This window comes from Bos taurus, chromosome 26 (assembly GCF_002263795.3).
Source record: "Bos taurus isolate L1 Dominette 01449 registration number 42190680 breed Hereford chromosome 26, ARS-UCD2.0, whole genome shotgun sequence".
In the NCBI taxonomy this organism is placed as follows: Eukaryota; Metazoa; Chordata; class Mammalia; order Artiodactyla; family Bovidae; genus Bos; species Bos taurus.
The window spans coordinates 6,749,554-6,821,642 of record NC_037353.1 but is presented as its reverse complement, the minus strand read 5'-3'; the positions used below and the strand labels follow the sequence as shown (position 1 = coordinate 6,821,642).

General features: G+C 37.6%; 2 long non-coding RNA genes and 1 other non-coding gene across 3 annotated transcripts; 1 reads left to right on the top strand and 2 right to left on the bottom strand.

The window, feature by feature from the left end:
• Positions 1-13,603: 13,603 nt before the first annotated feature.
• LOC132343933 (uncharacterized) lies at positions 13,604-43,074 on the bottom strand. The gene is made up of 3 exons (XR_009492951.1): positions 42,986-43,074; positions 42,761-42,817; positions 13,604-14,226 (listed from the first exon to the last, which is right to left on the bottom strand). It is a non-coding gene; the product is annotated as an uncharacterized lncRNA (long non-coding RNA).
• A 121-nt stretch (positions 43,075-43,195) lies between these two features.
• Positions 43,196-57,137, top strand: LOC132343932 (uncharacterized). The gene is made up of 3 exons (XR_009492950.1): positions 43,196-43,571; positions 53,152-53,272; positions 56,938-57,137. It is a non-coding gene; the product is annotated as an uncharacterized lncRNA (long non-coding RNA).
• A 3,056-nt stretch (positions 57,138-60,193) lies between these two features.
• On the bottom strand, positions 60,194-60,300 carry LOC112444544 (U6 spliceosomal RNA). Its single transcript, XR_003032900.1, has one exon. It is a non-coding gene; the product is annotated as a U6 spliceosomal RNA (small nuclear RNA).
• Positions 60,301-72,089: the final 11,789 nt, after the last annotated feature.

Sequence of the window (72,089 nt, the reverse complement as noted above, 5' to 3'; positions counted from 1 at the left end):
TCATGTTCTCAACCACGCTGGTTTTCAGCCTTAGCTGTTATTCAGATCACTTGGGATGCTTGAGAAACAGCTGACGCCCAGTGTCTCATCAATGGAGATTCCACTATAATAGATATGGAGTGAAGCCCAGCCACTGGGAGGTTTTAAATCTCCCCAGGTGATTCCATATGTTGCTAAGTTCCAGAATGACTTTTCCAGGATCTTTCTTCAGAGCTGACTTGCATCAGCTATATTCGACCTCACGTTCATGAACGTGATGAAATCACATTTAGTGATGAAATGCACAATGCGAGTACATAGTAGGAGGGCATTGTCAACTTAGTAAACCTGTTGAGTGTGTATTAAGAAGTTACTACATTTACTTTTAGCATAGACTGGACTTGGTGCTTGCAGAGTAGACATAGATGTGTGTTGCCACAGAGTACAGAACATGTCAGAACATATCTGACATGACAACTGTTATCCAGTTATGCAAACAGATTAAAAGAAATAAATAAGCATATCCAGAGAGAGTTATATTTATTTCTGATTCTAAATCTAAGTAATATTAGGAAGTGAAAACCACCAATGAATGCATAATGAAAATAAAAGCTTGTCTCTATCTGACAATAAGCAGTGACTTAAAATCAAAACTTTAATTTGGAATAATGATGCAAGGAATAGTGAAACCATACTAATCCAGATTTTACTGATTCAGGCTCTTTAATTCTGAAATGGCCTAGCTAATTCTTTCTGCATTCAGAGTGACTTCTTCTCTCTCTCTTTTTTAAAAAATAAATCTGTGAATTTCTTAAAGCAGGAAGAATTTGATTTAAAAGCATTGTTTTCAAATGGTTTTAATCAAATGACAATTCTGGGCTTGCTATTCTTTTAGATTATTTACTGGACCAGTATCATTAGCAATAGAAACCAAGTTGAAAGAAAAAAAAATTTAAAGGCAGCCATAATATCCCAAAAGATATAGTATTTCCAAACCTGAAGTTTAACTTTCTATTTTTGTATCTATAGGTAAGCAATTTATCAACAATTCCTCTAGGCAAACATTTTCTTTCTGATACTGATACATTATTACATAGATGGCCTTTCATGGATTAATTTTTTGTTGACATGCTTCATTTTATTTATTAAATTATACCTTAGTTTATAAGGGGGGCTTCCCAGGTGACTCAGCGGTAAAGAATCTGCCTGCTAAGATCGCCTGGAGAAGTCCGAAATGTCAGTTCAGTTCAGTCGCTCACTCGTACCCGAGTCTTTGTGACCCCATGGACTGCAGCACGCCAGGCCTCCCTGTCCATCACCAACTTCTGGAGTTTACTCAAACTCATGTCCACTGAGTCAGTGATGCTATCCAACCATCTCATCCTCTGCCATCCCCTTCTCCTTCCACCTTCAATCTTTCCCAGCATCATGTTCTTTTCAATGAGTCAGTTCTTCACATCAGGGGGCCAAACTATTGGAGTTTCAGCTTCAGCATCAGTCCTTCCAATGAACATTCAGGACTGATTTCATTTAGGATGGACTGGTTGGATCCCCTTGCTGTCCAAGGGACTCTCAAAAGTCTTCTCCAACACCACAGCTCAAAAGCATCGATTCTTCGGCTCTCAGCTTTCTTTATAGTCCAATTCTCAATCCATACATGACTACTGGAAAAACCATATCCTTGACTAGATGGACCTTTGTTGGAAAAGTAAGGTCTCTGCATTTTAATATGCTGTCTACGTTGGTCGTAACCTTCCTTCCAAGGAGTAAGTGTCTTTTAATTTCATGGTTGCAGTCACCATCTGCAGTTATTTTGGAGCCCCCCAAAATAAAGTCAGCCACTATTTCCACTGTTTCCCCATCTATTTCCCATGAAGTGATGGGACCGGATGCCATGATCTTAGTTTTCTGAATGTTGAGCTTTAAGCCAACTTTTTCACTCTCCTCTTGCACTTTCATCAAGAGTCTCTTTAGTTCTTCTTCACTTTCTGCCATAAAGGTTGTGTCATCTGCATATCTGAGGTTATGGATATTTCTCCCAGCAATCTTGATTCCAACTTGTGCTTCATCCAGCCCAGCTTTTCTCATGATGTACTCTGTATATAAGTTAAATAAGCACAGTGACAATATACAGCCCTGACATACTCCTTTTTCTATTTGGAACCAGTCTGTTGTTCCATGTCCAGTTCTAATCGTTGCTTCCTGGGAAAGTTATGACCAACCTAGATAGCATATTGAAAAGCAGAGACATTACTTTGCCAACAAAGGTCCATCTATTCAAGGCTATGGTTTTTCAGTAGTCATGTATGGATATGAGAGTTGGACTGTGAAGAGAGCTGAGCGCAGAAGAAATGATGCTTTTGAACTGTGGTATTGGAGAAGACTCTTGAGAGTCCCTTGGACTGCAAGGAGATACAACTAGTCCATTCTAAAGAGCACCCAGTCCTGGGTATTCTTTGGAAGGAATGATGCTGAAGCTAAAACTCCAATACTTTGGCCACCTTGTACGAAGAGTTGACTCATTGGAAAAGACTCTGATGCTGGGAAGGATTGGGGGCAGGAGGAGAAGGGGACGACAGAGGATGAGATGGCTGGATGGCATCACCCCAACTTGATGGGCATGAGTTTGAGTAAACTCCAGGAGTTGGTGATGGACAGGGAGGCCTGGTGTGCTGCAATTCATGGGGTCACAAAGAGTCGGACACAACTGAGCGACTGAACTGAACTGAACTGACCTGCATACAGATTCTCAGGAAGCAGATCAGGTGGTCTGGTATTCCCATCTCTTTCAGAATTTTCCAGTTTATTGTGATCCACAGAGTCAAAGGCTTTGGCAGAGTCAATAATGCAGAAATAGATTTTTTTCTGGACCTCTCTTCCTTTTTCCATGATCCAGCAAATGCTGGCAATTTGATCTCTGGTTCCTCTGCCTTTCCTTAAATCAGCTTGAACATCTGGAAGTTCACTTTCATGCATTGCTGAAGTCTGGCTTGGAGAATTTTGAGCATTACTTTACTAGCCTGTGAGAAGAGTGCAATTGTGCAATAGTTTGAGCATTCTTTGGCATTGCCTTTCTTTGGGATTAGAAGGAAAACTGACCTTTTCCAGTCCTGTGGCCACTGCTGAGTTTTCCAAATTGCTGGCATATTGAGTGCAGCACTTTCACAGCATCATGTTTCAGGATTTGAAATAGCTCAACTGGAGTGCATCACCTCCACTAGCTTTGTTCGTAGTGATGTTTCCTAAGGCCCACTTGACTTCACGTTCCAGGATGTCTGTCTGGCTGTAGGTGAGTGATCACACCATCGTGATTATCTTGGTTGTGAAGATCTTTTTTGTACAATTCTTCTGTGTATTCTTGCCACCTCTTAACATCTTCTGCTTCTGTTAGGTCCATACATGTTCTGTCCTTTATTGAGCCCATCTTTGCATGAAATGTTCCCTTGGTATCTCTAATTTTCTCGAAGAGATCTCTAGTCAACCCACTCCAATATTCTTGCCTGGAGAATCCCATGAACAGAGGAGGCTGGTGTGTTATTGTCCACGGGGTTGCAACAGAGTTGGATACACCTGAGGGAATTAACAAGAACAAAGTTTATAAGGGCAACTACTCTTGAAAAATCAAGATTAAGACACATTTTTTAAAACAATGCCCCATAAGCCAACCTCTCCCAGTTCCCGAAAATGTGTGTGTGTGCTTAGTTGTGTCTGACTCTTTGCAACTCCATGGACTGTAGGCCCTTCTGTCCATGGGGATTCTCCAGGAAATAATACTGGAGTGGGTTGCCATGCCCTCCCTCCAGGGGTTCTTCCCAACCCAGGGACTGAACCCAGGTCTCCCACATATGCACTGGATTCTTTACAATTTGAGCTACCAGAGAAGCCCATGAATACTGGGGTGGCTAACCTATCCATTTTCCATAGGACCCTCCTGACCAAGGAATTGAACCAGGGTCTCCTGCATTGCAGGCAGATTCTTTACCAGCTGAGCTACCAGGGAAGCCCCCAAATTAGTGACACTTTGCTGTATTAAAAAATCTGCTTATTTTTCAACTTTTGTGCTTATTTTCTTATTTCTTCTTTCAGCCTATATCTTTTTAAATGTTTTTACAATAAAAACACATCCATGTATCATTTCTGAATTATTTTCTTCTACCTCCTTTTAATTCAGAAATGATAAATGTGTTTTTATTGTAAAAACATTTTTTAAAATATAGGCTGAAAATCTTCTTTATGATTTTATTTCCCAATCCTTCCACTTGCCTAGTTATAATTATTAAATGCTTCAGATTTACCCTTCTTGTATAAATGGGACAGTTCTATATTAATTGGCTTTAAATTCTTTTTAACCCACTAAATATGTCTTGGAGAGTTTTCAAAATGAAATATATGGATGCTTGTCACATTCTTCTACAAAGATTTTATACTATAGCACACATATTCCTGGGGTCTTAATTATTTCCTTCTTGATTGACAATATGTTCCCAATTTTGTATTGTTCCAAGAAAAAGAAATGCTGAACATTCTTATACATTCATTTCTGCATATATATAAAATTTCCATAAAAAACCACTTTCTTTTATAGCTGATAGGTACTGCTAATTGCCTTCTAATAGTTTCTGCCATATTATATTCCTACCATCAGTGTTTGTTAGGGGATTCAATTCCTCACATCTTTACTAGCAGTTCAGTTCAGTTAGGTTCAGTTGCTCAGTTGTGTCTGACTCTTTGCGACCCCATGCACTGCAGCACACCAGGCCTCCCTGTCCATCACCAACTCCGAGTTTACTCAAACTCATGTCCATTGAGTCGGTGATGCATCCAACCATCTCATCCTCTGTTGTCCCCTTCTTCTCTTGCCTTCAATCTTTCCTAACATCAGGGTCTTTTCAAATGAGTCAGTTTTTCGCATCAGGTGGCCAAAGTATTGCAGTTACAGCCTCAGCATCAGTCCTTCCAATGAACGTTCAGGACTGATTCCCTTTAGGATGGACTGGTTGGATCACCTTGCTGTCCAAGGGACTCTCAAGAGTCTTCTCCAACACCACAGTTCAAAAGCATCAATTCTTCAGCACTCAGCTCTCTTTATTGTCCAACTCTCACATCCATACATGACCACTGGAAAAACCATAGCCTTGACTAGACGGACCTTTGTTGGCAAAGTAATGTCTCTGCTTTTTAATATGCTGTCTAGATTGCTCATAACTTTCCTTCCAAGGAGTATCTTTTAATTTCATGGTTGCAGTCACCATCTGCAGTGACTTTGGAGCCCCAAAAAATAAAGTCAGCCACTGTTTCCACTGTTTCTCCATCTATTTGCCATGAAGTGATGGGACCAGATGCCATGATCTTAGTTTTCTGAATGTTGAGCTTTAAGCCAACTAGCAGTAGATAATGCCAATCTTTAGTTTTTAACAACCAAATGGGTGAAAATAATTCACTTATTGCTTTAGGTTGCTGTTCACTATTTACTAATGAGATTCATTTTATTTAGAGTATTTATTGTCCGTTCATATTTCTTTCCTAACTTTATTGCAGAATTGAACTCTTGAATCTCCTTTATGGCTCTTGGTCCCCACACCAGCATTGTAATTAGGACCAATCTCCTGGGCAGAATGTTCATATTACCACAAGGAGCCAATACACAGAGGTTTCTAAAGCACCACATCATCCCATGGTTTTCCCTTGATCTCACGACCCTGCTAATGATATGAGTGTTCCTTCACCTGGGCTGCCTGCTCAAAATACTCAGGTACTTATGTGATATGTCAACTCCACAGTCTTTGGGTGACTCATGGTATCTGGGAAGGAAAACACGAAATCTGCATTTCAAATAAATTGCACAGAAAAATCTGAAGAACAGTAAATTCCTAAGGAATTAACTAGACATGTTTTGGGCTTTATTTTTCTTTAAATGTAAAGTGGGAAATAGGTTGGATTAAAGAGGGCACAATCTCTTAAATTTCCTTGGGAAAAAATGACACAGATATTAATTCAGTGACATTTGTAAGATCTCTCAAAGTAGAAAAAAAAATGTTAGAAACTTAAAAATTTACATCTACTTAAAATTATAATAGCTTGCGTCCTGTGAGAACTGATCAAGTAATTTCTATTCCTATAATTAATAGAAACATTCTAATCACAAAGTCAATCTTTTTTTTTTTTTTTTTTTTAAGTTGTCTCTGTGGCATGCTAATTGCTAGCAGGATTTTCACCTATGGGAAAGAGGTCCTGGGAACGAAGGGGAAGGGGCATTGAGATCTGAATTCAAGCCTGTGATGGAATGACATGCTGTGCCCCAGACAGACAGGAGAAGAAGGCGGGGGGACATCTGCCAAGCAGAGATGTCACTGAGGAACAAGAGCCAGAGGGAGAGGACAGGGGAGAGACAGTGAAGCAGGAGGAACCAAAAATCCATCTTTACAAAAGAAACCTGGGAGTAGAGGGAAGGAAGTATAAGGAAAGCATATTAGGAACACATAGAATTTTTTTAAATTAATGGTTAATTTACAAGTATATAATTATAATTTTCAACCCTTCATTTTGACTGATGTATATGTGACTTTGAGCAACATTTTGGTAACTCATGAAGTTTATTTGCATATCTGTTTCACTTTTTCACTGAGAGTTTCGTACAAACCACTGTTGATTATTCTTTTCACTTGATTAACTATTCTAGAAATTAAACTCAGAAAATTTAAAAAGTAGGAGCAAGATTTTGAAACAAGAATGGCTTCTGATTAGTGATTTACTGTTAGTGTTATCATAATCTAATCTTCATTTCTTAGCCCTTTTACTTTGAAATGGATTTTCCTATGACCACAGATATATGATAAATGCTTTAATATATTAGAAAAATACATGCTGATTGTATTGAATAAAGTGCCAAGTCACCAAATTTAAGGCATTATATGAACTGTAAGGAGGTTTTGATTGCTATAATCAGTATTTTTGAAATAATTGACATTGATGTCTTAATAAACAATATAACGATTAGTGTATCCATCTCACCTTTAAGCCTTTCTTATCTCCCTTCCACAGTAGGAAGCAATATCTCTTTATATGATATAGAATGTTAGAAGCAGATTATAGAATTTTGCCATAAAAGCTAAAGGAGAAAAAAAAAGATTATACTATTTCCTGTTTGTTTTATGAAAATCAAAATGAAACACTCATATTGAAAGAGTCTTCTGGATCAAGCTACACATATGCGTATAAACTCAAGCAAGTTCACTGATTCTCATTTCATGCATTTACCACTTCACAGGTAAAAGGACGTCTCCAAAACATGTATTGATTCTGTTGCCATCTTTTGAATTTCAATGATGTAAGTATGTTTAGTGATAACCTGGAGCTTCTAATTATAGGCTCCAATCTTGACTGTTATTTGGCCTTAATTATTAAGTTTATAAAATAAATACTGCTAAATTGCCTTCAAATGCTTCTAAGTTAAAAGCACTTTAATGGATGCTGCATATTCCTGGATTTAAAGCCTAAACCAGAACTAGCTATTCTAAAAATTGTTAATTCCCACTATAATTTTTACTTTATTAAAATATCACTCTAATTCCTATATTGCTCTGAAAGATAATTCTTTTGAACTAAAATCAAAGAGAGTGTTTATGGATAACCCTTTTCTATATAGTAAAGAAAAGATAATATGAAGCATAACTGTAATGAATTCTTTTTGTTCCACCCTATTTTGCTAAATTATCTGAAGACTTAAAAAAAAAAGCAACACCTTGGAGTATAATGCTTTATAGTGTTGTGTTAGTTTCTGCTGTAAACCAATATGAATCGTACATATATATATATATATATATATATATTATCCCTCTTAAGCTTCCCTCCAACTCAAAACATCCCTCTGATAAATTAAAGAATAAAAATCAGAACTTAGAGGACCATGCAAGGGTGATGAAGTTCTAGGAGAGTCTTATGTGGTGTAGCAGAAAGAGCATGGGTTTTGAAAGTATTACAGACCTAGGGTTAAATTTTGACTCTACTTATGATACATTGTCCATTTAGTAGCTATAAAAAAAGAGAAGAACCTATCTTGCATGATTATTTTTCAGAGTACATAAGAATGTAATAATATATGTGAAAACATGATCCTTGCAAATGGCTAATGTTATTAAGGCTTTATTACTGCCAGATACTGTACTAAGGGTTTTTAATGGATTTAGCTCTTCCAAACTAATCCACAGTATAAATATGATGATTATTATGCTTTTTTAGGTAACTACTCCAAGATCAGACAACTAGTCAGTTGTAGACAGAAGCAGCTCAGTAGAGAATCTACACTCTGGACTTTAACCAGCCTTTCTCATCTGTTAGTCAAGTGAATGAGCATTTCAAGACTGTAGACTGGAATCTGAATCAAGCTTTATCATAGACTAAATTTGGGCCTTAGGCAAAGCACTTTAATTCTCTCAATCTAATTTTCCTCCTACTCACAACAGGAATGGTAGTACCTACCACATAGGAATGCTACCAAATTTAGGCAGCCTGAACACTAACTCTGCATATGAAGTACTTATTATAGTTCTAGAGCAAAATAAGCTATAATATGTGATTTTCAAAATGTTAATCTAAAAAGAAGTATTAATCCCTTTCCTTGTAGTTCTGTGTAAGGTTTTTTATTTTTATTTATTTATTTTTGTAGAATCAATTACAAAATGTTGCTAATGCTCCAAGCTGACTGATACTCACAAATTTCCTCTATTTTAAAATATTCACCCTGACTCTCTGTACTTTCCCTCCAATTTTTTTTTTTGGCGGGGAGGGGGGGAAGGCTGAAAGACTAGTACAGTGAAAATCCTTCCCCTAGATTAGTAACAGTAAACCTTTTTACCATTTCATTTCTCTCTTTCCTATGTATGTATTGCTGAAGCATTTTGAAATAAATTGCAGACATTATGCCGTTTCCACACCCCCAACCTGAATACTCCACAGTTATTTCAGAAAGAGGATATGCTTCTGTTGTTGTTATTTAGTCACTCAATCTACCTGACTATTTGCGACCCCTTGGTCTGTAGCCCACCGGGCTCTTCTATCCATGGGATTATCTAGGCAAGAATACTGGAGTGGGTTTCCATTTCTTCTTCTTGGAGTTCTTCCTGACCCAGGGATTGAACCCACATCTCCTGTACTGCAGGAGGTTTCTTTACCACTGAGTCACCTGGGAAGCCTCAAATATGCTTCTACATAACCAAATTAACATTATCAAACCCAATAAATGTAACCTAGGTAGATAATATTATCTAATACGCAGTATTTGAATACAGTCAGATTGCGTCACTCGCCCCCACAATGCCCTTTATCACTTTTATTCCTAAATATAATTTAAAACATCACACGTTTGATTTGGCTATCATTATCTCTTTGATGGAGAAATTGACCCATCTTTGTTTTTTCATTGACACTTGAAGGAAAAGTTTAAGACAAGACCAGGCCAGTTGCCACGTGTACCACAGTTTGTATTAACATGATCATTTACTCTGATCAAACATTTTTGGCAAGTTCACCACTATCACATCTGAGCCCCCAAAGATCAGTTTGTTCCATTACTCACGATGTGAAGTTGAATTATTTGATGAAGGTGGTATCCACCAGATCTTTGCATTGTAAAATCACCCTTTTTCTTTTACGATCAATATACAAATAGCCTGAGGGGTGATAGTTTGAGACCATGTGAGCATTCTATTTCAGCAACTTCTCAGACAGTAGGTTTTCTATCCACTGATGAGATCTTCACCAGAGGCATTAGTAGGAATTCATGTGTTTAAAAATATCTATTTTTTTCTAGCTCTATTGAAATAATCTAGAAGCCATGACATTAGTGTACAGATCTTGATTTCTAAATATAAATTATACAGATCTTGATTTCTAAATATAAATTATCTCTTGGGGGGAAAAAAAAACAAACACTGATTGGGGGAGAAAACTCTTTTAAGAAATTTCTAATTTCGAGTCTGGGACAGGCAAAAAACAAAGTAAATCCCCCAAACCTAGGAGATGCTCCAAAGCTAGTGGGGACATGTAAGAAATACACCAAAATCAGACTTAAGGGGCTCTCACTGGCCAAATTTGAGCATCAGAACAAAAAAATTACCACATTATTCAATAATGGCACAATGTGTATAAAAATATATTATGATTCTAAGAAGATACATAACTCTAAATTCATTTAGAATTTAGAGGAAGTGAATTTAGAATTATGTGAAAGTGAAGTTGCTCAGTTGTGTCCGACTCTTTGCGACCTGTGGACTGTAGCCCACCAACCTCCTCTGTCCATGGGATTCTCCAGGCAAGAATACTGGAGTGGGTTGCCATTTCCTTCTCCAGGGGATCTTCCCGACCCAGGGATCGAACCCAAGTCTCCCACATTGCAGGCAGAAGCTTTAACCTCTGCACCACCAGGAAAGCCCCAATTTAATTATAGGGAGCTTAATTAGCTACTGTTTTTTTTTTTTTTTTTTTTTAATTTGACCTGATGATTTAATAGTGTTCTATAGGTCACAGATTGGAGAACAGCTTCTGGTTTGTCTTATTTTTACCTTTACTCTGAAGGAAAGAAAGTAAGAAGAAAGTTTCATTGTTAATATTTGGTCCTAACACTTCCAAACTGATTTACTGAGCAGGAATGTGTTCCAAATTCTAAAGCAAGGTAGTTGAACAGCTTTTCTATACCTGGAACCAATCTTCTGAGTTGACTGTGGAAACTTTGAGGATGCTGGATTTTAAAATATATTACAAGTTGGGAGAAAAGGTAAAATAACAAAGCCTGTATACTTCAAAAAATATGACAGCTGGAAACAGAATTCCATTCAGAGGGGTTTTATTGAAAAGAATTTAATGAAGGGGCTAGTTATCAACATGTGAGCAGAACTGAGGAATAACTAGAAATTCTGAGAACTATCCCTAGTAGGAAGGAATGGCAAGAAATCATCATGACCCCTTGGCTTGATGGAGAGTCAGAGCAGAGAGAACCAGAGTCATGGGGTAGGGGATGCTGAGAAGAAAAACAGAGACATGGAGAGGGGAAGGGGAAGAAATATCCACAGAGAAATATAAAGTTTGGGAAACTAATTAAAGGTGAGTGTATGTGTGAGAGAGAAAACAACGGTAAATAAGAAAGGTTCTGCTTGCAAAGCATTTGCTATCTACGGGAGGTGAAGAGCTGATATAGAGGAACAATCCAACAAGATAAGTGCTGGAATGGAGGGGTATGAACAGGATGGTCAAGATGGTTTTCACACTGTCTGAGGATAAGGGAATAGAAAAATACAAGGTGTCCATAAAGTCCACGTGCATAGATTATTTTATGAGATATTAGAATGCATTAATAAATCATGTACTATATATCCACCTGTCTTTTCAGACTTAGTAGGTACCCTATTGATTCCAACCAAACACAACATAGAAATTGTCTTGGGACAATATAAGAGATGATAATGAATGTTGTTAAAACCATTGCAGTATGTCATGCCACTAAAATTGATTGGTTGTCTAAAATCTAGAATGTCTACATCTAGGTAAGTGGTGTTTGGGGTTTCCATTACGACCTTAACTTCTACATAATGCAAATATTTCCATTTCTTAGAATAAATGCATGAAGTACTAAGATAACTTCACTTAAATTTCACTCCATGGGTATACGTGGGCCACAAATCAAGCTTATTTTACCTTCAATTTCTCTCATAAGTAATTTTGGCAACCAAGGGTTATAGCCCCATGTCTTGCTCCCAGATGAATTAACTATCATGTGATCCCCACCTAGGCTATGATGCTATATTTTTTAGATACTTCCTCTCCCATAGGGCCCAGAAGCTTTTGCTGACTGTGACTTCTTCTGAGTATTTTGACATCTACTGAGCAAACCAGGCTGTCTCCTCTAGTTCTAGTTGTAGTTGTCCACTGAGCAGTTAAGCCCCTCAAATAAACACCACCAAAATTGTTGACAAGTTCCCAAGGTGCCTCAGCCACGGGCACTCTGAGTACCGTTCAGGAGAATGTGAACAAAGTCCCTGCAATTTTTAAAATTTTGGTTCTAGCCCCTCTTTGAGAATTGAGTTCTGAGAGGCACTTCTAACATTCTATGATAAAAAAGCCATCTTCTCTCATTTAAATTTAATTTTTTTTGTCTGTAATGAATGTCCTAATTAATACCAAGAATTAGACAAAATATTCTTTTGTGACTCTATTTTGGAATCAGAAAAATAAAAATTTGAATATCATGACTCAATATCCATTCCCACTATTTACAGATATTTAATAGGGGTATTTGAGGAAAAGTATATGTAATAACATAATGAATTGTTCAGTTCAGTTCAGTTGCTCAGTCGTGTCTGACTCTTTGCGACCCCATGAACCACAGCATGCCAGGCCTCCCTGTCCATCACCAACTCCCACAGTTCTCCCAAACCCATGTCTATCGAGTTGGTGATGCCATCCAACCATCTCATCTTCTGTCGTCCCCTTCTCCTCCTGCCCTCAATCTTTCCCAGCATCAAGGTCCTTTCAAATGAGTCAGTTCTTCGCATCAGGTGGCCACAGTATTGGAGCTTCAGCTTCAACATCAGTCCTTCCAATGAACACCAAGTACTGATTAGTGATTATAAATTACTTTCATACTATTTCCCCCCTGCTTCCCAAAAATAGTTCTATAAAGGAGGGAAAAATCTCATCCACTTGGAAAGATGTGACATGGTCTCTTAGAGATATGGTGTTCTTGCTAGGGTTTTGGATTAACTGAGATGGGGGCTAAGAAAGGGATCTGGACACGGGAAACCAAAAAATATATGAGGAAGAAAAACAAGTGTTGGCCTTCTTGAGGGATCTCCAAAATGATTGCGTTAGACTGGATTTTCAGGGCTGAGTACAAGAGTGTTTCAAATATAAATTTGGTTACTATCAGCATGATAGTGATGATGAACACAGATCAACATAGGTTTCTTATGAACAAGATACTATAGAACAGTGCTTGAATTAATAGACATTTTCACATTGAATTCTCACAAAACTGTCCTAAGAAGGTACTGCTATTAGCTTCATTTTACAGATGAGCAAATTGAATTCCAAAAATATTAAGCAACTTGCTTAAGTCTTCCAACAGGTAAATGGTAGAACCAGGATTCAATCATAATCATTTCAAGTCCAGAGCTTGTGCTTTTAAGAGTTAAGCTACACTGTCTGCCACATCCTACTGTAGAGATCACAAATTTGTATTTAACACAGCAGCTGAGGGGATCCGGTAACAAGCTTCAGAGGGTACATTGACTGCAGTGTCTAAGGGGAGTGGATTCAAGTGAAAATTACCCAACAGGTAAAGGATCTATTAGGAGGCCTTGCTAATGCTAGGAGGAACATGCCTGAGCTGGAAGACATAGTGAATTTTAGAGAAGGTTCACAGAGACAAGTATTGTCTTCAAGTTGGTTAGCTGACTATGTCATAGGACTTGTGCAGATGGGTGTTAAAGCCTGTGAAGTGCTAGAACGTACTTATACCCACCCATATTCCATAAATTGGAGAGTGAAGGTAGGGAAGCTGGAGAAGGTGGGGAGAAGAAAGGAATGGAGAGAGATTCCAAAAGCTTAGAAAATAAAGTTCTTGTCCTTCACAGGGTTTAGGGTTTTATTGAAGAGCTTGTCCTTCACAGGGTTTAGGGTTTTATTGAAGAGCTTAATGGAGACAGATTGGAACTTATGAAAAGACTGGAGAACAATTGAAGATCACTGGCAATTGTGTGAAGCGAATTCCAGTGACGCAGACCTTGGTGGAAGGAGAAAACAAAGGGCCAGGTGAAGGGTGGGAGGCCTCAGAGTCATGGAGTGAGGACACTGAAACCCTTAACGTGTAATCTCAGAGTGCACTAGGAGAGGTCCCTGAGATGGATTACCAAGCTCTGGAGCCTCGAAGCTTCCACCCTCCCAGGCTCTAGTATGTGCTCTTCTCTGCTTTGCTTTTTGACAGTATATTATTTACAAGCACCAATCCATTTTATCACTGTTTGAAGAAATCTCTGGGTGAGATCAGTTTGTTGTTAAAGACTGACTCAGCTGTTTGGTGTTTCTAGGAGTTACTTCAGTATTTTTCAATTGCTCGCAGTGTTTACAGCCTTCTGTGTGTTGAGCCTGGTTGGAATCACTTGCAAAGCTTGGTTAAGATGTAGATTTCTGGTCCTTAGACTTAGAACACTCTGCCTTGGGCTGGCTGTGTGACCTTGTTCTGCACCAGATTCCTCCCTAGTTAACAGGAATAATAATATATAGTAGATGAGAATGAGTATAGAACACAGAGAAAAAAAAGAAGGTATAATCTGTTTGTAGGACATACATTAAGTTAACCTTAAAATGCATTCCAATATACATGTGCATAAAAATACTGTTTGATTCCACTTATATGAAGTACCTAGAATAGTCAAATTCATAGAGTCAGAGAATGTATTGGTAGATGCTGGAGGCCAAGCGGTGATGGGGATATGGAGAGGGGGAGTGGGGAGTTAGTGATTAATGGGGACAGAGTTTCAGTTTAGGAAAGTGAAAAATTCAAGAGACGGGTGATGGTGAGAGTTGTGCAACAATGTGACCATACTTAGTGCCACTGAAATGTACAGTTAAATATGGTTAAATTAGTATGTTTGATATTAAGTGACTTTTACCACAATAAAAAACAAAAAAAAAATCCCTCCACCCATAGAACTGAAACTACAAAAAAAAAAAAAGAGAGAGAGAGAGAGATAAATAATACCTCCCTTTACAGGATTTGGGGATAGGATAAAATGAAACTACACCTACAGGTTTAGTACAAGGCGTGGGATATAGGCTTCCCACGTGGCACGAGTGATAAGGAACTTGCCTGCCAATTTGGATGATGTAAGAAACCAGGATTTGATTCCTGGGTCAGAAGATCCCCTGGAGGAAGGGATAGCAACCCACTTCAGCATTCTTGCCTGGAGAATCCCATGGACAGGGAAGCCTGGCGGGCTACAGTCCATAGAATCACAAGAGTCGGACACAGCTAAAGCGGCTTAGCATGGCACATAGTTCAGATCGCTAATTATTATAATTAATTCCTAATGTGTCCAGTTTATTTTAAATAACATACTTCGTATTTTAAAATTTCTAGTGGGACTTCTGGAAAAAAGAAGAAAGAGAACTGCTACTGCAATACTCCTTTCCACAGATCACCTTCAGGGCTCCTGGGCCCCAGGTTTTCTCACTTGAAACTTGTTCAGAGTCTCCTCTCCAGCCTACATGCTCTCTTTGAGCTGTCTTGGTGTCCTATCAATTCTACAGTCTCCAGCTTGATGCATGTTCTGGAGCCATGGTGGTATTCTCAAGAGGACATTATGCCACATGACCATTTAGTTTATTTGAAATAACATTTATACAACTGACCTGGCTTTAATGGCTTCAATGATATGTCACAGAGAATTAGAAATACTTCTCAGATTTACAATAACTAAGTCTGTCAAACGTGTTTTGCTAAAATATTGCATCAATGATTCGTGAGAAGAAAACAACTTCTAAGCTGTTCTTTGATGCCTCTCGTGACGGATTTCTGCAGCAGAGGTTGGCAAACATTTTCTGTACAGGGACCAGTAATGAATATTCTGGCTTTGCAGGCCACACTATCTCTGTTGCAGCCATACTGTTCTGCTGTCTTTTGCAAAAGCAGTTGTTGGTAGTATGTAAATTATAATATCTGTATTTCAATAAAACTTTACTCATGGACATTGAAATTTGAATTTCATGGAATTTTCATGTCATAGTCTTCTTTTTCATCTTTTTGGATGGTCTAAAAATATGAAAAGAATTCTTAAGTTGTAGGCTGAACAAAAATAGGAAGTGAGTTGGATTTGGCCCACAGATCATAGTTTGCCAATTCCTGTCCTAATCTTATGTTTTTGTTGCTTTGATTTTTGTAATAGGAGAGAAATTGACTTAATGGCCACAAATGACACAGTCTATCCACAATGTGATTTTAAAAACAAAGCAGTTTGTATACTTTTGTCCATAGCGGCATTATTCATATTAGTCAAAATATGGAAGCAACTCTAATATCTGTAAACAGTTGAATTTGGTCTGTGCATACAATAGAGTACTATTTAGCCTTAGAAAGAAAAGAAACTCTGATACATGAGTGAACAACAACATGGATGAACCTTGAGAACAAAAAGACATGTACTGTATGATTCTACCTGTAAAAGCTACCTAAAGTACTTAAGTTCATAGAAATGAAAAACAGAACAGTGGATGTCAGGAGTTGGGGGAAGGGGAATGTGGAGTTGTTTAATGGGTACAGAGTTTCAGTTTAGAAGATGAAAAGAGTCCTCGAAATTGATTGCACAGCAATATGAATGTACCTAACACTACTGACTGTGAAGAAGGCTGAGCGCCGAAGAATTGATGCTTTTGAAGTGTGATGTTGGAGAAGACTTGAGAGTCCCTTGGACTGCAAGGAGATCCAACCAGTCCATTCTGAAGGAGATCAGCCCTGGGATTTCTTTGGAAGGAATGATGCTAAAGCTGAAATTCCAGTACTTTGGCCACCTCATGTGAAGAGTTGACTCACTGGAAAAGACTCTGATGCTGGGAGGGATTGGGGGCAGGAGGAGAAAGGGATGACAGAGGATGAGATGGCTGGATGGCATCACTGACTCGATGGACAGGAGTCTGGGTGAACTCTGGGAGTTGGTGATGGACAGGGAGGCCTGGCGTGCTGCGATTCATGGGGTCGCAAAGAGTCAGACACGACTGAATGACTGAACTGAACTGAACTGAACTGAACACTACTGAAAAACACTATCCATTTGAAAAATGGTTAAGATGGCAAATTTTGTGTTATATGTGTATATAAATATATAATTAAGAATAAAAAAATGAGGCAACTCAAGATTTTACAAATAAATTCTGAGATGCAAACTGAATATCAGTATGCACAGTTTGCAATGAATATCTCTGGCTCATGTGCTGTTTTTATGGTTCTTCTCACCATTTCCTTTTAGCCACATTGATGTAAGTAACAACTATGCTGTTCAGTTCAAAAACACTTTTTAAAATCACCACTATGTGCCAAAGAATCACTTGGAAAGTATGAATACAACGTGATTAAAACAGTCCCCAACGGTTGTAACTGACTTATGGGTCCTAAGTTATCATTCCCTTCTAGTGGTATTGTGAATTCATACCTTTGCATGGCTTTATGGCAGGGGCAGTAGAGTTTCTTTGAGTTTTGAGCCTGTCCATGTGATTCATTCTAACCAATGGGATGTGGGTATTAGTGGGCTTGAAAGGTGCTTGCACTTCTGCCATTTCCATAAAAACATTTCAGAATGAGATATATGGAACTGACTTGACTGGACCAGAAGCCAAGAGCCCTGTCCAGCCCAACCCAGCCCAAATTTGTCAAACCCTACTCCATCCACAGAGCTGTGAAAATGACAATCAATGATTTGTTCTTTCAAGCAAGACAAAATTATTGTGGCTAGAGCAAAGGATATATTGTCTTTGAGAAGCCTACAGGCTTACATAGGTGCACAGACATGATTCGTTCCTCTTCTAAACTTATCTCCACAAAGCAGTGGATGTCAAATCTGGGGTGTATAAGAATAATTTGAAGAATGTGATACAACTCTGGATTCTCAGAGACCACTGGCAGAGATTTTGGCCTGGTAGGCATGGTGTAGTGCCCAGAAATACACAGTTTTTGGAAGCAACTCAAACAATTCTGATGCAGGTGAACCCAGGATTGTAATAGCTTCACCATAGTGTACAGTATTAGTGATGGCAAAAGATTCTTGCTTGCAAAAGCTCACAGGGTGGAGAGAGAATTGATAGCAGAAAAACAAAACTAATATCTGCATATTCAAAAAGTCAATATACTCACTATGCCAGCAGTCACCTCCTCAGAAAGATTTGAGGTAACTCTACAGGGCACACCAAAATAGCACCACAACTGAACTGGCTTTGCCTTCTTCCAGCCTGAAATTCACCCAGTGGAGTCATTCCTACAGGTCAGTCAGAAACCTAATACGTCTTCATTTCTTCTGTCACCATCACAGTACCAGGCTCTCATCAAATCTGAGCTGATTTTTCAGAACCCTCCTAAACCAACGTTTCTCCCACTAGGCTTCCGCCTTCCTATGTAGCCTGCCTTTCTGTCACCAATTTTCTCATATCACTCCTCAGCTCCTCTATCTACAGTTATTATTCACCAACACTTTGATGTGATATCCAATATTACTCATAGGTTTTAAAGATTTTTTTTTAAGTGACAAAACAATTGTATGGTTAAGTTCATCACCTGGCTATCACTCAAGAAGCTAGCAGCCTTTCCCATCTCAAGATTGATCACTTCAATAACACCTTTTGTGATAACATCTCATCCTTGACAACTCATCACCTTTACTATATTTAGCTTGTGTTCAATTTAGTGGTTACCCAAATACCATCTTTAGAATGCCCTTTAATTATTTCTTTAAATACCCGTTTGTTGTGTTTCCAAAATGGAAAAGCACTTTTATATTTGTTTAATATCTACCCTTAGAACTGGGATACTATTGATCCCATAGTACTTGGTGAACCAAACTGAACTGTGGCACTGAACTGTTACATTATACATTTTGAAATGTATAATGATGGTAATAATAACAGCAAGTCAAAATAAGAGCATTTGAAATTTGATTGAAGACTTTTTATGCCCCGGGTAATATGCTATTTGACTACACTTTCTGCTTAATTTACTCTTTACAACAACCCAGAAGGAAAGTGCTCATAGTGCTATCCTTTGTCAGATGACAGAAGTGAAGGATGAGATTTGTCTAAGGTAACAGTGCTTCCTGGTGAGGATTTTACCTAAGACAGAGCAATGGGCTATTTCTTTACCCTGCCTGCATTTAAACTGAGGTTAGAAGGACTGATACTGAAGCTGAAACTCCAGTACTTTGGCCACCTCATGAGAAGAGTTGACTCAATGGAAAAGACCCTGATGCTGGGAGGGGTTGGGGGCAGGAGGAGAAGGGGACGACAGAGGATGAGATGGCTGGATGGCATCAATGACTCGATGGACATGAGTGTGAGTGAACTCCGGGAGTTGGTGATGGACAGGGAGGCCTGGCGTGCTGTGATTCATGGGGTCACAAAGAATCGGACTTGTCTGAGAGACTCCAGCAACAAGAGGGCTTCCCTGATAGCTCAGTTGGTAAAGAATCTGCCTGCAATGCAGGAGACCTGGGTTTGATTCCTGGGTTAGGAAGATCCCCTGGAGAAGGACATGGCAACTCACTCCAGTTTGTTATTTTGATTTTCTTTACATCATTAAAATGACGCTGGGTTAAGGGTGTGCAATGAGATTTGCTAAAGTTAAAGCTTTCCCAATTTACATTAATAAAAGGCATATTTTAGCTACTTAAAACCCATTTCACCGATTAGTAAAAAAAAAATAGGAATTGTAATATCACCTAATGCATAAAGTTGTTCTGACCATTAAAGAGGAAAATTCAGATAAAGGGTATAATTCAGAGGCTGGACAGAGAAATCAATTAAGGAATGTTTGCTAATACAGTGATGGTGATAGTGATGAGTTTCTGCAGAGACCCTCTTTCTGAATGAGCAAACACTTCTCCTAGGCTGTAGTCCTTTCTCTCAGAGAAAAAAAAGATATGGTAAAGGATCGTCATTCATATTTACTTTACCTGTATGTTTTTGTTTTAAAGAAACAAACAGTTTTAGACATGGTGACTCTCTAGAATGATTTGCAAAATAAAACAGCATTTTCAGCACTTTACGGACTCAACTTTCTGAAAGTAAAAATCTTGGATAACTTTTTAAATTGAGATAGATATACATATTCATGACATTATGCAAAGGAAATCCTTTCAGACGTGGAGACCTAGGACTCAGCTGAAATATCTGTACAGTAATTTGAAGGAAATCATAAACTGAAAAGCATACTGAGCATTCTACTCATCTCCCTATTTTCTTCTGTTCAGTTACAGCAGTTCTGGTAGGTTTTTATTTTCTCACTGAGGACGGCACTACTCTTAAATAAACATGATTATAGCCTAGAAGAGCTACAGACTGCTTCAGATGCTAAAAATAAAATAGTTAAAATGGAGAGACTTCAATTTGATGCAGGCTGCTCAACAATTTAACTTCTAATTGTCTTGTGGTTATTCCACAACTAGGAATTGACCATATTCCGTTTAAAGGAGATTGAAGGGCTCAGAAAAAAATAAGAAATGAAGTGGAAGTTTTTTCTTCCCAAATCCTAATCCCCAGAAACATGAGTAAAAATAATCATATATCTCCTCTAAAACAAAAATATGGATTCAAGTCACATCTTAGAATTGTCTCTTCTCAAAAGAGCTTAGTATTATCCGAGTTATGGAGATTCAAGCAAATTGCTTATGAGTAATGGTGTTTTAGTGAAAACATTCACTTCTTATTGAGAATGACAGTAACAGATAGTTCTTAATAAAGTAAAATTTAGTTCTTTTCTCAGTTTCCACTTTGTTCGTGAAAATTCTCAATGCCATATGCATTAATTGGATACTTTTCTAACTTGTTTTCTTAACTTTAAAAACATGCTGTTACTTTGTAAAGTGTGACTATTTGTATTTCTTTTGGCTTATGATACTGAATTGAAAAGAAGCAATTTGATAATTCAGTGTGAAGGCAAGTATATCATTTTTCATATTATGTTGGTGAAAAGGCTATTTTTAAAGCATGTGAACAGTATAGAAAAAATATACATATATAGGAAAAAATGTAATTATATATATTTATAGTCTTGCCACCCCCAGACCTAAATCCACAGTTATTTTGATATACATAACATTTAGATATTATTAGTATCCCAATCTCATGCACACTGAAATAAAGTCTCGATTATTGGGTGGGTGAAGTGAGTTTTAAGCAACTCAAGTGAACAATCTAGTTCACAACACAGCATATTTTACTGACTGGATCTTCTAGGATTATGTGGATATTTTTTTCTCTTCATACCTTGCCTTCTGGGCTTCACTCATGTCTGTATTCTCAATTATCACTTCACCTACTTTCTTTGAGCAATTCTAACTTTGCTTTCTAACTACCATTTACACACTGATGATTTCAGTGTGTGTGTGTATTCAAAATATATGTGTATACCTAAATATACATATAAGCATGTTATGTATGTGTGTATGTGTATTAAAGTTCAGATCAGATCAGTCGCTCAGTCGTGTCCGACTCTCTGCGACCATGTTTTAAAGTTACCCGTAAGCTATAGAATTTTTTCATCCAGTTGCTGACTGAACATGTCTCTCCACCCTGAAGACCCAAAGATGTTCAAAGTCAATATACCTAAAACCAAACTTGAATGTAAATGTCTAAATTGCTATTCTTTCTACCTCAGTTTTTCAATTGGTGGCATCCATTCTATCACCAAACAAAAAAAAAAGGGGGGGGCGGAATTTAATCAATACTTTTTCTTAATTCTTCCTTCTATATCCATTGAACCCATTTCTAACATGATTCAAGGTTTTAAACGACTTAATCTGTATTTTCACTTGTGTATTTAGGTCTTTTAAATCTTTCTTTGGATTATTGGAATACCCTCCTAAACACTTCCTATAAAAAATACGTCTGATATAAAAAGATTAGCATGTGAGTGTTTTGGGGGAGGAGGGGAGAATGTAGTTTTATGTAACCTAAGCCCCAGTCACCCCCATTTATTCCTCTTCTCTACTATTTAAAATACTGAGAAATTCTAATATACCAAACTCTTTCAAATTCCTCTGAGTTCTCTCACATTTTCCATCAACTGGAGTGCTTTTTCTCCATTAGTTGCCTAGGTAATCCCCTTGTTTACCCTTACAAACCATACTCAGATTTCACTTCATTTGAAGAGGCTTTTCTGAGTCAGACAAAATTAATCACTTCCTGTGTTCTGATTATATATTTCTGTGTAGCAAACAACCCCAAAACTTAGCAGTTTAGACTGACATCCATTTTATGATGTTTCCTGATTTTGTGGGTCAGGAAGTTGGGCAGTGCTCAATTGGCTGGCTCATCACACAATACATGGTTACTTGGTGAGATTCAGTTGGTAGCTGGGCAGGTTTGAGGATTTAACATGGTTTCACTCACAAGCTGAGCACTTGGATGCTATTGTCCTTAAGTCGCTAAGTCGTGTATGACTCTTTTGGGACACCATAGACTGAAGCCCTCCAGGCTTCTCTGTCCATGGAATTTCCCAGGCAAAAATACTGGAGTGGGTTGCAATTTCCTTCTCCAGAGGATCTTCTTGACCCAGGGATGAAACCTGTGTCTCCTGCATTGGCGGGCAGGTTCTTTACCACTGAGCCATCAGGGACACCTTTGCATTTTGATGGGAATGATTGAAAAACAAGGCTCAAATGAACCCCTATTTTTCTCCCTGTAGTCTCAATAACTCTCCATGTGATGTCTCCAGCAGAGCAATAGAGCTTCTTACATGACAGCGTTAACCTCCCAGAGACCAAGGAAGCAAGCAGCCAGTCCTCTTAAAACTAGGTAGGTATAGCCTAAATCACTGCATTTCTTTGCTCTATTAATCTTTTCTACAATAAAGACTCATCTGAACTTTGAGATCTCATTTTCAAAACACTGTTCAGTATGTATTTATTTGGTTCAAATGTAAGATATAAATTTCATACAGGATGCAAACAGTGTATTCCTGAAAAATTCTTAGCAATTGATCATCTCTGTGATCCACTAAAAATCAAGGAAAGTTCCTACCGTCTGTTTATAAAATGCCCACATGCCAGTTCAGGGACTGAAGTATATATTTCTTTTTTTTCTTTTATAAAGATGGTATCAGGAGTTGATAGAAAAGCAGAATAGAGTTGAGCATAGGAGTATGTATCAGGAGATCCAATCACTGAGTGACCTTAGTTAACTATCCATTCTATGAATTCAGAATGTCAATAGCTCACTATTTGGAATCACTCTAATTCTGTTATGAATGTTATCATTTCCCCATATTCAAATCTATGTATTGTCAAATGCCAAATACATTTGGTCCTTAAACAACATGGCTTTAAACTGTGTAGGTCTGCTTACATGCAGATTTTTTGAATAAATATATTGGAAAAATTTTGGAAGATTTGCAACAATTTAAAAAACTTGTAGATCAACTTCATAGCCTAAAAATATTGTTTTAAAAAATTAAGAATGTATGTATGTAGATAATAGTCTATCCTTACACAGACATAAAGTGATGTTTAATATAAAATTAGTGTGTTCGTTTTCTTACAACTTTATAACTTTGCTTTCAAAGAAGTATATTAGCATACATAATCTGGTTTGACTAAAGGGCACAGAAAGCCAAAGTTGTTTGAATAACTAAGTAAATGAATGAATAAAGGAGTATTTTGTGAGTATAATTCCTTAATAAGTTGTAATTGAAGAAACTATGTATCAGCCTATCATCATAGGTAAATGTTTTTTAAAAAAATGTAGCAATGTTTTAAACACTATATTATGAACATGACTGTAATACTGCATACCATAAAAATCTTACAACCATTCATAATGTAAAAGCAAGTTTATTTTGAAGCAATTATATCAATTACACTAGGTACCATATAGCAATCAGAGTGCAGCTCTTCATTATCATTGCCTGAACTGTTATAACTGTAAAAAATATGAATTACTTTTTCACATTATCTTTTTATTTTTTATGTCTAGTGTTAGTAATATGCATAACATCTAGAGTGTTTTGTTTTCATATAAAACAAGATTGATGTAGGTACAGACAGACAATATATCTTGTAAACAGATGATGAACTTATAGCTAAATACAGTACAGTATTATAAATAAGTTTTCTCTTCACTAGGATTTTCTTAATAACATTTTACTTTCTCTAGCTAACTTTACTGTAAAAACACTGTATGCAATGCATATAACATAAAAAAATGTGTTAACTGTCTGTGTTATTGGTAAGGCTTCTGGTCAACAGTATGCTATTAGCAGTTCAGTTTTAAGAAAGTCAAAATTTATACATATTTTTGAGCTCACACACTCTGTGTCCTTAACTCCTTCATGGTTTAAGGGTCAATTGTAATGATCAGATCAGATCAGATCAGCCGCTCAGTCGTGTCCGACTCTTTGCGACCCCATGAATCACAGCACACCAGGCCTCCCTGTCCATCACCAACTCCTGGAGTTCACTGAGACTCACATCCATCGAGTCAGTGATGCCATCCAGCCATCTCATCCTCTGTCGTCCCCTTCTCCTCCTTGCCCCCAATTCCTCCCAGCATCAGAGTCTTTTCCAGTGAGTCAACTCTTTGCATGAGGTGGCCAAAGTACTGGAGTTTCAGCTTTAGCATCATTCCTTCCAAAGAAATCCCAGGGCTGATCTCCTTCAGAATGGACTGGTTGGATCTCCTTGCAGTCCAAGGGATTCTCAAGTCTTCTCCAACACCACAGTTCAAAAGCATCAATTCTTCGGCGCTCAGCCTTCTTCAAAAAGTCCAACTCTCACATCCATACATGACCACAGGAAAAACCATAGCCTTGACTAGACGAACCTATGTTGGCAAAGTAATGTCTCTGCTTTTCAATATGCTATCTAGGTTGGTCATAACTTTCCTTCCAAGGAGTAAGCAGCTTTTAATTTCCTGGCTGCAGTCACCATCTGTAGTGATTTTGGAGCCCAGAAAAATAAAGTCTGACACTGTTTCCACTGTTTCCCCATCTATTTCCCATGAAGTGGTAAGATCCTGCACATGTATCTATACTGAGAATTCTGTGTTGACTCTTCTCAGGGGCTCATTATCTCTCCAGGGGTTTGGAGAGCTTCTGGATTGGTGAACAAACACCCAACCACATGCAGGTGGAGTGATGTCCTCAAACTCCACAGGGACAGAAGCTCCTTACCTTGGGACTCTTTGAGACCTCACCTTTTGAATTTCTTCATCTGACTGTTTATTCCTATCCTTTAATATCCTTTATAATATACTGATAATCTAGTAGGTAAACTGTTTTCCTGAGTTCTGTGAGCCACCCTAGAAAAGTAATCCACCCAAGGAGTTGGTCATGGAAAATCTGTGATTCACATCCATCAGTCAGAAGTACAGGTAACGACCTTGGATTTTCAGTGTCTGACTGATTGTAGGACTCCCAGCTGGAGTTGCAGAATAGCTTAGTGTGGGAAAACTGCACACACATTTGGAATACAGAGGATTGCGTGAGTAGTGAGTAAAGGAAAATGACAGAGTTTCCATTACACTTCGCATGAGGTTTTACAGCAAAAATCCTTACAAACATTTGAACTATTTCCAGTCTTTCTACTCTAATCTATCCACACTTGCTACTGATTCAGTCTCCATGAAACAAGGCTATATAGCTTCAATTTGACTTTGACAATTGACCCTTATTTTTTTCCAGAATATACCTTATTGTTTTAATCCAACTCGTCTTACCACTCACTGTTCTCCAGGAATATTTTGGATATTCTCACTTTTGCTCTAGCTTTTGCTTGTATTTCAAATACATGCCTCACCTCGTTTCCATATCCATGAGTATTTCACAAATATCCATCTTCTAGGAAGCTTAATTGAATCCCCATATCAAAAGGCTCTCTCCTCACTTGAGCTGACATAATGCTTTGCTCACACTTTTGCTCCTCTTTATTGTTTCTTTAATGTGAGGAATACAGGCTTTAGGGGAAAATAAACATTGATCCCCTTACTATGTGAATTTAGGCAAGTATCCTAACTTCACAGCATCATAAACTCACCTGTAAAATAGGGTGGAAAGTAAGAGCCATTCTTACCTTGTGAGAATTACTGTGAGGATAAAATGCAACAAAATTTATGCAGAGACCAATGCAGAGCTGGCCCAAGAATGAATGACAACTCTCATTCATATTAAGTTAGATATAAATTTAAAAATATATAATTAATACAATATATGCCTTATAAATGACAGAGGCTCAATAACTGACTTGAATTTAAAAACTAGAGAAATCAGGAATTCCCTGGCATTTCAGTGGCTAGTACTCCACACTTTCACTGCCGAGGGCCTGAGTTCAATATGGTTGGGAACTGAGATCCCAGAAGCTACATGATATGCCTTAAAAAAAAAAAAAAAAAGACTAAAAAAATCATCACTTGCAAATTTTTTCTTCCACTTGTAGGTAAGCCACCTACTGTCATGATGAGAATGACCACATTACACAGTTTTAGAGGTTTTACTGCACAAATAACCAATGGGGTATCAGTCACTACAAACCTACCGTCGTAACAAATTTAAAGTAGCTGAAAAAATTAGAGCAGGAAATAAATACCTAAGGCTTTCCAGCCGTCAGCAAAATGCTAACCTGCTTGAATATTTTCTCGGTGTCTGTTTTAAAAACATGAGGGCTGAGGTACTAAAATTTGTGATCCAAAACTAAACTTAGTAGGACACAAATAACAGTGTGAATGTTTTGGTTGTGTTATCCATCCTACTTTGGTTGATGGGACTTGGGGAAACAGACAGTGATGTCCATGACTGATCACTGACAGATCCTGTATTATGCAGCTACACATTGTGTTCATCAGAAAAATTTGACCTCTGTGCTGTTCATGGCTCAGAATGTGATACTGATGTGGCAAATGACATGGCGCCCAAAAGAGACCATATTCCGGAATCTGAGTACTTTACCAGCAAAACTAATTCTAATATCACTACATTTCCATGAGGCCTTTGGCCAACATCTCAAACATCTCTATTCAGTCAATGAATAGAAAAGGGAATTTGGGAATAATATGGGAGCAAGTGGGAAGAGAAACCCTTTTGATTTCACAGTGCGTATGATCCTAAAAAGAACTAGAAAAGTTACAGTTGAGGATTTACCTAGTAGTTCTTCCCTTGGTTTGATCCTAAATACTTTCATCTTCAGCTCCTGGGGTGAAGTATTCCCTCTGTAAACTTCTATTCCACCCACTCTCTTTACTCCCAACCTTTTAAATTCAAGATGAAGACTAAGCTCTTTCTATGACAAGTATTCAACATTAGCCATTTGCAATAGCTGAGGCAGCATTTGGCTTGATATATTCCAGGAAATAATTTATTATAGCATATCCAATGTATTCTAATTTGCAATATTTTATAGAAAATATATTCAGATTCAACAGAATTCTACTCTTCCCCTTTCTTCCTAGTTTATAAAAATTTCCTCACTCATCAAATGGGGATAATAGTATATTCTTTGAAAGTTTTTGAAAATATTAACTAAGAAAATTCACACACAGTTCCTGATATCTAATAAGCACTCTATAAAATATGTGTGCATGTGCTAGTCGCTTCAGTTGTGTCCAGCTCCTTTGTGACTGCATGGACTATAGCCCACCAGGCTCCTCTGCACTCTACAAAGTGTAGTTATCCTTAATTATGCTACCTGGCAAGTATTTGTTGAACATCTATTTTGCACAATGCCCAGGGATTAAAAAGATTGTAATTGCTGCCCTCAAGGTATTCTCCTGCTAGAAGAAGTAACATGGTTTCTTACAAAATAAGATGAAAGTAAGTAGATGCTATGAGAGCTCTGAGGTGGATGACCTGACTCAGTCTGGGATGGAGGAAGATGTCCGGGAAGGCTGCACAGGGGCGGTGAAGTCTTAAACAACTTGGTAAGTATAGAATTGACTTTGTAATAGGGGCTTCCTTGGTGGCTCAGTGGTAAAGAATCTGCCTGCCAAAGTTTGAGCCCTGGATCAGGAAGGTCCCCTGGAGGAGGAAATGGCAACCCACTCCAGTATTCTTGCTTGGGAAATCCCATGGAGAGAGGAGCCTGGTGGGATTCAGTCCACGGAGTCGCAAAGAGTCAGACACGACTGAGTGACTAAACAATAAAGAAGGTGAAGGAAAACATTGAAAAGGCCCAGAAATCAGAGAAAGGCTAGTGTATCAGAAAAACTGAAAGGGGCTAAGCAAAATGGTTTAGAATTTGTGGGGGTGGGAAAAGACAGGGAGAAAGAAGGCTGGCATGAGCAAAGAGCTGGGGCCAAGAGCCTTGTATGCCAGGGTTAGGAGGTTGAATTTAAAGCTGAAGGAAATTGGTAGGCACAGAAAATTTTAAGGGAGGGCTTGGGAATGACAGGATTAAATCCACATTTCAAAAGATTACTGACAGTAGCCAGGATGGATTAGAGAGGATTATACCAAAGAAAGGAGGCCAGTTCGGGAGCTATTCCAACAGCCCACACTCAAAGAGGTAAGCCAGGCAGGAGGGGAAAAAGGAAGGTTTAAACTGAGTGCTTTGTGTTAGTCCATTGTTTTTCACTCAATGTGATCTTATTTATTTAGTTTTGAAATTTTGGTACTTAAAATTTTTTAAAATTTTGTTCATTGAGAGTACACATTTCTAAAATTATTCTTCTGTCTTATTCTTAGTTAGAAACTGCAAAACAGTGTGAATTAATTGAAGAGCTTTTCAGGTAGCTGAGTGTAAAAAAAAAAAAAAAGTGAGCAAGCAAAAATAATCAGGAGAAATGACTACACTGTATTTTCTGCTTGCTCTGTACCAGTCATATTGCCCAGAAGTTTAAATGCCTCACAAGCAACAAAAACAAACCAGTGAAGTATATCAAACTGGAAAAAAAAAAAAAATGCTACTGCACAACAAAGGAAGCCAGCAAAGTGAAAAGGCAACCTATGGAATGGGAGAAAATACTGGCAAATCATAATCTGATAAAGGGTTAATATCTAAAACAGTTAGAGAACTCATACAACTCAACAGTAACAACCAATTAAATAAATAAACAAATAATTTAAAAATGGGCAAAGGACCCAACTAGACATTTTTCCAAAGAAGACATGGAAATGGTCTGTATGAAAAGATGCTCAACATCACTAATCATCAGACAAATGGGAATCAAAACCACAATGATATACTACCTCATAGCTGTTAGGATGGCTATTATGAGAAAGAAAAAAGAAAAACCAAGAGATAAGTGTTGGTGACAGTGTGGAGAAAAGGGAATGCTCATGCACTCTTGATGGGAATGTAAATTGATACAGCCATTACAGGATGAAGTTTCCTCAATAAATTTATAAATAGAATTATCATATAATCCAGCCATCTCACTTCTGGGAATATATCCAAAGAAAATGAAAACATTATCTCTAAGAGATATCTGCATTCCCAGGTTCATTGTGGCATTGTTTACAATAGCCAAGGTATGGAAACAGTCTTAATGTCCACTAGGGATGAGTGGATAGAGAAGATGAGATAGATATATATATATATATATATATATATATATATACACACATACACTATATATACAACAAAATATTATTTAGCTATTTAAAAAAGGAAATTTGACATCTGTGACAACATGGGGATGAACATTGATGATGTTATGCTAAAAAAATAAGTCAAAGAAAGATACTGTATGATCTCACTTTCATGTGTTATCTAAAAACGTTGAACTCATAAAAACAGAGATTAGAATGATGATTGCCAGGGACTCAGTGGGGAGGGCAATGGAGGTATTAGTCAAAGGATACAGACTTCCAGTTATAAGATGAATAAGTTCTGGGAATTTAACATTTGACATGGTGATTATAGTTAACAATACCACTGTATACTGGAAATGGGCTAAAAGAGTAAATCTTAAATGTACTCATCATAAAAGAAAAAAAATGTATTTGAGGTGATTGATGTGTTAACTAATTTTATTGTGGCAATCATTTTACAATATGTATGTTTATCAAATTGTCATATATTTTAAATATATATGATTTTGTTTGTTAGTTATACTTCAATGGAGCTGGGGGGAGGAGTGAAGAAAAAATGCCTCAAGGCAAGGAGCCAGGTAGCATACCTTCATTTTACCTAGCAGATTCTGCCCTTGAGAGAGGGCTAGAGTTTGTCAAAGCCACCCACCTAATTAGAAGTGGAGTTGGGCCACCATGCCTGCCATATCTCCAGATCACATTAGAAGGAATTTGGGCATTTACCTCCTGGGGAGGAGTAGCTTGAATTCTTCAGGGAAAGATGGGAGTGGTGATTAACTTCCTGCTCCAAAGACATTATGCAGAATATTTCTAAACCCTAGAAACTTATTACACACAAACACACACATGCACACACCTTTCATGTGGGTTGGGGTGAAAAATCTTTTAGAAGGAACCTAGAGATAAGAGAGGTGGAGTTTGCGTTCTATCACTTTCTATCTAAGGTACAAACTTTCTCAGTCTTTCAGTAACACTTTCCCTAAGTCACACATGCAGACATCCTCTTCACACTCTCCGCATTTACCTCCAAAGAAAATTAACAGAATGTCTTATAGCATACAGGGAACATAGCCAATGAATCCTTTGCTGCTGGGTTTTAACCTCCGGAGAAAGCCGGACTGGGATTCTAGCACTAGGACCACATCAAGTAACACGGGTGGTAAAGATAAGCGTTGATCAAAATGTAAAAGGAACAACAATAAAGTCCATCCAAACCAGGATTCATCCTGAGCTTTTACAGGTAAAGGCTGTTAACACTACTACTTGTTTCTCTCCATTCAGTTATATTTTCCAAGTACATTGTATGACGCCTGACTAAAGAGTTAAATTCTTCTGCTTTCAATCTTTGGTATGCTCTTGATAACCTTTACAAGCAGGTTAGATAATGCATTTAGTGCTCTATGTTTCTGGGTTTTGATCTTTGTCTTGCTGATATCCTACTATGTCTTCTTTTTTTCTCTTTTCTTTAACAAAGGAGACTAGCAATATATTAGACATTTATTTACCAAAAATTAGTTGTTAGTGGATTAAGATAATATTTTTATCCCATCAAGGCTAGGAATAATGACATCACAATGGAGTTGGAAGCATTTCTTCAGTTTACACATTTATCTAATTCCTTTTCTTTTTCTTTTCCTTTCCCCACCCCTAATCAGCCCTGTAGAGACTTTAAAGACAGGCTTAATCAAGATGAGAAAACACAAATAAAGATAAGTCATATAACTTGCCAGTCAACAGGTACTTTATATGTTCTTTTGGATTGCATACCAAGGCTCTGACTGCCAGCCAGTAGGTCAGTGAAATTTAGAACAATTAATAATTAAATGTACATATATGGGATGGGAGTGAATAGCAAAATCAAACACTTTCAATTGTGTAAACAAAAAAGTTGAGCAAATTTTTAATGTTTGTAGAGTGATAAACAGTGATATTTAACTGACTTTTATATTACCTTTCATAAAGACTGGAAACTTTGCCTAAGTTTGGAATCCAATCGAAGATTGGATCTTCTACCCTTCTCTAATCTAATGCTTTTCCCTTTGAAATGTTCTTGCTATTTAAAGAGAAAAAAATTTCAGCAAGCAAATATCTTATGATGTCTTAGCCATTTATAAATCACCTATTATTTTATAGAAAGAAATAAAAAGTTTTAACCTTTCCCTTGGCTATTCAAAGGAAATAAATTCATATTGAGAACATTTTCTTTACTGTTGTAAATTGACTTAACCCTTAGCAGAACTGAGATTATATAGGATTTTAAAACGTGAGACAATGCATATTAAAGACTACATGGAACTCTAGGAGTCAAGCTTTGTCTTCATATGCCACAAATTCCTCCCACATTCCTTGCTTTTCCAAGACAACATTAACAATCACTGAAGAGGTAAAGAAAATAATGTGTTTAAAAAAAAATTACAATCAGTATAGAGTGAAAATTAGACTAATTAATCATTATTCAAATCAAACATTATATAGCTACTATTAAATGAGCCAAATCTGAATACTCTGCTGTAATTTTTTCCTACCAATCAACATGCAAATTATACATTTTTCCTCCTCTCTCCCCAAATTTCTGCTCTTTTCGTTTGAGCAGCATTGAGATGCATTGAATAAATACTATTAGCTTGATGTAGATCAAATATATTTTCATTCTAAAGAAAAAAATCACTTGCTCAGCTTCTCTATCCTGACTGGGGACTTTGTTATCACCCATATCTTTTAAACACACAGCATCCCCTTCTTCCTTCTTATCCAGACTGTCACCAAACCTTTTTACTTCTTGCCCAACAGTCTCTTAAACCATATCTCCTCTTAGGTCTCTTTTGTCAAAGCCCATATGTTGATTAGGTCTTTTCTTGTTTGCTTTAAACTCCTTGATTTTCCTTTCCCTGCTTGCCATCTCTTTTCTAGAACCATCTTTTGTTTCTGAGATTTCTATTAAAGCATTAAAGAATTTTTTTCTTTCTAAATGAAATTTAAAATGTCTGCCTAATAGTACCCCACTGTTGCCAGGAATAAGGAATAGAGATATCCATTTGGCTTACCATATGTTTATCCTATTATTTTCAGGGAAGGCTGTTATATATTTTTAAAATGCATGCTAGTATCTAGAAATATAGAACATTAATATTTCTTATATTTGTCACTTACCTACTATACACCAGCCACTTCATAAAAATAATATTTACCTCTAACAACTTTTCAGGCAATATGCACTATCTCCATTTTCCAATTGAAGGGACTGAGTGCAGATAATTGACTTGTACTTGGTTGCATATCATACAGCCCCCTCATTAACAACCACTCATCTTTTATCTCCATTGCTCACTTACTTCTTCTGTGATAAACTTCGTTATGTCAGCTTCAGTCTCTTCAAGATTTCCTAAAAGAACTGAGCTGACCAGAAATACGGTTCTTGGCTCAAGAGTGGTTTTTTAGACCCCCTGCAGCAAAGCTCTGGACTTGAACTATGAGGAAATGAGCATTGTCTTGCTTCTCAGCTAGACGTTAAAGGTGTGGTTTTGATGTGCAGAAGCTTTTAAGGTTAATTAGGTCCCATTTGTTTATTTTTGCTTTTATTTCCAATATTCTGGGAAGTGGGTCATAGAGGATCCTGCTGTGATGTATGTCAGAGAGTGTTTGGCCTATGTTCTCCTCTAGGAGTTTTATAGTTTCTGGTCTTACATTTAGATCTTTAATCCATTTTGAGTTTATTTTTGTGTATGGTGTTAGAAAGTGTTCTAGTTTCATTCTTTTACAAGTGGTTGACCAGTTTTCCCAGCACCACTTGTTAAAGAGATTGTCTTTAATCCACTGTATATTCTTGCCTCCTTTGTCAAAGATAAGGTGTCCATATGTGCGTGGATTTATCTCTGGGCTTTCTATTTTGTTCCATTGATCTATATTTCTGTCTTTGTGCCAGGTGAAAAGACAGCCTTCAGAATGGGAGAAAATAATAGCAAATGAAGCAACTGACAAACAACTAATCTCAAATATATACAAGCAACTCCTACAGCTCAACTCCAGAAAAATAAATGACCCAATCAAAAAATGGGCCAAAGAACTAAATAGACATTTCTCCAAAGAAGACATACAGATGGCTAATAAACACATGAAAAGATGCTCAACATCACTCATTATCAGAGAAATGCAAATCAAAACCACTATGAGGTACCATTTCACACCAGTCAGAATGGCTGCGATCAAAAAGTCTACAAGTAATAAATGCTGGAGAGGGTGTGGAGAAAAGGGAACCCTCTTACACTGTTGGTGGGGATGCAAACTAGTACAGCCACTATGGAGAACAGTGTGGAGATTCCTTAAAAAACTGGAAATAGAACTGCCTTATGATCCAGCAATCCCACTGCTGGGCATACACACTGAGGAAACCAGAAGGGAAAGAGACACATGTACCCCAATGTTCATCGCAGCACTGTTTATAATAGCCAGGACATGGAAGCAACCTAGATGTCCATCAGCAGATGAATGGATAAGAAAGCAGTGGTACATATACACAATGGAGTATTACTCAGCCATTAAAAAGAATACATTTGAATCAGTTCTAATGAGGTGGATGAAACTGGAGCCTATTATACAGAGTGAAGTAAGCCAGAAAAAAAAACACCAATACAGTATACTAACGCATATATATGGAATTTAGAAAGACGGTAACAATAACCCTGTGTACGAGACAGCAAAAGAGACACTGATGTATAGAACAGTCTTATGGACTCTGTGGGAGAGGGAGAGGGTGGGAAGATTTGGGAGAATGGCATTGAAACATGTAAAATATCATGTATGAAACGAGATGCCAGTCCAGGTTCGATGCACGATACTGGATGCTTGGGGCTAGTGCACTGGGACGACCCAGAGGGATGGTATGTGGAGGGAGGAGGGAGGAGGGTTCAGGATGGGGAACACATGTATACCTGTGGTGGATTCATTTTGATATTTGGCAAAACTAATACAATTATGTAAAGTTTAAAAATAAAATTAAATTAAAAAAAAAAAATAAAGGTGTGGTTTTGTCTACTTTCCACTAGTACAAATGAACTGTTCCTTTAAATTTAAAGGCAGAGGATGAAATTTAAGATAAAGACATTTTTGAAAGGAAGTAGAAAAAATTTGAAGACATCTGAAGAGGTAGGTCTAGGGAGTGAGTACCCAAGACAAGAAAGAAATTGACTAGGCCTCCAGGAAATGACAGAAATTCAAGAACAGCAAAATCTTAATTTATAAAGATATAGAAAGAGTCAAATGTTCTCCTTACTTTCTAGGATCGCCTATCTAAAAATATGTTCCTTTTCATTCTTATTCATAATTTGATCATTTTTGAGCCTAGAGAAAATTATTTTCCATTTAATCTTTACAATAATCACATGAGTTTGATAATGTTATTTCCATTTTTAATATGTGTAATAAATAAGTCTTAGAGAAGTTAAGTGATTTTCCTAACATTACTTGTTAGCCGTAGGTAAAAAGGGGAGAATTTGAACCCAAGTCACTCTGACCTCAAAAGTTAGGGCTATTAAGCATTAACCTCAACTGCTTTTTCTAAAGGTTTTCATATATCTACTTTGTGCCACTGAGTATAAGAGGATGAATTAGAAGTTATCCCTAACACACAAAAAAATAAAAAGTTAGGGTTATTAATCATTACCCTCAACTGCTTTTTCCAAAGGCTTCTGTGTATCTACTTTGTGTCACAGAGGATAAGAGATTGAGTTAGAGGTTATCCCTGATGTCAAAAAATTGATTGCTCCCAAAGGAAGTTTGACAAGAGAAAGTATTTTGTCATGTGGTAAGGAGTTATTGCAGAGAAACTAGCCGCAGGTTCTAACTCTACTGGGTGATAGAGAGCAATTTTTTTTTTTCCTATACCCTGCTGCCATCACCATTCTGTAAAAGCAGATTGGCCAAAGCTTTCTTCTCTAGAAGATTATTTAGGAATAATTCACATAATTACATAAGCAGGAGGTGAGAGCAAAAGGCAACACTGGTTGAAAGGCAGAGAAAGAAATAAAATTATGTTGTTGTCTTCATCGTAAGAATGTTAAATAAACATTGTAAAAAATTCATAATATTTTAAGCTTAAAATGTTAATGATATGTTTTGAACCATTCTCTTTCCAAAAGAACCCTTATTATTATTATTACTTAAGGGGAAGGGAATGATAAGGAAGAGGAAAGAAATAATATCTATTTGAAGATATTTGACTAAGTGTTAGACTTTGTGTTCAGAACTTTATAAAATGACCTCATGTATTCGATACCATCAACACCCCCAAAAGGTAGGCATTTATCATTTCCATCTTACAGATAAGAAAACAGAGGAGTACAGATGCCTGTATCTTGCCCACGATCATACTATTAGTTATTAGAGTCAAAAATCAAATCTAGACCCATGAGACATCAAAGTTCATGTCTTTTTCTAATACGACCACCACGGAACTTGAACCATGTACATTTATTACATTAAAACATTGAAATGACAAAGTTTTTTAAAAAGTAAGCATGTATTTTGGGAATGGAATCCCACTATCCATTTTCCTTTTCCTGAGTGGGAACCCTTACTGGGTGAAATCAAATCTGATATTCCCACCTATACTGGGGCTTTTTTTTGGGGAGCGGGGAGGGGGGCGGTGCTTTAAAAGGGCACAGAGAGTGTAGGAAAATACTAATGGAAGAGGAAGAAATAGCTCCAACTTGATTGTTGATCTTGGTCAGGAAATTTGTCCTTGTTTTGTCTCAGCAAAGTCACATACTCTCAATATTACTAACTAAAGAACATACTTCAGTGTATGATTTTAACAACTGATATTTATTAAGCATTTCCTACAAGCCCAACACTTCAATCACCTGCAGTTCTGACCACAACTCAGGAGAACAGGTATTATCAACCACTGTTTACCAACGAGAAAAACAGAGACTGGAGAATGAATAAATTGCCAGAAGTGCTAAATCTAAGACTCTAGCACAAGCACACATGACTTTAGAGCTGGTCTATAGGATTGTGAAGAAAAAAATAAAAAGACTAGAGTATTCCAGAATTTCAGAACTACAGACGTGACCAGGGGAACTGCCTGCATTCTGACCTTCTGAAAAGGGATTATGATTTCATTTTTTTTCAGTAATGATGACCAAGCCTTCCTCACAAACAATTCCACAAACAAGCTTTTTTGACTGAACTCTTCCATAGAGGGAAATATTTTTGCCCTGATATAAAAAAAAGGTAAGTATGTCTCAACAAAGACTGAAAAGACATGTAAGCATTTCCTTGGTATATCCAACATTATCTTTTTCTGACTACATAGCAATAGGTCAATATAAAATAGTTAAAAATAATATTTAGCTATACAAATAATTCATGTTTGCTGAAAATAAATTATATAAAAGTATGATAAAAATATTCCCCAATCCATCTATTGTTAACCTCTATCCTCCAGAAAATAATAATTTAGTGTATATCTGATTCAATATTTCATTTGGAATAAAGATTAGGTATTGTAAGGGAAATATGAAGCAGGCTATATATTAAAGAATTATTATTTAGCTAGCACACTTTCATGGAGCAATGGGGAGCTTCAGTTCAGTTCAGTTCAGTCGCTCAGTTGTCTCTGACTCTTTGTGACTCCATGAATCACCGCATGCCAGGCCTCCCTGTCCATCACTAACTCCTGGAGTTCACTAAAACTCATGTCCATTGAGTCAGTGATGCAATCCAGCCATCTCATCCTCTGTTGTCCCCTTCTCCTCCTGCCCCCAATCCCTCCCAGCATCAGGGTCTTATCCAATGAGTCAACTCTTCGCATGAGGTGGCCAAAGTACTGGAGTTTCAGCTTTAGCATCATTCCTTTCAAAGAAATCCCAGGACTGATCCTTTAGAATGGACTGGTTGGATTTCCGTGCAGTCCAAGGGACTCTCAAGAGTCTTCTCCAACACCACAGTTCAAAAGCATCAATTCTTCAGGCTCTCAGCTTTCTTCAGAGTCCGACTCTCACATCCATACATGACCACTGGAAAAACCATAGCCTTGACTAGATGGACCTTTGTTGGCAAAGTAATGTCTCTGCTTTTCAATGTGATATCTAGGTTGGTCATAACTTTCCTTCCAAGGAGTAAGTGTCTTTTAATTTCATGGCTGCAATCACCATCTGCAGTGATTTTGGAGCCCCCAAAAATAAAGTCTGACACTGTTTCCACTGTTTCCCTATCTATTTCTTATAAAACATTAAAAACACTAAACACATAATTTTTTTGTTTCTTCCCTCTTCAAGAAACGGATTATTCCAAGATTTTCTACTCTCATACCATACTCATCCAGTTCTTGCGATGTCTTCCCAATTCTACTGTCTTGGACAATGTCTCCTATTAGACCTTCCTTTTTTCTTCCTATTGCTCCTCTCCTAGTTCAGATCTTCATTTCTCCTACTTGGACAGTTGTGAGAGATTTCTCATAGAGCTCTCTCCACCTGACTCTTTCCTACTCCCATCAGTGCTACAAACATCGTTGTTGTTGTTCAGTCGCTAAGTCGTGTCTGCCTCTCTACGACCCCTTGGACTGCAGTATGTCAGACTTCCTGTCTTTCATTTTCTCCTGGAGTTTGCTCAAACTCATGTCACTGAGTTGGTGATGCCATCCAACCATCTCATCCTTTGTCACCTCCTTCTCCTCCTGCCCTCAATCTTTCACAGCATCAGGGTCTTTACCACATCAGGTGGCCAAAGTACTGGAGCTTCAGCTTCAGCATCAGTCCTTCCAGTGAACATTCAGGGTTGTTTTCCTTTAGGATTAACTGGTTTGATCTCCTTGCTTTCCAAGGGAATCTCAAGAGCCTTCTCCAGCACCAAAGATCGAAAGCATCAATTCTTTGGCACTCAGCCTTCTTATGGTCCAACTTCCATCAGTGCTGCAAATATACTGCCACATTAATTTCCTAGAATACAGCTCTACCTGTGTTACCTATTTCTCTCATACACTTTTAAAAGTAGGTTTACTGAAGTACAATGCACACACAATAAAATTCACCTGTTTTAAATGTACAATTTGATAATTTTCAGTAATTTATGAAGTTATACAATAATCATCAAATTCAGTTTTAGAACATTTCTGTCATGCCTAGAAACCCTCTATGCATGTTTATATTCAATCTTTATTCTCTCTCTGCAGCCTCTGGCAAATACTAATCTATATTCTGTCTCTGTATATATGCCTTTTCTGCACATTTTATATAAGTAGAATTTTACAATATATGATCATTTTAGTTCTGGCTTCTTTCACTTAGCAAAATATTTTAAAAATTTAGTCATGTGGTAGAATTTATCAGTAGTTAATATTATTTCATTGTATAGATACACCTCATTTTGTTTATTCAGTAGTTGATAGATATCTGGATTGATTCCAGTTTAGGGCTATTGTGAATAAGCCTGCTATGAAATATATTTACAAGATTTTGGGTAGGCTTATTTTTTTTTTCTTTTGAATACATACTATGAATTGGAATTTTTGGATCATAGAAGAACTGTATGTTTTTTGAGGAACTGTCAAACTATTTTCCAAAGTGGTTTCCCCGTCTTGCATCCCCTACAGTAGTGTGATAAGAGTTTCAGTTTCTTTACATCTTCATCATTGCTTATTACAGTTTTTTAAAATTACATCATTCTAGTAGGTGTGACGGAGAAGGTGATGGCACCCAACTCCAGTACTCTTGCCTGGAAAATCCCATGGATGGAGGAGCCTGGTAGGCTGTAGTCCATGGGGTCGCTGAGAGTCAGACACGACTGAGCAACTTCACTTTCACTTTTCACTTTCCTGCGTTGGAGAAGGAAATGGCAACCCACTCCAGTGTTCTTGCCTGGAGAATCCCAGGGACGGGGAGCCTGTTGGGCTACTGTGGATGGGGTTGCACAGAGTCAGACACGCCTGAAGCGACTTAGCAACAGCAGCAGCAGTAGGTGTGAAGCTGTGTCTTGTTCTAATTTCCTTTTCTCTAATGACTAATGAGGTTGAGTATCTTTACTTGTGATTATTAGCCATCAGTGTATCCTCTTTGGTGTCTATTCAAATCCCCACCCCCTTAAAAAAAATAAGTTGTATTTTTATTGAGTTGTAAATACACATTATTTATTTTGCATATGAGTCCCTTATTGAAGAGATGATTTGCAAATGTTTTCTCCCAATCTGTGTCTTGTCTTTATACTTTCCTATTAGTGTTTTCAACTTTAAATTATAAAGTTTTAATTATGTCCAACTGCAATATTTTTCACTTAGGTATCATATATTTTGTGTCCTATCTAAAAATTCTTTGCCTAACCTAAGGTTATAAACATTTTCTACTGTTTTCTTCTAGAAGGTTTGTAGACTCTTACATATAGGTCTGTAATCCACTTTGAGCTAACTTTTGAGTATGGAGTGACATAATGATTTCAAATCATCTTTTTACACATGGATATTCAACTTTTTAACTGTTGATTAAAAAAAAACTCCTTGCCTCATCTATTGAAAATTGATTGAAAATCACTGTACTCTGATAAATTTTAATGGCTCCATATTGCCTACTGAATCACTTCAAACTTTTGAGCCTGAGACCAAAGCTCTCCCACCCACAAACTCCGAGATCCATCACAACTTATTCATAACCAATATAATGTTTCGCTATCTTCTTTCCATCCATACTCTGTGTACCAATTAACCTAAATTACTTGATTTTAGCCTGTGTGGTGCTCTTCAGTTCATATTGGCAATGCTGGTGACTTAGTTTATACCATTTTTCTTCCTAGACACTCCTAGATATTTAAATCCTACCTATTCATTCAAAATCTAGCTTCAATGCACCTCTCTGCTAGGTGTGATCTTTGCTTCTGTGTATGCTCCTGGCTCTCATTCTGTCCCTGTCTTAGGATATGTCCGCTTTCCATTTTGCATTATAATTGTTTCTGAAAATGCTTTATCCCCATTATATGGGTAAAAGTCTTTGAAGATCATTTGATTTGTATTTAATTGATCCTCAATCAATATTTATTTAATGAATGTGAATAATGTGAATGAATAATATTCACATATAACTGCCCTTACAGGTTTAATGGGAAGCAGTTTACAGATTGTCAAACAGACTGCACTATCAGAATCCAAATCCTAGGATCTTTGCTGATTCTTTAGGAGAACAGTACAACTACGTTTTATTAAGACAGAGAGTGACGGAGTCTGATTAAAATGTGTTTCCTTTTATCAGAAGGGTAAGACTCTTATCTTGTTTTCCAAGGGCTCGGTGGCTGTTTTCGAACATAAAGATCAAAGAGTTTTTTGCCCCCCTCTTCCAAAACCAATTGTAAGATATTTAAGAAAGTTAAATGTGAGGAATATTGTATTCGAATGCAAATTATTTGAATCCTAAACATTATTCACAGTTACTCATTTTACATTGTGAAACAGTGGCAAGACAAATGTCTTAGATTTACAGGTAGTCGTGAACGTTTCCATTGGCCAGTCAATATATTTTTGTTTTCATAGCAACATTTGGAAGGTAGGTGCTTGAATCACAGCTTTCCATTAGAATCTTTAAAAAAAAACAAAAAACTATTTTTTTCTAGAAATGGACTAATGAAGTTTCCAAAGATCTGACTTTTGAATACACTGGATACACAAGAGAGGCATGACAAGGAAATTCATTACATTCTGAGTTAAGAAACTTGCCAGTGCAGTGAGATCTTTTCAAAAGAGAGGTGGAAAGTCAGAATAAAATAGGGAAGTTTAAAATAGTGTGATCTGGAGAATGACAAAAAGATCAGAGTGGGAGTAGGGAGGATTATGGAAGAAAGAAGAAACGATGAGATGGGGTGAAGAAGTGGATAGTCTCTCCATAGATTTAAATAAGCTTTAGGCAATTATCTGAACTTTGAAGGGAATTATCTGAACTGCACATCTAAATTTGTTGAGATTTCTCCATTGTAGCTAGTATCTGGTTAAGGTTTGCATGGTAAACTTGCTTTCTTGTGTCATGAGTGGCTTACCAGTCAAAAAGATCCAATGAAATCTTCAAAGCAAATCTGTGTTCAGCAAAGCAATTCACAGGTCTGTTAACAACTTTTCCATCTGTCTCCTAGACTATCTCCAAGGATGCAAACTTTGGACATTACATTTGTTGTTTAGGCATAGAACTCATTTGATCAAAAGGAATCAGTGCATTCTGGCCCACAATTTTAATGAATCCCTTAGTATGAATGTCAGAATCCTACCTATAAGAAAAAAGTTCACTAAGCAATCATTGAAATGCCTGACTGACAATTGAATAATTAAGATGATTGGCAAAGATAATTCTTGATTGCCTGAAAAATCACTGGAAGGACATTTAGTTTTGCCTGTTATAATGTGGTTCAGAATCTTAAACATACACAGATCAAAAAAAAAAAATTGAAGGACTCTGATAATCAGGTTATAAGTTGAAACAGTAATGAGAAAGGAGAATCAGGCAAAAATTGAGGAGAAAGTGGCAAATTTATGAGTAATGCAAATTCTCAAGCACTCTGCATAATGCTTGGTCTATGAATGTTTGAGTTTAGGTATTACTAGTTGTAGTTTGTCAGTGGTTCCGTATTAGAACTGAACATAGGGAGTTCTAGATATAATTTATCGTATTCAAACAGGCCTTTCTCATTCCACAGTCAGATATTGTAGAATCCACAAAACAACAGAATTCCCTGGGAGGACACTACTTCGTAGTTACCTGATGAAGCAATGGGTGTCACACAGCTTTCATTGAACTGCTGGGGGTAAAGTGGATTGCTGGCCTTTTATCTTTTATCTCTGAAATTGGTCTCCCAGTAGTGACTTTGTTAAATCTGACACATCTTGAATTTACCTTTTTTGAATTGCAAATTTAGCAGCTAGTGCTTTATCTTTTTCAGCACCGAAATTTCCACATTTTGAAGAGATTATTTTTAACGAGAGCCTATTGGAAACTATTGTTATTCAGGTTTTAGAAGGTTCAGTTTGACTCTTTCCCAAACCCAGATACATGCTTACAAAACAGACAAAAAGTAAAAGATGAGGGCAGTAAACACGGCTTATTTGTGATGTATGGAGACATGTTTTGAAAAGAGACAGCATTGAGAACAAGGAAGGGAAGTTAATCCTAAACTTTTAAGAAACTGTGTGTTAGTCGCTCAGTCGTGTCTGACTTTTTGTGACCCCATGAACTGTAGCCTGCCAGGCTCCTCTGTCCATGGAATTTTCCAGGCAAGAATATTGGAGTGGGTCGCCATTTCCTTCTCCAGGGGATCTTCCCAACCCAGGGTTCAAACCTGGGTCTCTTGCATTGCAGGCAGATTATTTACTTTCTGAGCCACCAGAGAAGTCCTCTAAAATACCTTTGAAATACAGCAATCTGAGCCCAGATACCTTTGCTTTTCTGTTCTCCTGGCATCTGAAGAAATATTAATTTTAATAGCTGTTTCTTGCTGAAAAATAAACATTGGATTATAATACAATGAAATACAATAAAAATACAATAAAATACATACCACAGGAACATTTGTGATATAAAGAGCTTCTATGAGTCTTTTGATTCAGATGGTTTCCTATGAAGTTGACAAATAATGGTTAGAATTTTCCCTTTTACAACTTTAGTTATTTAATTTTAGAAGATAAATTGTCTGACTCAATCAGCTTTAGACATCACTTGTTTTTGAAGAAGCTAAATTAACTTTCATGTATTGGTTCTATTTCCTTCCTCAATTACTAATTACCAAAGATTAATGTTTCAAACAAGGTCTTTTCTCCATATAATCCACCTCCCCTTCCTGCTCCGATCTAGCAGGAAGCCTGCTGAAAGAGGTCATAATCCTTTTGTTTCCAACATTATAGTCTATGACACTGGGAATGTTCACCGTGTAACAATTTCAGTAAGAATCTTTGTGAGCAAGTAGAAAGTATCCCAGGGACGGGGGAGCCTGGTGGGCTGCCGTCTATGGTGTCGCACAGAGTTGGACACGACTGAAGCGACTTAGCAGTAGCAGCAGCAGCAGCAGAAAGTATAGATCATTAAAAGATCAATGTAAACTTTCCCCGGTAGGTGAATGAGCTGTGATGGCTCCTTTTCTCAGTGTGCCAAGGACCTGCCTTTCAGATGAGACTGAGAGACTTGAAACTGACTAAAACGGAATGTACGACAACACTATACAATATTGTGTAAACTCTACCAAAGCAGAAGTGTATTATCACCAACTTCCTATCTCTAAACCGCACCAAACGTATTCAATATAACGGAGAGGGAACAGTGTTCTTCTTGGGATTGACCACCATGGAAATTTAACCTCCTTTGCAGACAGATAGGTATTGGTTAGCAATTCTCTGTTTAATTTAATTATGCCCATGCTTTTATAATTTTGGACATATATGCATTTAGTATATAGCTTTCATAATTTTATGACAACTTGTAGGTATCATCATACTGATCCACATTCAGTTGGCTGCCAATTAACTAAAGCCCTGAATCAATACTTCGGTACTGGTAACAAATCTAATTTATTCAAATTTGAGAAGACCCCATAAATACACTATCTATTTGAATTTAAAATATTTGATTTTCCCCCCAAAGAACCTTGAAAAAATTTGAAAACAAAGCTAGCCCAGAATTCATTACTCATTATATAATTGGACTGATGAATTGCAAAAAGTATTTAAGGTTAAGAATATGACTTACCTTATTTCTTATAACTGCTTTGTTGATTTTCACAAAGAAATCTTCTATATTCATATTTATATATAAATGATCATAGTTTTCAAATCCAAATAATTAAAAATTTGGAATGATATGATACAAATATAATTTTTTACTTAGTAGTTATGTAAGCATTGATTTTTGTTTACAAAGATGGAGAGCTTTCCAAAAATTATTTAAGCAAATATAAATATCCACTTTGGAAAGAGGCTTTCGAATGCTGCTACACTTTTTTTCCCCTTGCTTCTCTTTCTTGTGACCAGTCAAAAATCAATCAATGCCCAATCCTAAGAAATTTTTTCTAATTTAGAACCTAAAAGTTGTTTGCTCTGAAATACTTTCATGAATTTAATCCCTTGTCCCACTGGATATTACAACTTTTGTGAAGGAGCAAATTAAGTTATATGAAAATTCCGTGAAAGCATGGAATGACCCACAAATACCCACAAATATACAATGTGATTATAATTATTTACTTAATTTAAATAAAAAATTCGGAATATTTGGCATTAAAAATAATATAGTTAAAGAAAATAAGGAATTATAGCTCATTGGAAAACAGTAGTAATTTATGATACTAATAACATATAGCTAGGTAGCTAGCCAGACACATAGAAAAATGGGAGAGAAGAGAAGGGTTTTTTATTTTCAGGAATATTAATCCTATACTTGTTGAAGATATAGGAGAGTTGAAAAAAAAAAGCCATTTTGCTTATCTTCAGAGTGAAGATTCTCATGAATGAATACTAAATTTATAGAGAAAAGATTGATGAAAATCAGGATACATGACTTTGATATGACCCCTCACAGATTACTTACTAGTTGCAAAGGGAAAAACAGTAACTAGTCAGTGGAAAACAGAACAAAATTCTAAGTAGATGATTGAAAAAGATATCATAATCAAGGTGCTGATGGGCATAGCATGACTCCAAATGTGGTTCCTGTCAGTTTTCATTCCAATCCCAAAGAAAGGCAATGCCAAAGAATGCTCAAACTACCACACAATTGCACTCATCTCACACGCTAGTAAAGTAATGCTCAAAATTCTCAAAGCCAGGCTTCAGCAATACGTGAACTGTGAACTTCCTAATGTTCAAGCTGGTTTTAGAAAAGGCAGAGGAACCAGAGATCAAATTGCCAACATCTGCTGGATCATGGAAAAAGCAAGAGAGTTCCAGAAAAACATCTATTTCTGCTTTACTGACTATGCCAAAGCTTTTGATTGTGTGGATCACAATAAACTGTGGAAAATTCTGAAAGAGATGGGAATACCAGACCACCTGATCTGCCTCTTGAGAAATCTGTATGCAGGTCAGGAAGAAACAGTTAGAACTGGACATGGAAACAACAGACTGCTTCCAAATAGGAAAAGGAGTTCATCAAGGCTGTATATTGTCACCCTGCTTATTTAACTTCTATGCAGAGTACATCATGAGAAATGCTGGGCTGGAAGAAACACAAGCTGGAATCAAGATTGCCGGGAGAAATATCAATAACCTCAGATATGCAGATGACACCACCCTTATGGCAGAAAGTGAAGAGGAAGTCAAAAGCCTCTTGATGAAAGTTAAAGTGGAGAGTGAAAAAGTTGGCTTAAAGCTCAACATTCAGAAAACTAAGATCATGGCATCCGGTCCCACCACTTCATGGGAAATAGATGGGGAAACAGTGGAAACAGTGTCAGACTTTATTTTTCTGGGCTCCAAAATCACTACAGATGGTGACTGCAGCCATGAAATTAAAAGACACTTACTCCTTGGAAGGAAAGTTATGACCAACCTAGATAGCATATTCAAAAGCAGAAACATTACTTTGCCAACAAAGGTCCGTCTAGTCAAGGCTGTGGTTTTTCCAGTGGTCATGTATGGATGTGAGAGTTGGACTGTGAAGAAGGCTGAGCGCCGAAGAATTGATGCTTTTGAACTGTGGTGTTGGAGAAGACTCTTGAGAGTCCCTTAGACTGCAAGGAGATCCAACCAGTCCATTCTGAAGGAGATCAGTCCTGGGATTTCTTTGGAAGGAATGATACTAAAGCTGAAACTCCAGTACTTTGGCCACCTCATGTGAAGAGTTGACTCACTGGAAAAGACTCTGATGCTGGGAGGGATTGGGGGCAGGAGGAGAAGGGGATGACGGAGGATGAGATGGCTGGATGGCATCACTGACTCGATGGACGTGAGTCTGGGTGAACTCTGGGAGTTGGTGATGGACAGGGAGGCCTGGCGTGCTGCAATTCATGGGGTCACAAAGAGTTGGACACGACTGAGTGACTGATCTGATCTAATCTGATTTGGCATACTATTTCTGAAAGAAAATATAAACTGAAAGAGGAAATGTCAGGCAGACCCAAGGGAAGGAACACTTTATAAAGTGACTGGACTGTGTTCTTTAAAAATGCCAAGATTATGAAGCTAAAAATGAAAAAAATCAGTAATACTAAAGTGGGTAACTCTTCCAGATTTAAGGGAACTAAGAAGCATGACAACTACATATAAAATATGATCCTTGATTGAAGGGTGGAGAAACTCTTAAATTCACTATTGGAAAAATTGACAAAATTGGAAAAGGAATCATAGATTTGATTTAAATTTATTGCATTGATGATAAATATTGGACATAACTCCTAAGAAAAGAAAATTCACATTCTTAGAAAATACACATGAAACTATTAAGATATGCATCAGGAAAAATTGTATTATGTACATATGTAAATCCTTTTGTAATATATAAATACATAGTTGTGCTGCTGCTGCTGCTAAGTTGTTTCAGTCATGTTCAGCCCCATAGACAGCAGCCCATCAGGCTCCTCTGTCCCTATAATTCTCCAGGCAAGAACACTGGAGTGGGTTGCCATTTCCTTCTTCAATGCATGAAAGTGGAAAGTGGAAGGGAAGTCGCTCAGTTGTGTCTGACTCTTAGCGACCCCATGGACTGCAGCCTACCAGGCTCCTCCATCCATGGGAGTTTCCAGGCAAGAGTACTGGAGTGGATTGCTAGTTATATCTATGTAATTTAAATATATATATATACTATGAAATATACCATATATGATCAGATCAGATCAGTCGTTCAGTCGTGTCCGACTCTTTGTGACCCCATGAATCGCAGCACACCAGGCCTCCCTGTCCATCACCAACTCCTGGAGTTCACTGAGATTCACGTCCATTGAGTCAGTGATGCCATCCAGCCATCTCATCCTCTGTCGTCCCCTTCTCCTCTTGCCCCCAATCCCTCCCAGCATCAGAGTCTTTTCCAATGAGTCGACTCTTCGCATGAGGTGGCCAAAGTACTGGAGTTTCAGCTTTAGCATCATTCCTTCCAAAGAAATCCCAGGGCTGATCTCCTTCAGAATGGACTGGTTGGATCTCCTTGCAGTCCAAGGGATTCTCAAGAGTCTTCTCCAACACCACCATATATGATAGTATTATTATATATTATACATTAATGGATGTATTATGTATGTATCAAAAAAGGGAATGCAAGTAGCAAAATGTTAAAGACTGGTGAATCTGAACGAAGTACATATAGTAATTCTATTATTTTTGAAACTTCAGTGAGTCTCAAAATATTTCAAAAGAAGTTTTTAATAATGGTATAGTTTTGGCAGTTATTTTAATATTCAACAAATAAAAATGCATGTGTATATCTGTATATATTTTTCCAAGGAGTAATTCTGTTTGAATCATGGTCTTGAGAAATATTTCACCTTTAATTGATAATTTGAGATGTATCTTTCTGGCGGATAGTAGACAACCACTAAATATTTATTTGATTGGTTGCATAAATGTATTAATATCAAGCTGGATCTCCCATTTCTGTTTCTTGTTTAATTTTTCCCTCTAATTCTTCAGAGATATGAGTTAATGCTCTTATTACAGAGATATATTCACTCCAATAAACTTTACCTTTTAGATATTTTGTGGACAGTATTCCAGCTTGTGAGAATATTTTGAACTAATTTCTCAGGTATCATTGTTTATTATATCCCCAAGATCTGTATCATCCATGTGTTTAAAAGGCCTTCATTCTCATCTTCATCTAAACTCAAGAGAAAAGGGGGAGTTAAATGTCAGAGCCCTGTTCAAAACTACTATAAATTTCCCAATCAGATGATAGTCAGCAAAATTCTCTACGTGAATCTCTTCTAATGGCTTTGAAACCATTGTGTAGATTTTGAGAACATCCACATTTCATGAGTTTATCCATGAGAAGAATGAGATGAGACTGGCCAAAGGAGAGAGGATCTGGGGAAAACCTGCCAGTGACAAAACAGCAAGAAAGGGAGGAAAGCCTCGGCTTGGAGTAACAAACTAGAATTTCTAGCAAAACAGACTTCAGATACAAGAGGAAGGAATAACCACTAAGGCTGGCCAGATGCATAGGATCAAAGAATGGGAGATGGAGGAAGAGAATGTCTTAGGACTCATGGTAGAATGCTGTCAGAGTCATGTATCTCTAGATTCAGACTCTGTGTAACGGGGGCCCACAGGTTGAGATGTCTAGTAAGGCAAGGTTTCCAAATGTAGTCTATGGCAAAGATTATCTGGAAGTGTGGGCTTGAAGAACAGATATAGGGGCCTTGCTTTCACATCTACTGAATTGCATACTCTTTTAAGACAGCCCTTGGAATCTGTGTTTTTAATAAGCAACCCAGATGATTCTTATCAGGGAAGTAATGGAGCTCAGCTGAAAAGCAAAGGGGCCAGAATATTTTAAAAAGAGTTTAAGGTTTCTATGAGCAAATTAAAGACTGAGTGAGTGAATGAGTGAGTGAAGTCGCTCAGTCGTGTCCAACTCTTTGTGACTCCATGGACTGTAGCCCACCAGGCTCCTCCATCCATGAGATTCTCCAGGCAAGAATACTGGAGTGGATTGCCATTTCCTCCTCCAGGGGATCTTCCCGACCCAGGGATCGAACCCAGGTCTCCCACATTGCAGGCAGACGCTTTAACCTCTGAGCCACCAGGGCAAATTGAAGCAAATTGAAGATTGAAGTGGGTGGATATTTGTTATCAAGTTTTGATTTTGAGTACAATTTTAAGTACTGTGGATAGCAGTATGGTACCACAATCTCGTCTCTACAAATCCAAAATTCAGAAAGGTCATCTGAAAATTACTGAATTCTGAAAAACATTTGACCATAAAAATTTTGGATAAAAGATCCAGATAACTCTACTCCTATAATCATGTTAATTAGAATAGTTAATATTTATTGAGATTAACCATGGCGCTTGCCATTGTAGGAAGTATCTTACATTTTATGTATTTATTTCTAGCTGGGGTGGGTCTTCACTGCAGTAAGCAGGGGCTACTCTGTTGCGGTGTGCAGGCTTCTTATTGCGGTGGCTTCTCTTGCGGAGCACGGGCTTTAGAGAGTGTGGGCTTCTGTAGTTGTGGCTCTCAGGCTCTAACAGGCTCAGTAGTTGTGGCCTATGGGCTTAGTTGCTCTGTGGCACATGGGATCTTCTTGGACCAGGGATGGAACCTGTGTCCCCTGCATTGGCAGGCAGATTCTTAACCACTAGACCACCAGGGAAGCCCCAAAGTACCTTGTATTTATTATCACATTTAGTTCTCACAACAAAAACAAGGGGCTGGATTTGCAGGATAAACATCCATCCTTTTATAAAGGAAAGGGAACCTGCGGGAATTTAGATAACCTAAATGTTAAAGGTTACAAAACGTATTAAATGACAGAGAAAGACATCAATCCCATGCTTTCTGATTCAACAGTATACATGTAAACATTGCCGTTATTCAGAAAAGAGAATAGGATAAAATAAAAAACTGTTTGTTTTGCTATATACCCAGTGATTTAGACAGTGATAATGAATATGACTTGCTTTTTGTACTATACTTAAGAGAGTGGAATGAATCAGAGGGCTCTTTCTCTGCACTCCTTGTAAGTGACAGACAACAGGATGTAAGGGAACCAGAGTCATCATTATCTGCAGGATATTTTTCAGGCCATCCTCATGCAGAATTGTAGGTGTTCTAAGAAAAACATCTGTTATAGCTCCTGAATGATCACCTGACCCATGCATTTTCACTTAGGTGAGTACACACTCATATGTGCACACAGACATATACACATTCAGAAAGGGTTGTGGCAGAAAAGAATTTCTTTGTCTGACAAGGAACAAGAACTGTCATCATCCTGCAATTAGAAGTTTAGGGGACCTTAATCAGTAGTCTTCAAAGTAGAGTATGGGAAAAAAATACTAGAACTTCTGTCTATACTTATTTTTTTTATTATATAAAAATTCCATTTTCATGTTTTATATTGTTCATCATACAATAGTAATTTATGAATAAATATACACATATTGAAAAGAGTGGAAAATAAATGAAATTTGGAGGTCACTAAGCTAAAGAACTGTGTGGATCACAATAAAATGTGGAAAATTCTGAAAGAAATGGGAATCTCAGACCACCTGACCTGCCTCTTGAGAAACCTATATGCAGGTCAGGAAGCGACAGTTAGAACTGGACATGGAACAACAGACTGCTTCCAAATAGGAAAAGGAGTACATCAAGGCTGTATATTGTCACCCTGATTTTACTTATATGCAGAGTACATCATGAGGAATGTTGGGCTGGAAGAAGCACAAGCTGGAATCAACATTGCTGGGAGAAATATCAATAACCTCAGATATGCAGATGACACCACCTTTATGGCAGAAAGTGAAGAGGAACTAAAAAGCCTCTCAATGAAAGTGAAAGAGGAGAATGAAAAAGTTGGCTTAAAGCTGAATACTCAGAAAACTAAGATCATGGCATCCGGTCCCATCACTTTATGGCAAATAGATGGGGAAACAGTGGAAACAGTGTCAGACTTTATTTTTTTGGGCTCCAAAATCACTGCAGTTGGTGACTGCAGCCATGAAATTAAAAGACGCTTACTCCTTGGAAGGAAAGTTATGACCAACCTAGATAGCATATTCAAAAGCAGAGACATTCAAAAGACTAGACATTACAAAGGTCCGTCTAGTCAAGGCTAAGGTTTTTCCAGTGGTCATGTATGGATGTGAGAGTTGGACAGTGAAGAAAGCTGAGCACTGAAGAATTGATGCTTTTGAACTGTGGTGTTGGAGAAGACTCTTCAGAGTCCCTTGGACTGCAAGAAGATCCAACCAGTCCATTCTGAAGGAGATCAGTCCTGGGTGTTCTTTGGAAGGAATGATGCTGAAGCTGAAACTCCAGTACTTTGGCCACCTCATGCGAAGAGTTGACTCACTGGAAAAGACTCTGATGCTGGGAAGGATTGGGGGTAGGAGGAAAAGGGGACGACAGAGGATGAGATGGCTGGATGGCATCACTGACTCGATGGACATGAGTTTGAGTGAACTCGGGGTTGGTGATGGACAGGGAGGCCTGGCGTGCTACAACTCGTGGGGTCACAAAGAGTCGGACACGACTGAGCGACTGAACTGAACTGAAGCTAAAGAAACAAGTAAATGTTTTCATTTAGTAAGCAGCTTGAGGGAGTGAGATAAATAACAATCGCTGGCACAGACAAATGGTTACTGCTTATGATTATGTACAATAGCTTTGCACAACTCTAGGAGGCGCCCTCTGTGTCACGGTCATAGATTTCTACAGTTGTTCTACTTCCCAGCATATGGCAGTGATATGTCTTTAGGAATGAGCACCTTTTCTTCGAGGTAGTGGACAGTGCTAAAGACCACACAAGGCACACGAATTCTTGTCCTTCCCTTACTCTTGTGCTCTTGCCCAAGGATTGTGATGATGGTGCCATTAAATCATATACTCTGATTTCTTGTTATTTATCTTCAGCATTCTAGAGAAACAATGTTCAACTTTCATCACTGTATTGCTGAAATAAAAATGTACCATATTAACACCATTTCCTTAATTTGCTGATCTAATGATGATAATCAATACTACTACTAAAAAAAAACACAGCCCTGCATATGTTTTTAATGAATCCATGATTGCTTCTAGTGAGCAGTTACAAAACATTGATTTCATCACCTGTTTTGAAATTTTTTCTGACAGTTATGTAAATTTGATATTTCACAGTTTCAGGAATACACTTCTCCAATTTAGCCTTATTTCTAAACTCTCCCAGTCTCTTGAGTGTGATTCATCTGGGCCCATAAGATTACACCTACTTCTTAGGGCTCTATGCTTTCTTTGAATTTCAGATTTCAATTCCCTCCTCCCTCTACTGAATTGAGAAGAAAATGGAAATAAAGAAATTATATCTTTTCTACCTTTTATATACATTAATCCAATCTCTGAAAGCAAATGGGAGCATTCTTAAATGGTGTTTTAATTAGATCCTGCATAAGATATGATTACTTAGTCAACTGACATTATTTTTTTCAACCCAGTGCTTAGCACTTTTATGCTTGTCTAACTCAAATTTTCAATTGTGTATCTCTCTAGAGAGTTAATTCTGTATCTTTGCTCCACTCTTTAATTTCTCATAAAATGCCTGCTAATGCAAAATAGTATAGTAAATTGTCAATATAAAGTTCAGTTAATATTTAATAATCATAAGAAAGTTTGAGGAGAGAAACATAAGCAAATAACATATTGGAGTTTCTACTACATTGGTAGATGTGCTTATCCACAATATCGTATTCAACAAGAAATATTTATTATGCAACCACAGAGACTTATATGGAAAGGTAAGAATGTAAGGTATTTCATAATAAACAATGCCCAAAGCAAGTGTCTTTAGTTCGCACATTCCATGGTTAAATTTTTAATTTATGTGGTTTAGTTTTTAATTTATGTTCCCATCCAAGGAAATTCTGTTCAGAGAAAATACCTGTAATCAAATCCTAGTTCTGCCATGTACCAGTCATGTGAGCTTTAGTAAATTACTTGCCACCCAGATCCTCAGTTTTCTCATCTATAATTTGGGAAACATAATGTCTCCCTCAAAAAGTAGATGTGGGGATTAAATCATATAGTTTTCACAGGAACCTGATATAATTCCTGATACCTGCTTCATTATATACATGTTTATATTAGAGTTCAGGCCCTTTTTTCCTGTGCCATCTTAGTGGGATGCTTTTGTTCTGTTCCATTAAGTTACCCAGAGAAAACATTCTCTGGTTCTAAGAAATTTCAAGGAGAGCCTGTGCTTCGGCTTCCAATCTTCTTGTTCCTCCTCAGGCTGCAGGACACCTTTTGAAGTTAATTTCTGTTCTGTTTTAGGAAAAGCAGATACTGCAAGGAAGGATGGAGCACAATCCCTGGATTTCATGTTTCCTGAATTATGAAAATATTCTACGATTATGCTTGCTGTTTTCCCAGTTGGTACCTTGCTTCATTTAAGGTGAAAAAAATTTTTTAAAGAATTAATCCAAGCTAAACAGGAACTCCTTAATAAGCTCCCATTAGGGGGTGGCATGTAGCTCAAAGGACTATTATTAAGCTTTTATATAGCATTTTGTTTTTACAAAGTAGTTTATAATTACTCTTTTGAGTAGTTTATAATTCACAAAGACTCTCTCAGCTAAATTGACATTGTTATCTCCATCTCATAAACGGGGAAACAAAGGTAGTTAACTAAAGTCATGTAATTTGCCTAAGGCTTCAAACAGAAACCAGCTCAGAGTGGTTTTCCAAAAGCAGACATAGTCTCAACCTCTCTCCCCTAAGGCACGAAAGAGTAAAATAAAATAGCAACCCCTTACTTATCATAGTCACATTACAGTCACTTTTTTTTTTTATCTTTTTCAAGTGACCATCTAATATTTTAATTCTGCTTTTTGTCCTAGATGTTTGAAGCCTTTGTTTGTTTGGCTTATTTGCCCTCATCAGAAACCTCTTTCATAAGAACCTAAGTGAAATAAGGAAGTTTCTTTCCAAAAACAAACCTTTTCATCATGTATCCCAACCCTTACCACTGTGCAATTAGTAGTGTGCTCCCTGTAAGCAGTAGTTTAAGGGGTGCGGTAAGGAAAGAGTTCCTTCCTGTGAAAGTCTAGAAGTCCCCAAACTGGGCTAAGAGCAGCTTGCCCCCAACCCCGCTGGCTTGCCCCCCACCCCGCCGGCTTCCCCGCCTCTCCTGTATTTGTTTCCTGCTTCAAAAAGTCTAATGGATAAGGGCATTTTCTTTTAGGCCAACACAATTATCCATGAAGAGATATTCTCTCCTGTTAATTAACCCTATTCTCTTCCTCAACTCTCCAAGCTACTTCTCCAGTACCCAAAAATTCTCTGTATCTATGCGCTAAGTTGCTTCAGTCGGGTCAGGCTCTTTGTGACCCTAAGGCTGTAGTCTGTCAGGCTCCTCTGTCCATGGGATTCTCCAGGCAAGAATACTGGAGTGGGTTGCCATTTCCTCCTCCAAGCTGGTCAGAATTCAGCATGCAACCTACTTTCAAGTGGTTTCAAAAATAAGTATATGTATTCCAGAAAATAAAAATGTGTTTATTTAATCTTCACAGCAATACTTTGTGTGTGTTGTATTATAAATTTACTGATATATTTATATAAGCAACATATGGTCCCATTTTAAAAATCTATATACTTAGATATTATAGTCATACATTTAGTATGTATAATATATAGTTTACCCTTGAACAACACATGGTTGAACTGTGCAGATTTGCTTATATGTGGGTTTTCTTTCAATAAATACTACAGTACTACATGACCTGTGGTTGGTTGAATCTGTGAATTCAAATTTAGGGATATAGATGATGGACTGTAAAGTTGCAGGCAGATTTTCCACTGTAGCCCCCACATCATTTGAGGGTAAACTGTGCACATATTACATATGTATATCTAATATATAAATATAATTTATACACAAACATTTTATATACAATAAACATATTTTCTGTATATATATGTATGTTAATATATAGACATGCATTTATAGATAACATATAGGCATGTACTATATCATCAGTATGTATATATAATATCTAGATATAAAATAAGCATTTTTGGAAGCTACATTGTTTATGTAAACAAATTAGTTTTAAATATGAATGGTAAATTTACTATTATCAAAGCCCTTTGAAAGCAAGTCTCAGGCATCATAACACTTGAAATACTTCAGGTTTAAGCATGGAATATATCTTCTAAGATTAAGAACATTTTTCTAAATAACTGCATTAAGATAATTATACCTGAAAAGCATTACAATAATTTCTAGTATGTTCTAATATCTAGTTCACACTGAAATTTTCCCAAATATGGCAAGAATTCTCTGTTTCTGTTTGCTTGCTTTGTTTTGGACCAGGGATCAGACTGGGTTCAGCTACTACAGTCTCATCTCAGATTTGACTACCCAACTCTCTCCTCCTCCAAGAAGCATTTCTCTGGATGAGTGTTTTGTGGAATATACCTGGAGAATCATGAATACTGAGCACAGGAACATTTCCAAATAGGACTGATTTAGTACTGGCACAGAATGTGAGTTAAAGAACCAATTAATGAGTTGGGAGAGTTGAAGGAAGGCCAGCCAAGGAGGCAGGACCAAGGCATGGCTTGTCAGGCAGGAAGAGAAATACATACCATGAGATGAGATGACAGCACCAGCCACACGTTTCCTTCTTTACAATTTCTCTCTCTAGATTTATACATGTGTTAAACAAAAATACCTATCTATACAGTTTTAGAAACCCAAACAGATATCCACAAGCACACACATACACATGAACATACAAGCTCACACACATACAGTGGGCAAGTGGAGAGGAGAGAAAGAGAGAGGGGAAAAATAATGGAAAGAAGACAGGAATAGACACTGTCCTTTTAGAGAAAATTTGGAAAATATATAAAAGGAAAAGAAAAAGTGATGAAGAGATGAGTGCTTGTGATTATTATCGTATCTTTCATATAACTTAGCTTTCCTGGTATCTCAGCTAGTAAAGAATCCTCCTGCAATGCAGGAGACCTCAGTTCAATTCTTGGGTCAGAAAGATCCCCTGGAGAAGGCTTAGGCTATCCACGCCAGTATTCTTGGGCTTCCCTGGTGTCTCAGTCAGTAAAGAGCTCATCTGTAATGCAGGAGACCTGAGTTTGATCCCTGGGTTGGGAAGATCCCCTGAGAAGGAAATGGCAATACACTCCAGTATTTTGCCTGGGAAATCTCAGAGACAGAGGAGTCACTCCTCTGGGTTCTTAAAAGAGTAGGACACAACTGAGCGACTAAACAACAACAGCAGTTTAACTTAAGATGAAAGGTTTTTGCAGAGTTTGGAATGCGGGGTGGGGAGAGCCAGGAAAAAAAAAAAAAAGAGGAAGAGGATTTTACAGAAATTTAGGGAGATAAATGGCATACCTAAGAATGAGAGCTTTGCATTTTATGTTGTTCTTTACTCGAAATACTCTTGCTGTTCAAGATCTGGGCCTTGCTTGGACATAATCTGTCATTCTTGCCAAATGTGTGTGGTATTCTGGGGATGTGGACAAATCTCCACAGGAACTTGGCTGAGACCTACAGATATATTTTTACCTCCAAAGGCAAACAACCAGGGCATTAACTTGCTCTGCCATTTAGCACTTAACATTGGAACCATAGTGGACTAGTCTAGAGTGGTCCTTCATGAGCTCAAATTAGAGAGCTGTCACTTGCTTTTTAGGCTTTGATTTTTTTTTTTTCCTAAGATTTACAGAGAAGGAAATCATAGAAATTAAAGCTGGATGAACCCTCAGTGATATAACTGCTTTGTTTAATAAATTAGGAATTCTTGATCCAGGGAGACGTACACAGGATAGAAAGCCTGGAAATTAATTAGCTAAACTCTTCTGGGCTAATCATGAAACCACTCTGAGACTCAGTTTACTCATCTGAAAATCGATGTTATTAAAACCACAGTAACTTGGAAGTGTTATTTAGATCTCAAATTCCCAGATCCAACAGACTATGAATTTGTTATTCTATGAAAGCAGAAAATTTAGGTGGTTTTTGCTGTAATTCTTCATATGGAACAATGGAGTTTTAACTACCTTTTTTTTTTTTTCTTTTGCTCAAATTTTAAGGATTTAGGCTACCTTAGAAGAAAATATGCTGAATCAGAGGAAAGAGTTCAATAATCAGCCGCCTGCCATGTCTGATTTGATGAGCTGTTGGTACTGAATAATATGAAAAACAGAATATCCCATAAAGTAATACTGCTGACATCTGCCCTTGTCTTCTCTGTTCTAATAAAAATTGGAGGATGGGGGAAGGGATGATGGATAGCAATAGATATATCACCTTCAAACAAGAATTGATTCTTTATATGTTTATAAAGAGTAGGCATGGCCTAAAAATATCTGCATGTAATAGAGATATTCCTTTGACAATTGTCTGGACCATTACTATTGAAATCATCAAGTTCATAAAAATAAAGAAAGGAGAGAAGGAGAAAAGAAGAAAACCAGGGCATGCCTTCTTTTTTTTTAATACACACAGTTTTGAAATGTATGTGACAGTTGGTCTGTTCTTAGAGATAACAAAGTTGAAGCTACCGGTGGCTATTTTTGCCACAACTTGCTTATTTTGCCACAACTAGTTAAAAGTAAAAATTCAGACCCCAAACTACTGCCTAACTATGTGGATTATTCACTTTTTAGGAATACCTTCTTGTTAGTCAATACAAGTCTTTTCCCAAATTGTTAGTTACTCTGGTCAGCCAGACCTGGGACCTGGCCCTTATACGTTCCCATCTCTCCAACTCTGCACACAGCTCCTAGTCTCTGTAATGAATCTGATCAAACAAAACCTGTTTCCTGTGAGAGGTCTCTTCTGGTTACCCGGCTCTCAAGGGCTCTCCCATTTCTAAACTCCAATGGCACTTTTCCTTCGGTGCTCTTCTATTGACAATATTTAGTTCTCTTCTCAGTGGTAAGTTTCTTACCCATTTAAGCACACTGACTCTCGAGAGAGGAGTCTTTAGAAAAGGCGGCACATGGCACAGCTTCATCACCAAGCCCATGGCATACACATGTCTCTCCATTGCTATCTGAGACAACAGAGACTTGTGTTCTAGCGTACAAAAGGGCACAGTTTAACAATGGGTCTCATCCTTCCATTCCACCATCTTCTCATGCTCCCTAGAAACTGATCCAAATTTTCAAAGAGGAAGAAATGAGTGCCATATCTGCAATCCTTCTTAATTCTGCCTTTAATGAAAACTTGGTTGAAAATTGTAAAGCTTTTCTTTTCCTTCTGTCTTTTGAAGACAAACACCAAATGGAAAAAGACACAGGTCATACATATTCACCTGTTCTAGTCAATGATTTAAATATAAACACTTAACAGACTAAGGAGCAAAAATGAGGGAAAGCATTGATTAGTGAACCTTGTACATCCTGTTCAGAGATCAAAGGGACCAATGAGCAGGGATCAAAGTTGGGGGGAAATACAGAATGTAGCACCCTTGTGAAGTGGCATTTCTCACGATGTGTATGGCTTAATCAGAACCACTCTGTTCAGCAGCTGCAGAGGAAAAGGAAAACACCCTGAAAATTATTAATTAGGTAAGCTTATGCTCCGTATGCTTTTCATGACATAGAGTCATTTTCAACAGCTTGTGCCAACTTTCAGTGGAGAGGTATTTTTGCAGGAGGGCAACCTGTGTTGCAGGTAGGTTCCTTTTAGAAATGGACACAAAAGCTCATTGTCACAGCAGCTACACAACCACACCTAGTTTGACTCAGGTCTGCAAAAATCCAATATGATGCATCCTGTTTGGAGCTTCTTCACACCACAGGAACCAGTTTCTTAGTACTCCATCTGTGAAAGGTTAAAAAAAAATTCCTTAAATCTATAGATAGCCAACTCGGAAAGTTACAAAGACTTAAATGTTTGACAACTGCATGGTGCTGTTTAGTTTTCAAAGTACTTTCGCACAGAACCTTTCATTCGCTAGTTACAACCTTACTTAGGTAACTTGCCATGAGGCCACACAGTAGGTAATTAGCACTTTCTTCCTGGTCTAAGCACGATGATATCTCTACCTGTGCTAGGTCATAAAATACAATATTTCATACACAAGCAAATGGCTATGTTTGAGAATTCAAACAGTAAGAACTTTGGAAAGGAGCAGTATCAATGAAGGAAGTAGAATGCTTGGATATAAGCAAGGCATTCAAGCAGGATAGTGATAGAAATGCATTGAAAACTGGTTTCTAAGGCCATACATTTTTGGCTCTGTGCTGACCTCTAATACGCTTTGACTTGTCTGATGATGAATTTCTCCGTAGTATGTATTAGTTCGATCTAAGAGAACGGAGATGTTTTCTGAGGCCATGGTGTTGCAGTTACGGTCATGCTGGTGGCAGTCGTGGCTCTACGGTCCTGCTGTTCCACAGGACAAGTACAGGAGTTAGGATTACCCCTGGCCCCTCTGCAGTGGCTCCTACAGAGTGAAGTCATCAGAGATATGGTGGGACGAGTGTGAGTCTCTATGCTCAAAAAGGTGACAAGCAGAAGGATAACACATGGCTCTTTCCCCTTTGTTCTCTGTCCTGAAGAATGTACACCAGCTGCCTCAGCTGGAACCTATTAGTCCAGGAAGTTAGACTGTCCCTAGAAATTCCCTGTGGATCCATATAGATTGTCTGTGGCTAGTTTTTACCCTTTCCTTTTTAAAATTCTTTATTTCAATTATAGTTGAAAACTTATTTTGGGGCGATGATTTAGTATATCCCAATATCATATCTATTAATGTCCCTGCTTTCCCTTTAGTGTCCAATGACATTGACTTTCAATATTTTGTCATTACTTTGGTCAATTTTTTTTCAGTTATTTAAAATAATTTTAATCTAAATTTTGAATTTTTCATTAATCAGTCCTTTTTTCTGTGACTGAATTTTCTATATTTATTTTAAAATCTCATTTGTTTTATTAATTTTTTTGTCAATCACCTATGATGTCAGATCATTTATCCCTTCTATATCTTATCAGAAATATGATAAGATACTTTAGACATGTAGGACCAATCCACCTTTTTTTCCCTTCTGTTTTCCTCCCAAATCTGTTCCTATTCAGTAATGCACACATTTTATATTATATAAAATTTGAGTTTTATCCAAAAGACTTATGAGCCAGTATTTCTTCCCCCTCTTAAAAAACCTCAAATGCAACTTAATTTTTCATGTTCTGTGCATTGTTATATGGAGATCTGACATTATAAGTATTGGTATTCTTCTTTTTAAAAATTTAATGCTTATTTTATATTGGGATATAGTTGATTTATAATATCGTGTATTGCCTCAGGTGTACAGTAAAGTGATTCAGTTATACAAATATTAAAATATGGAGCACTTCATGAATTTACATGTCATACTTATGCAGGGGCCATGCTAATCTTTTCTGTATCATTCCAATTCTAGTATCTGTGCTGCTGAAGCAAGCACTGGTATTCTTCCAAATTTATTAATTCTTATTGGTATTACTGGATACTTTGAAATATTCCTTAGAAATTCCCCCCAGCCTCTTCAGGTGGTATTTTCGATTCCCAGTTGGATCAAATGTATTGTACAGTTGTCTCTGTGGGCTGTTACTTCTTGGATCCGTGCTTCAGAGAACAGCACACTTCAGTATTGGCCTATTGATCCACTGACAGTGTCAATCACTCTCCAAATACTTATCTTTCCCAAATATAAGATTTTCTAGAATTTAGGAGTGATTCCTCCTTATTAATCTAATCATTTATTCATTCAACAAATATTTGTTGAGGGACTTTTGGATGTAGGTTCTGTAGGAAAGAGCTCTTCTCTTGAATATTAGATATAGTCTTTATGGATGTGCTCTCTATGCCACTGACTTTCCAGTGGGGGCATTTCTTTGTTCTCTCTTCCTCTTCTGTGCACACTTAAAGAGGTGCTACAGGGAAACAGAGCTTCTACTTTTCTTCCAATTTCATACCACATTCTTTTATTGAATGTTCTTTGTAATGGATCTGAGTCCTGACTGTGTAATAAGAGTCTTGGTTTCCTAGCTTTCCTTCTGAATTATTATTACCTCCATCTACTTAGGAAGTCATCCTCTCTGATAAGCCAAAATGTTGAAAGGTCCACCCCACCTCTTCCAGCAATGTGGCCACATAGCTGGTATTTGCCACAGAAGGAAGACAAATGTAACACATTCCCTTAAACTGTTTGGAAATAAGCCCCTTGGTTTCTATATATATATATTTCTTTTCTTGGTTAGTGTTGAATCTCAAATAGAATTAGCAAGCTTTGTAACTCCCCTTGATAGCTTTTCCTTAGATGACCCTCTAAGTGAACAATTCTCACCTATTTGGTTCAGGCTTTGATCTTCTGGAGTTATAAGAGTTTGCTTTATGTATAAACCACTCCCTTCTCCCACTATCCTGAACTGTTTTCCTCCACAAGGCAATGCACAGTTGGTTGGCAACTGCCAGCAAATAACACCAATTGCCACCAAACTTCTAGCTCCTCAGAGTAACCACTAGATTACAAGAAAATTGCTCACCTTTTCCAACCCACTAGCTTTTGCTGCAAAGACAGTCTACACTGGTCCATTACTAGATTCATTGTTTTAAAATGGCAGCCCATAGAATGAAGAGTTCATTCTATACTGTGGATGGTTGAGATCAGGTAATTTCAGTATATTAGAGACAGAGTTTAAGGAAAATTAGGGAAATGGCTAATACCTTAGTACTTGTTATCAATCTTCTTAAATTTTACCTTGGGAAATTTTTTCTAAAACAAATTTCTGTTGCTTAAATGGACATATGATTCACTTTACAGAAACACTGTGCATTAAGAACTCAATAATAATTCATTGATAGTTTCTTTGAATAAACATTCAACATGTAATATCGTTGAGAGATTTTGTCAAAACATACCAAGTTCAAACTATTTTTGGAGAATCAAAATCACCAGCAGGCACTGATAACTAATGAAAGAAGGTATAATAACGTTCCTTGCCTGAAGGAGTCAGAAATCTCAGATTGTTTTGTAAAAGTGCCTCCCTTTCTCCGGAGAAGGCAATGGCACCCGACTCCAGTACTCTTGCCTGGAAAATCCCATGGACAGAGGAGCCTGGTGGGAGGCAGTACGTGGGGTTGCTAAGAGTCGGACACGACTGAGCGACTTCCTTTTCAGTTTTCACTTTCATGCTCTGGAGAAGGTAATGGCAACCCACTCCAGTGTTCTTGCCTGGAGAATCCCAGGGACGGGGGAGCCTGGTGGGCTGCCGTCTATGGGGTCGCACAGAGTCCGACACGACTGAAGCGACTTAGCAGCAGCAGCTCCCTTTCTCAGGTTATATACTGAAGTGAAGTGAAGTGAAAGTCGCTCAGTCATGTCTGACTCTGTGCGACCCCATGGACTGTATCCACGGAATTCTCCGGGCCAGAATACTGGAGTGGGTAGCCTTTCCCTTCTCCAGGGGATCTTCCCAACCCAGAGATCGAACCCAGTTCTCCTGCATTGTCGGCGGATTCTTTACCAGCTGAGCCACAAGGGAACCCCAATATAAGTGGCTCCCGATTGTATCTTTCACTGAATTTTATCATCTAATTGTGTCTTTGTTTCTCACATCTTTTGGCTTATAGTCTCTCCCACCAAAGAAGCCTACTTAGTACCCATTTGAATCTACCTTAGCATTTTCCTCTATGGGATCCCAAAGGGTTGGACACGACCAAATGACTGACATTACTACTACTAGCAATTCCTCTATTACAATAGGAAAAGTAGATCAGAACAAATTAGGAGAGAGTTGTACTCATTTCTGCAGCAATCAACCAAGGCTATGGATAATATTGTCATTTTTGAGCAGAGTCATATGAGGATTCAACTGAACCATAATGCAGGATACAAGTAAAAGAATAATGAAAGACTTTGGTTTGACATTTGAGAAGAGATTTAGTGAAAAGCATAGTAGTTCTTTTGTTTTCTGTATAGTCATGATTGCATGGGTGTGTGCGCGTGTGTGTGTTTCTGTGTGTATATCCAAAGGCATAATTTAGTTTAGGTCTGGGACATTAATGGTAAATATTATAGAGCGAAAATTTTGACTTCATAATAAGGAAACATATTTTGGCAATCATATTTCCTGGAAATGAAGGAGGCTGCCTCCTAAAGTAGTGAATTGTATGTTTTGGAAGATGCTGGAGTGGATTCATAAAACTCATGAGACAGGTAGGGTAGGAGAAGTCATTACTGAATTAGATCCATAGCTGTGCTGCGTGATCTCAAAGGTCATCTACCAGTTCCTCCTTACACACACACACACACACACACAAACCACTAACTGCTTCCACACATCTTATTCTGAGAAAATCTAAACAGTGCTGGGACAATAGATGGTTCTTACTAATTGGATAATCATGATTATGATGTTTTGTGTTTTAGTTATTGCTTTTTAAAAGAAAGGGTTGTATATGTATAAAATATCAGTACTTAATTCATGTTTGATGGAAATACCCTGATAATCTGGAAACATAATTATTATACTACTTCTTTTTATATTCTAACTCCGTAGGACTGATTTTAAGAATATTTTCTTGATCTTTCTACCATGGTCAATTCCCATTTGACTATTTGAAATAGATATTATGTTGAGTTAATACTTAAGTCTATTATTACTATGCTGATAGGTATTCCCTGCTACATTTATAATTTCAGTTTGCAAGAAAATACAAGTGATTGTCCTGATATATGTCTATTGTACCCTGCAGTTTTGTTTTTGTATTTCAAACAACATAGAGTCCCAGGTTTCTTTCTCTGCCTCAAGTCTTATTCAAGGCATCTTCTATCTCTTTCCCTCTCCTATTTCTTTTATATTTAAAAAATGGCCTTTCAGATGTTTCCTAATTGCTTTCTTCTTTCTACAAAACCAGTGTGAGGAAAAGAAAATATGTGTATTATTGGTAACTAGCATGCACTTCCTGATCTGATGGGCTTCCCCACTCCCCATGAATAAAGTTAGGGAGCAAAGTAGATTTTTAACTGAGACCACAACTGGTCTCCAGTTTAAGTGATCTATTGGCTTGCCCTGCCTTTTAAAATTGTTTTGCTTCATTTTAAACTAAAGTAGCCCTTACTGACAAAGTCAAGCTGTACCAAACCTCAGGCCAATTAAAACCACCAGTACACAAACTCACACTTGGTATTTGTAAAAGGGACTTGGTTCTTTCAGAAGAAGATTTTGAGTATTCAATTTAATATTTACTCGGAATGACACAGGTTGTCTGCGGAAGTACCTGCAGTCCCTTCCTGCTTCTGCTGTATCTTTAAGAAGGAACACAGGGATGAGCAGGTTTTAGTTTGGCAGATCATCTCCTCTCCTCATGGAAAGCTGGGGGAGGAGCCCTTCAATGACTTATCAGAAGTTTGCTCTTGGACTTTTAGGTCTGAAATTATGCTTGTTACATACACCATTTGGTTAAAATTTACTGTAATTTTTTATGAGTTTGAGTTTAATTACTCCTCAGTGTGTGAATTATATTCTTTGTCTTTAATCCTAATTTATTAAAATACTCTTTAGAAGGTATAGTTGAGCAGCAGAAACATTTCATTTCATATATCACCATTTAAAAAAAAATAATGTATTACCGCATACATACATTTAATGTATTACCACATACATACGTTTAATACCAAAAAACAACACTCACACACACACACACGTGTGTGTGTGTGCAATGCAGGAAATGCAGTTTCAGTCCCTGGGTTGGGAAGATCTCCTGGAGGAGGGTGTGGCAACCCACTCCAGTATTCTTGTCTGGAGAATCCCATGGATGGAGAAGCCTGGTGGGCTAGGCTCCATAGGGTGGCAAAGAGTTGGACACAACTGAAGCAACTTAGCATGCATACACACACACACACACACACACACACACACACACGCATACATACATATACACTGGAAAAAGAAATGGTTACCTACCCAAGTATTCTTGTCTGGAGAATTTCATGGACAGTGGAGCCTGGTGGGCTATGCATGGACACCAAGAGTTGGACACTACTGAGCGACGAACACACACACGTGTACATACATTTATATACATGTATACACACATTTATATATATATATATGTATATCTGAATCACTTTGCTATTCACCTGAGGCTACCACAACAATGAAAAGTAAATATACCTCAATTCAAAAAATTGTTTAAAAATGGTAAATATGTCATAAGAAAAATGCAAACTTAAAAAACCACTGAGTGAAGTTGGAAGCAGATCCTATCCCACTATGAACCTGTGCCAGAATCTTGGCTGCAGTCTTGTGAAAGGTGTGGAGCAGCAGGGCTCAATTAAGCTATTCCTGAGTCACAGAAAGTGTGAGAAAATAAACGTGTTCTATTTTATGCTTCTGTGTTTTAGGATAATTGGTTACGTAGCGATAGTTACCTGGTACAGACTATATCCTCAACCATATTCTTAGTTATAGCTTCCTTCAGGTCTCCTGAGAGGTTTTTGTTTTCTGTACCTTTTAAGCTTGAACATGCATCCAGGTATAACTTCATCCTTATAATTTCATCCCTGTAAATATAAAACTGTATTTATATTCTTGATATGTTTTTAAGTTTTTATTACCACTGCAAGTGTTAGATATATTCTGAATTACTTGCTGACGGAGGCACTGCCATTGGACATGAAGTACAGTAACAGATCATTTTTCTGATATTCAACTCTTTGGAGATGGTCAGAAAAGGTCCACAGCCGAGACTGTCCTTAATTACAGTTTATGTAAAGCCTCCTCTCTGGACCTTTTTCAGTCTTACCCGCTGTCCCTCCCCTTCTCCTTTACACCTCTTGCTGCTTCCTTACCTTCTTCCTTTCTTTCCTTTCCTCCCTCAATTAACAAATATTCACCTAGTGCCCATGATGAAACAGGTAACATGTAAGAGTCGGGGAGCTGTGGGTGATGAACCTAACTACATACGATCTCTGCTCATGTGGAATTTGTAGTCTGTTGGGAGGGTTGACTGTTAATCCCATTATTGTTTTAGGGAATGTTTAATAACCAACTGATATAAGCATTCTGAGGAAAAGCAACAGATCCTAGAAGTTAAGAGGGAGGGCTCTGAGTTGCCTTGATTTGAATCCTATGCCCAATGCTCCCTAGTTTTGTGATTTTGTACTTGTGCCTCAGTGTCTTCATTTGTAAAATGAGAATAATAGGGTCTGTAAAACAAGGTTGATGTGAGTATTAAATAAGTTAATTCAGGTAAAATTCTTAGAAGAGAATTTGGCACATAGTAAGTACTCAGTAACTGAAGGATACTTAACAAAGGAATTTGACCTTGATGTAGGTGTGGAAGTCCTTCCTGAGGAAGTAAGGCAGGAATTTGAAGCCTGAGGTGTAGCTCCTATCTCTAAGGTCATAGTGGATTAAAAGAAATTAGTGGACAATTCTCACCTGTTAGTGATTAATTTCCTAGCCTGTAGAGTGATAGTAGATAACAGGAGAGGAGATACAAGCTATATAAACTAAGCACAGGAACAAAACACATAGAAAATTCTGAATTATTAATATCTTACCTAATGAAATAAGGCAGAGGCTGTCTATTAGCCTTGCAGGCATCACTATCAGAATAAATTATTGTCTCAATAGGGTACACTTAGTTACAAATGACAGGCAACCCAGCTCAAAACCAATATGTTTCTTGCGTGACACAGTTATAATAAAAAGGGAAAGAGAGACACAAATGCAGAGAAAGAAAAAATTTGATGAATGGTTTGATTTAGCTACTCGATGTCATTCCAGGCTGGTAGTCTTTACTTTGCTCTTTTCTGCCTTCTAGTCTGTAACAGAAACCCTAACAAGGTGGTTTCAAGGTGGTTTCGAATCTGGCTACTCTTACAGTTGAACTGTGGCTGTTAAGTCCTGGTAGCTAACTTCTGGGACATCATCCACTATATGCAGAAAGATTTAGGAAGTTTTCGCTTAGAAATCCCAAGGAAATACCTTCTGTATTCTCATGGGTCCAGATGGAATAGAAGCCTGACTGTGAAATGAAAGTGTGGGGATAGCATGGTATAATACAGATGCCTGAGATCCCAGCCTCCCATCTCTATGCCAAAGAAGGTGGGAGTGGGAGATACAGCCCCCCAAGCCTGGACGCCATGCTATTTGGGAGAGTGGGGCATACATTTTAGGGCATAAATCCTTGGGGATGTACTTGTAATGTCATCACGCTAATGTCCACAATGATAACCTTGAATTATATAAGGAAATATATGTCAATAACAATAAATATAATTCAGGAAAAAAATCCATCTGAATTGCTTAAAATTTTGCTTAAATGTGGGAACATTTTAGCTAATTTAGATATTCACATAAGTGAAATATTATGTTTCCTGTCGATGTCTCACAGATATATCTCATTATTCTTAGTTAGGTCTTGCATGAGAAATTCTTGAGAATATTCTTGCCAGTAGGAATATTGAAATGACATATGAAGCAGTGAGAATGATTTCTTTTGTAACATATCTAGTTATTCCTAGAAATAGCATGATGCTAGTGACCTCAAAAACCTTAAATAATGACAGTTCCCATGTCCAATATGATCTTAATTTTTTAGCCTATGATATTTAGTTAAATTGAATTAAATAACTCTCAGGTATGGAGAAAGTTTGACAAAATTAGACATACATTTATAGGTAAAAGAATATACATATTCAAAGAAAGAGTTACTTGTGAGTTTTCTTTGCCTTTTAAAATGAATTTAAAGTTGACTGGACATTTGGTAGGAAAATATGCAATAAGAATAAAGTGCTATAAAGGAGGCAGGGTCATTTATGAGAGAAAAAGTTAATTAGCAAGGAATAAAAATACATTAGGGTCATGGGGAACCGATTCAGAAGCAAATTTCCAATTGCCATAATCATCTCTTTGGTGGCCAAAATCCCATACATGCTGCACATAAACACATTCAGTTTTAAATGTTAAACAGTTCCAGAGTTATTTTAAAAAGATATTTTTTCAACACATGTAGAAGTTTAAAGTTACAGCATTATGAAAATATCCCTTGGTATAGATTCATGTGTTTATCATTTACTGTAGGAATATTTGTGCCCCCAGCTCTTTGTGAGGAGTATTTAGGTGGTCTAGACTGAGTATTTCATATCTACGGGAAATTTTAATTTGCTAAGGAAATTTTTCAAAAACATTAAAGTTAACACAATCTTGGTATTTCTGACTTACATTGAATTAAGCTGTTTCAGAGAATGAATAAACAGAACATTTTCTACTGTAATGTGCTCACTCAGTCGGGTCCAACTCTTTGTGATCCCATGGAATGTAGCCCGCCAGATTCCTCTGTCCGTGGGATTTTATAAGCAAGAATACTGATGTGTGGCGTGCCATTTCCTTCCAGGGGATCTTCTTGAAACAGGGATTGGACCTGCATCTTTTATGTCTCCTGCATTGGCAGGCGGATTCTTTACCACTAGTGCCATCATAAAATATAATTATAATTGTAAGTAAAAGTAAAATTATTAAGACTTTTCTTATTTTTCTTTGAAAAAATTTACATTTACAGAAGGGCAGTTTTTTTTTCTTTTATGCCACCTTCCTATCTCTACTATTCTCTTACTTTGTATATTAGAAGTAACTTCAAGTTTTGCAATTTTCATTTAATTTGAACAATTTTCAACTTCCCTAAAAGTTTTAAGAATTTTGAGAGCAAATTACCCCATCACATCTAAAATCTTGAGTGTGTATTTCATCAAATCAAGAACACTCTCCAAGACAATACAGTGTAACCATCCAATCAAGAAATCAACACTGATATGACTATTGTCCAATTTACAGATCTCATTCAAATTTTGCCAAGTGTCCTAACAATATTTCTTTTCTGTTTTGAGAAAAAATGATCCAGTCCAAGAATTCATATTACACTTAATACTCGTATCTCTTTATTGTCCTTCAATCTGGAACGATTTCCCTTGCTTTTCCTATTCTTCATGATCCTAAGTTTTAAAGCATAGTCTTATCTTTTATTTTGTGTGATGTCTTCAAAGAGATCCATTCAATGTTGCTTTTTTTTTTTTTAATTGGAGGATAGTTGCTTTACAATGTTCTATTAGTTTCTGTTGTCCAGCAGGGTGAATCAGCTATGCTTATACATATACTCCCTCTTCATTGGATTTCCTTCCATTTAGGTTACTACAGAGCATTGAGTAGAGTTCCCTGTGCTATACATAGGAATGTTTTTTTCTTATTACTGGAATTGAGCTGTCCTCTCTTGTTAGGAATAACCCAGAGATTATTTTTTAGTGGATCACATTGGGAGGCACAATGTCAAAACTGTTTTTTTTTTTTTTAATCAGTTGCAAAAATCTGGAGATTTTATATGAAACTTGGAATGCAGACTCTTAAAAAATCAGATGAAATGACATATCCTACATCCTTGTGTGACAATAACCAGCTGGAGACAATAACTGCCAATCATCTTCAGATAGCTTATGTGGTCTCTGTTTAATTGCAGACTCCATCAGTGCCTATAGCGTTGTTCCAAGACTGCTTTACTAGTCTACTTCTTCTTGGCTGGGCTTTTTGGGCACTGGTTTGGAACTTGTTTGTACTCTTAAATCATCAGATCAGATCAGATCGGTCGCTCAGTCGTGTCCAACGCTTTGCGACCCCATGAATTGCAGCATGCCAGGCCTCCCTGTCTGTCACCAACTCCCGGAGTTCACTGAGACTCATGTCCATCCAGTCAGTGATGCCATCCAGCCATCTTATCCTCTGTCATCCTCTTCTCCTCTTGCCCCCAATCCCTCCCAGCATCAGAGTCTTTTCCAATGAGTCAACTCGTCACATGAGGTGGCCAAAGTACTGGAGTTTCAGCTTTAGCATCATTCCTTCCAAAGAAATCCCAGGGCTGATCTCCTTCAAAATGGACTGGTTGGGTCTCCTTGCAGTCCAAGGGACTCTCAAGAGTCTTCTTCAACACCACAGTTCAAAAGCATCAATTCTTTGGCGCTCAGCTTTCTTCACAGACCAACTCTCACATCCATACATGACCACAGGAAAAACCATAGCCTTGACCAGACAAACCTTTGTTGGCAAAGTAATGTCTCTGCTTTTCAATATGCTATCTAGGTTGGTCATAACTTTCCTTCCAAGGAGTAAGCGTCTTTTAATTTCACGGCTGCAGTCACCATCTGCAGTGATTTTGGAGCCCAGAAAAATAAAGTCTGACACTGTTTCCACTGTTTCCCCATCTATTTCCCATGAAGTGGTGGGACCGGATGCCATGATCTTTGTTTTCTGAATGTTGAGCTTTAAGCCAACTTTTTCATTCTCCACTTTCACTTTCATCAGGAGGCTTTTGAGTTCCTCTTCACTTTCTGCCATAAGGGTGGTGTCATCTGCATATCTGAGGTTATTGATATTTCTCCCAGCAATATTGATTCCAGCTTGTGCTTCTTCCAGCCCAGCGTTTCTCATGATGTACTCTGCATTTAAGTTAAATAAACAGGGTGACAATATACAGCCTTGACGAACTCCTTTTCCTATTTGGAACCAGTCTGTTGTTCCATGTCCAGTTCTAACTGTTGCTTTCTGACCTGCATACAAATTTCTCAAGAGGCAGATCAGGTGGTCTGGTATTCCCATGTCTTGAAGAATTTTCCACAGTTTATTGTGATACACACAGTCAAAGGCTTTGGCATAGTCAATAAAGCAGAAATAGATGTTTTTTGGGAACTCTCTTGCTTTTTCTATGATCCAGCGGATGTTGGCAATTTGGTCTCTGGTTCCTCTGCCTTTTCTAAAACCAGCATGAACATCAGAAAGTTCACGGTTCACATATTGCTGAAGCCTGGCTTGGAGAATTTTGAGCATTACTTTACTAGCGTGTGAGATGAGTGCAATTGTGCAGTAGTTTGAGCATTCTTTGGCATTGCCTTTCTTTGGGATTGGAATGAAAACTGACCTTTTCCAGTCCTGTGACCACTGCTGAGTTTTCCAAATTTGCTGGCATATTGAGTGCAGCACTTCCACAGCATCATCTTTCAGGATTTGAAATAGCTCAATGGGAATTCCATCACCTCCACTAGCTTTGTTCGTAGTGATGCTTTCTAAGGCCCACTTGACTTCACATTCCAGGATGTCTGGCTCTAAGTCAGTGATCACACCATCATGATTACCTGGGTTGTGAAGATCTTTTTGTACAGTTCTTCTGTGTATTCTTGCCACCTGTTCTTAATATCTTCTGCTTCTGTTAGGTCCATACCATTTCTGTCCCTTATCAAGCCCATCTTTGCATGAAATATTCCCTTGGTATCTCTAATTTTCTTGAAGAGATCCCTAGTGTTTCCCATTCTGTTGTTTTCCTCTATTTCTTTGCATTGATCACTGAGGAAGGCTTTCTTATCTCCCCTTGCTATTCTTTGGAACTCTGCATTCAGATGCTTATATCTTTCCTCTTCTCCTTTGCTTTTCGCTTCTCTTCTTTCACAGCTATTTGTAAGGCCTCCCCAGATAGCCATTTTGCTTTTTTGCATTTCTTTTCTATGGGAATGGTCTTGATCCCTGTCTCCTGTACAATGTCACGAACCTCATTCCATAGTTCATCAGGCACTCTATCTATCAGATTTAGGCCTTTAAATCTATTTCTCACTTTCACTGTATAATCATAAGGGATTTGATTTAGGTCATACCTGAATGGTCTAGTGGTTTTCCCTACTTCCTTCAATTTAAGTCTGAATTTGGCAATAAGGAGTTCATGGTTTGAGCCACAGTCAGCTCCTGGTCTTGTTTTTGCTGACTGTATAGAGCTTCTCCATCTTTGGCTGCAAAGAATATAATCAATCTGATTTCGGTATTGACCATCTGGTGATGTCCATGTATAGAGTCTTCTCTTGTGTTGTTGGAAGAGGGTGTTTGTTATGACCAGTGCATTTTGTTGGCAAAACTCTATTAGTCTTTGCCCTGCTTCATTCCGTATTCCAAGGCCAAATTTGCCTGTTACTCCAGGTGTTTCTTGACTTCCTACTTTTGCATTCCAGTGCCCTATAATGAAAAGGACATCTTTTCTGGGTGTTAGTTCTGAAAGGTCTTGTAAGTCTTCATAGAACCGTTCAACTTCAGCTTCTTCAGCGTTACTGGTTGGGGCATAGACTTGGATTACTGTGATATTGAATGGTTTGCCTTGGAATGAACAGAGATCATTCTGTTGTTTTTGAGATTGCATCCAAGTACTGCATTTCGGACT